Source organism: Heterodontus francisci, chromosome 21 (assembly GCF_036365525.1).
Source record: "Heterodontus francisci isolate sHetFra1 chromosome 21, sHetFra1.hap1, whole genome shotgun sequence".
NCBI classification, from domain to species: domain Eukaryota; kingdom Metazoa; phylum Chordata; class Chondrichthyes; order Heterodontiformes; family Heterodontidae; genus Heterodontus; species Heterodontus francisci.
This window is the reverse complement of record NC_090391.1, coordinates 86975111-87046833: the sequence shown is the minus strand read 5'-3', so window position 1 is coordinate 87046833 and position 71723 is coordinate 86975111.

Below are 71723 nucleotides of genomic sequence, written 5' to 3'. Positions count from 1 at the left end.
GGAGGGCAGGTCATTGAGGAAGCAGCTGAAGATGGATGGGCCGAGGACACTAACCTGAGGAACTCCTGCAGTGATGTCCTGAGACTACGATGATTGACTTCCAACAACCACAACCATGTTCCTTTGTGCTCGGTATGAGTCCAACCAGGAGATTCCAACTGACTTCAGTTTTACTCGGGCTCCTCGATGTCACACTTGGTCAAACGCTGCCTTGATGTTAAGGCCAGTCTCTCTTCCCAGTAGCAGACAGGACTGAATCGTTCCCTTTGACCCGTTGTACACTGAACAAGCTGTGCTTCTTCACAGCCTGATACAGGACTGTACTCGGCGGATTAATGTAGCCCATCAAACACTCCCAGAGCAGGTTCAGCACAGCTTAGGAATAGAGTACAGTTCCTTCAACATTCTCTCTCTGTCTTCCTCTCTCTGTCTCTCCCTCCTGCTATCTCTAACACTAGGAGAGAGACAGAGGGAGAGAGGGTTAGATATGGAGACAGAGAGTGCTGTGGAGAGGGACAAGGTTGGAGAGAGAGAGATTGCGGGGTCGAATGAAAGGGAGAATGTAAGAGAAATTAATTTGATGTAATCCTTCACTGCTGAGTGCACAAACATTTAAGAAGTAGGTATGGAGACAGAAACATCAGCAGAGATCTCTGTCTTTCTCTCTGTCTCTCCATCTGTCTTTCCCTACCCGTCACACCCTCTCTCTCCTTCTATCTCTGTCTCTCTATCTCTCTGTCTCTCCATCTGTCCTTACCTCCCTGTCACTCCCTCTCTCTCCTTCTGTCTCTGTCTCTCTATCTCTCTGTCCTTCCATCTGTCTTTCCCTCCCTGACACTCTCTCTTTCTCCCTCTATCTGTATCTCTGCCTCTCTCTCTCGCTGTCCTGCATCTGTCTTACCCTCTCTGTCACTCCCTCTCTCTCCTTCCAACTCTGCCTCTCTCTCTCTGTCTCACCATCTGTCTTTCCCTCTCTGTCTCTCCTTCTCGCTCTCTCTGTCTCTCCATCTGTCTTCACCCACCCCTTACTCCCTCTCTCTCCTTCTATCTCTGCCTCTGCCTCTCACTCTGTCTTTCTCTCTGTCCCTCCATCTGTATTTCCCGCTCTGTCACTCACTCTCTCCCTCTGTCCCTGTCTCTCTATCTCTCTATCCCTCCATCCATCCTTCCCTCTCAGTCACTCACTCTCTCCTTCTGTCTCTGTCTCTCACTCTGTCCCTCCATCTGTCTTTCCCTTCCTGACATTCCCTCTCTCTCCTAATATCTCTCTCTCTGCCTGTCTCTCTGTCTCTCTCTCTCTGTCCCTCCATCTGACTTTCCCTCTCTGTCTCTCCCTCTCTCTCCTTCTCTCTCTGTCTCTCCATCAGTCTTTCCCTCTCTGTATCTCCCTCTCTCACCTTCTCTCTGTCTCTGCCTCTCCCTCTGTCGCCCTCTCTGTGCCTCCATCTGTCTTTCCCTCTCTGTCACTCCCTCTCTCTCCTTCTATCTCTCTCTCTCTCTCTGTCTCTCCATCTGTCTTTCCCTCCCTATCACTCCCTCTCTCTCCTTCCATCTCTGCCTCTCTCTCTCTCTGTCCCTCCATTTGTCTCCCCCCTCCACACCGTCACTCCATCTCTCTCCTTCTATCTCTGTCTCTGTCACTCTCTCTGTCTCTCTCTCGATCCCTCCATCTGTCTTTCCCTCCCTGACACTCCCTCTCTCTCCTTCTCTCTCAGTCTCTCACTCTGTCCCTCCATCTGTCTTTCCCTCCCTGTCATTCCCTCTCTCTCCTTCTCTCTCTGTCTCTCTCTCTCTCTCAGTCTCTCCAACTGCCTTTCCCGCCCTGTCTCTCCCTCTCTCTCCTTCTTTCTATGTCTCTCTCTCTATCCCTCCATCTGTCCTTCCCTCCCTGTCACTCCATCGCTCTCCTTCTCTCTCTGTCTCTCACTCTGTCCCTCCATCTGTCTTTCCCTCCCTGTCATTCCCTCTCTCTCCTTCTCTCTCTGTCTCTCTCTCTCTGTCTCTCCATCTGTCTTTCGCTCCCTTTTGCTCCCTCTCTCTCCTTCCATCTCTGCCTCTCTCTCTCTGTCTCTCCATCTGTCTTTCCCTCTCTGTCTCTCCCTCTCTCTCCTTCTCTCTATGTCTCTCTCTCAATCCCTACATCTGTCTTTCCCTTTCTGTCTCTCCCTCTCTCTCCTTCCATCTCTGTCTCTCGCTCTCTGTCTCGCCATCTGTCTTTCCCTCTCTCACTCCCTCTCTGTCCCTCTCTCTGTGTCTCTCTCTATCCCTCCATCTGTCTTTCCCTCCCTGTCACTCCCTCTCCCTCCTCTCTCTGTCTGTCTGTCTCTCTCTCTGTCCCTCCATCTGTCTTTCCGTCCCGACACTCCCTCTCTCTCCTTCTCTCTCTGTCTCTCAGTCTGTCCCTCCATCTGTCTTTCCCTCCCTGTCACTCCGCCTCTCTCTACTTCTCTCTTTGTCTCTCTCTCTGTCCCTCCATCAGTCTTTCCCTCCCAGAAACTCCCTCTCTCTCCTTCTATCTGTGTTTCTCTCTCTCTGTCTCTCCATCTGTCTTTCCCTCCCTGTCACTCCATCTCTCTCCTTTTCTCTCTGTCTCGCTCCCTGTCTCTCCATCTGTCTTTCCCTCTCTGTCTCTCCCTCTCTCTCCTTCTCTCTCTGTCTCTCTCTCTCTGTCTCTCCATCTGTCTTTCCCTCCCTGTAACTCCATCTCTCTCCTTCTCTCTCTGTCTCTCTCTCTCTCTGTCTCTCTCTCCGTCCCTACATCTGTCTTTCCCTCTCTGTCTCTCCCGCTCTCTCCTTCTATCTCTGTCTCTCTCTCTCTGTCTCTCCATCTGTCTTTCCCTCTCTGTCACTCCCTCTCTCTCCTTCTCTCTCTGTCTCTCTCTCCCTGCCCCTCCATCTGTCTTTCCCTCTCTGTCTCTCCCTCTCTCTCCTTCTCTCTCTGTCTCTCACTCTGTCCCTCCATCTGTCTTTCCCTCCCTGTCACTCCCCCTCTCTCTACTTCTCTCTCTGTCTCTCTCTCTGTCCCTCCATCATTCTTACCCTCCCAGACACTCCCTCTCTCTCCTTCTATCTCTGTCTCTCTCTCTCTGTCTCTCCATCTGTCTTTCCCTCCCTTTCACCCCCTTTCTCTCCTTCCATCTCTGTCTCTCTCTCTCTCAGTCTTTCCATCTGTCTTTCCCTCCCAGACACTCCCTCTCTCTCCTTCTATCTCTGTCTCTCTCTCTCTGTCTCTCCATCTGTATTTCCCTCTCTGTCTCTCTGTCTCTCCTTCTATCTCTGTCTCTCTCTCTGTCTCTCCATCCGTCTTTCCCTCCCTGTCACTCCTTCTTTCTCCTTCTATCTCTGTCTCTCTCTCTCAGTCTTTCCATCTGTCTTTCCCTCCCAGACACTCCCTCTCTCTCCTTCTATCTCTGTCTCTCTCTCTCAGTCTCTCCATCTTTCTTTCCCTCTCTGTCTCTCCTTCTTTCACTGCCTCTCTCTCTGTCTTTCCATCTGTCTTGCCCTCCCTGTCACCCCCTCCCTCTCCTTCTATCTCTGTCTCTCTCTCTCTGTCTCTCCATCTGTCTTTCCCTCCCTGTCACTCCCTCTCTCTCCTTCTATCTCTGTCTCTCTCCCTGTCTCTCCATCTGTCTTTCCCTTTCTGTCTCTCCCTCTCTCTCCTCCCATCTCTGTCTCTCGCTCTCTGTCTCGCCATCTGCCTTTGCCTCTCTCACTCCCTCTCTGTCCTTCTATCTCTGTGTCTCTCTCTCTGTCCCTCCATCAGTCTTTCCCTCCCAGAAACTCCCTCTCTCTCCTTCTATCTGTGTTTCTCTCTCTCTGTCTCTCCATCTGTCTTTCCCTCCCTGTCACTCCATCTCTCTCCTTCTCTCTCTGTCTCTCTCCCTGTCTCACCATCTGTCTTTCCCTCTCTGTCACTCCCTCTCTCTCCTTCTCTCTCTGACTCTCTCTCTCTGTCTCTCCATCTGTCTTTCCCTCCCTGTAACTCCATCTCTCTCCTTCTCTCTCTGTCTCTCTCTCTCTGTCTCACTCTCCGTCCCTACATCTGTCTTTCCCTCTCTGTCTCTCCTGCTCTCGCCTTCTATCTCTGTCTCTCTCTCTCTGTCTCTCCATCTGTCTTTCCCTCTCTGTCTCTCCCTCTCTCTCCTTCTCTCTCTGTCTCTCACTCTGTCCCTCCATCTGTCTTTCCCTCTCTGTCACTCCCCCTCTCTCTACTTCTCTCTCTGTCTCTCTCTCTGTCCCTCCATCATTCTTTCCCTCCCAGACACTCCCTCTCTCTCCTTCTATCTCTGTCTCTCTCTCTCTGTCTCGACATCTGTCTTTCCCTCCCTTTCACCCCCTTTCTCTCCTTCCATCTCTGTCTCTCTCTCTCAGTCTTTCCATCTGTCTTTCCCTCCCAGACACTCCCTCTCTCTCCTTCTATCTCTGTCTCTCTCTCTCTGTCTCTCCATCTGTCTTTCCCTCTCTGTCTCTCTGTCTCTCCTTCTATCTCTGTCTCTCTCTCTGTCTCTCCATCTGTCTTTTCCTCCCTGTCACTCATTCTTTCTCCTTCTATCTCTGTCTCTCTCTCTCAGTCTTTCCATCTGTCTTTCCCTCCCTGTCACCCCCTTTCTCCCCTTCCATCTCTGTCTCTCTCTCTCTCAGTCTTTCCATCTGTCTTTCCCTCCCAGACACTCCCTCTCTCTCCTTCTATCTCAGTCTCTCTCTCTCAGTCTCTCCATCTTTCTTTCCCTCTCTGTCTATCCTTCTATCACTGCCTCTCTCTCTGTCTTTCCATCTGTCTTTCCCTTCCTGTCACTCCCTCTCTCTCCTTCTATCTCTGTCTCTCTCCCTGTCTCTCCATCTGTCTTTCCCTTTCTGTCTCTCCCTCTCTCTCCTTCCATCTCTGTCTCTCGCTCTCTCTGTCTCGCCATCTGTCTTTCCCTCTCTCACTCCCTCTCTGTCCTTCTATCTCTGTGTTTCTCTCTCTGTCTCTCCATCCGTCTTTCCCTCCCTGTCACTCCCAATCTGTCCTTCTATCTCTGTCTCTCTTTCAGTCTTTCCATCTGTCTTTCCCTCCCTGTCACTCCCCGTCTCTCCTTCTATCTCTGTCTTTCCATCTGTCTTTCCCTCCCTGTCACTCCCTCTCTCTCCTTCTATCACTGTCTCTCTCTCTCTGTCTCTCACTCTCTGTCTCTCCATCTGTCTTTCCCTCCCTGTCACTCCATCTCTCTCCTTCCATCTCTGCGTCTCTCTCTCTCTCTGTCTCTCCAACTTCCTTTCCCTCTCTGGTTGACTAACAGGAAGCAGAGAGTGGGGATAAATGAGTGCTATTGTGGTTGGCAATCAGTCACTCGTGGTGTGCCTCAGGGATCGGTGTTGAGACCACAATTATTTACAATTTATATCGATGATTTGGAGTTGGGGACCACGTGTAGGTTGTTAAAGTTTGCAGATGACACTAAGATGAGTGGCAGAGCAAAGTGTGCAGATGACTGAAACTTTGCAGAGGAACATAGATACATTGAGTGAGTGGGCAAAGGTCTGGCAGATGGAATACAATGTTAATAAATGTGAAGTTATTCATTTCGGTAGGAGTAACAGTAAAAAGGATTATTACTTGAATGGTAAAAAGTTGCAGCATGTTGCGATGCAGAGGGACCTGGGTGTCCTTGTGCATGAATCGCAAAAGGTTGGTCTGCAGGTACAGCAAGTAATTAGGAAGGCAAATGGAATTTTGTCCTTCATTGCTAAAGGGATTGATTTTAAAAGCAGAGATGTTATGTTGCAGCTGTATAAGGTACTGGTGAGGCCGCACCTGGAGTACTGTGTGCAGTTTTGGTCTCCTTACTTGACAAAGGATGTACTGGCACTGGAGAGGGTGCAGAGGAGATTCACTAGGTTGATTCCAGAGTTGAGGGGGTTGGCTTATGAGGAGAGACTGAGTAGATTGGGATTATATTCATTGGAATTCAGAAGAATGAGGGGGGATCTTATAGAAACTGAAATTGCAATATTATAGAAATTGAAATGTTCTTCTGTCACTCTTTTTCCCTTGGGCAGTCTGTTTGTGTGTGTGTCTGTGCATGTCGGTCTCTGTGAGTCTGTGTGTCTGTGTGTGTGTTTCTCTGTGTGTGGTTCAGTGTGTGTGGTTCTCTGTGTGTGGGTGTGTGTCTGGCTGTCTGTGTCGATGCCTGTTTCTCTCTCCTCTCTCAGAACCTCAGTAAAACTCCACATACACCAATTTGCTATTTTAATTTGGCTGCTTTTGGTGATACCACAACTGCAGAGGGTGCACTTCCTTCTGCAGGCTGGGAGGAAACCCATATCCCGCTCTTTAACGGCATATTCTGTCTGCTTTGTATACTAAATTGATTAATCCCTAATAATTGATCAAATCTGTCATTGATTACTGTTTGAAAGTCTCCAGGTTTACTTTTCTCCCAGGGCTGATTAAAAGTTAGAGTTTCCCTCAGTGTTTTTGAAATATCAAACCCTGATCCCACACCCAGCAAAGTATTTTACATGATGGGACGCTGCAAATGTTGTTATACTCAGTGCGCACGGTACCTTCATGTTGTAATAAGATGTTATAATCTCTATTCAGATAACTCTCATGCCACAGGGGCAAAATTTCACTGGGTCAACATTCTGACCAAACACTAAAACATTACAGAAAGCGAGGCTCACAAATTCAACACAATTTCCTTTTCTGTGTCTCGCTGGTCTGTTCTGATTTTCTGTTGGGTGACATCAGCCTAGATTTTGTGTTCGGACCTGAACCCACAAACGTATAACTCAGAGGCAGGATTATTACCCACTGAGGTACAGCTGGCTCCAATGTTCCCAGAAAATTTAGTTGTTGTGCACGGCAAGTTTTTTTTGACCCACGTGCAGTCCCTTTAAATCTTTAAGAATCTTCGAAGACGTTTGTTATTTATTAGGGAACAGGACCTGCGTGGTACCTTCCAGGCTGCTGCACACAGCCTTGCAGGAACACTGACCGACACTCTCCATCCCAATCTCTTCCTTTCTGGTAATCTCTCCCCATTGCTATCCTTCCCTCTGTCTGTTATTCCCTCTCTATATCTATCCCTGTCTTTCTCACTGTTACTCTCTCCATCTGGATGGAGGAGGAGAAAGAGAGGCATATATAGAGGCAGCTTTACTCGGTATCGAACCCCACACTGTACCTGTCCTGCGAATGTTTTATAGAACAGAGAGGACAGAGATTTGCTCTGTAGATAACTCCATTCTGTACTTGGCTTGGCAGCATTTGAAGGGACAGTTTAGACGGAGCTTTACTCTGTATCCCTGGAATTTTGAAGTGTAAGAGGTGTTAAGTTTAGTTTAGTTTAGAGATACAGCACTGAAACAGGCCCTTTGGCCCACCGAGTCTGTGCCGATCATCAACCACCCATTAATACTAATCCTACACTAATTCCGTATTCCTACCACATCCCCACCTGTCCCCATATTTCCCTCCCAACTACCTATACTGGGGGCAATTGCTAATGGCCAATTTACCTTTCAACCTGCAAGTCGTTGACATCTGGGAGCAAACCGGAGCACCCGGTGGAAACCCACGCAGACACAGGGAGAACTTGCAAACTCCACACAGGCAGTACCCAGAATTGAACCCGGGTCGCTGGAGCTGTGAGGCTGCGGTGCTAACCACTGTGCCACTGTGCTGGGTGAATTGATCAAAGTTTACAAGACAATACTGGAAACTGATGGGGTAGATAGAGAGAAACTCTTCTCACTGGTTGGAGGAGTCTCGGACGAGGGGCACAGTCGAAAAATCGAACATTAGTCGAAGACCCTTTCAAGGGTGAAATTTATTAACACTTCTACACACAAAGGATGGTGGAATTTTGGAATTGTCTTCCACAAATGACCCCTCCATATCTCTGCAATCTCCTCCAGCTCCACAATCCACCAATATCTGCCATCCTCTAATTCTGGCCTCTTGAACATCCCCAATTTGAATCGTTCCACCATTGGTGGCCGTGCCTTCAAGCTGCCAAGGCCCTCACTTTGGAATTCCTTTCCCAAACCTCTCCATCTCACTAACTCTCTTTCCTCTTTGAAGATTCTCCCTCAAACCAACCTCTGACCAAGTTTTTGGTCATCTGGTCTAATATCTCCTGAAGTGACTCGGTGTCAAATTTTTATTTTCTTGATTCATTTGTTGGATGTGTGCGTTAGTGGCCAGGACAGCATTTATTGCCCATTCATAATTGCCCTTGAGAAGGTGGTGCTGAGCCTCCTTCTTGAAACGCTCTAGTCCATGTGGGGTAGGTACACCCACAGTGCTGTTAGAAAGGGAGATCCAGGATTTTGACCCAGTCACAGTGAAGGAGCAGCGATATAGTTCCAAGTCAGGATGGTGTGTGACTTAAGGGAAACTTGCAGGTGGTGGTGTTCCCATACGTGTTTCCTGTTTGTTTGCTCTCTCTTCCCCTCCTTCTTTCTAGACCTCCCTGTCCTCCTGTCCCTCTGTGTTATGAGAACCTAAGAACAGAAGGAAGTGGGTGCAGGAACAGAGAGACCTGGGGATGTCTGTGCACAAATTGAAGGTGGCAGAGCTAGTTGAGAAAGTGGTTAAAAGGCATAAGGGATCCTAGGCTTTGTAAATGGAGGCTTAGAGTATAAAAGCAAGGAGGTTATGATGAAGCTTTATAAAACACTGCTTCATCCTCAACTAGTATTGTGTCCAATTCTGGACACCGTACTTCGGAAGGATGTGGGGGCTTTCGAGAGGATGCAGAAAAGACTCACGAGCAAGGTTCCAGGGATGAGGGACTTCAGTTACGTGGATGGATTGAGAAACTGGTGTTGTTCTCCAAAGAGAAGAGAAACTTGAGATGAGATTTGATCGAGGTGTTCAATCATGAGGGGTCCTGACAGAGTAGATGTAGGAGTAGGAATGCAGCACATAGGACATTCCAGACCCATTTCTGTTCAGTGTTTACTTAAACAAGCGAATTGACCATTTAATATTTTTAACTTACTTAACCCTTGTGTTCCCACAAAGATCAAGCTAGCAAATTCAACAGTGACCACTTCGACTTCATCCCATCGTGTCTTATGTACATTCTGACAGGATAGCAGGTATAACTGTAGTCATAAAATTCAGCTGAAAATTGATCATTTACATTGTTATTTCAGTCCATATTTACAGTACACACGGTACCTTACTGTTGTAATAAAGTCAAATAGTATCTATTCATCCCACTGGGGCAAAATGTCACTGGCTCAACATTCTCACCAAATACTAAAGCGTTCCACAATGCAAGACTCACAAATTCAACACAAGTTTCCTTTTCTGAGTCTCGCTGGCCTGTTCTGATTCTCTGAGGGATTACTGATGCTTATCCTCCATATGAGCAGTCGTCCTAATCCCGTGTGCCTGTCCTGCTCCCAAACCTGGCATCCACTTATGCTAAGGCAAGTGATACAGGAGCGTCTCAGTGACTGAGGCAGGTGAGTCTTGAGGCTGAGCCGGGCACAGCCGGGTTAATCCGACACTCCAGGGAATGTTTAAACGGAGCTTTACTCTGTATCGAAGATATGCTGCACCTTCTCTGAGTGTGTTCGATGGGGCAGCGTAGACGAGGAGAGTTATTCCTTACCCATTTTAAGCATGGAGAAGTGAATATCCAAGAGATTGTTTTAAATGTGATGAGGGTTTCTGCCTCTACCACCCTTTCAGGCAGTGAGTTCCAGACACCCACCAGCCACTGGGTGAAGAAACTATTGATGTGTTTCGTTCAGTTAAGTTTGATGTCAATGTTTCCCCAGGATGTTGACGCTGGGGGATTCAGCGATGGGATAATGCTTTGAATGCCAAGGGGAGGTAGTTGGATTCTCTCTTGATGCAGATAGTCATTGCCTGGCACTTGTGTGACGTGAATGTTACTTGTCACTGGTCGGCCCAAACCTGAATGTTGTCCAGGTCTCGGTGCATGTGGTTCTGGATTGCTTCATTATCTGAGGCAAAATACTGTGGATGCTGGAAATCTGGAAAGCATCGAGCTGAATCACTACCTCTGTTTCTCTCTGCACAGATGCTGCCTGACCTGCTCAGTATTTAAAGCACTTTCTGCTGGAATCTCAGCTGAAGATGGTTGGGCTGAGGACACTAACCTGATAAACTCCTGCAATGAAGGCCTGGGACTGAGATGATTGACCTCCAACAACCAAAACCATCTTCCTTTGTGCTCGGTATGATTCCAACCAGTGGAGAGATTTTCCCCGATTCCCACTGACTTCAGTTTTCCTCGGGCTCCTCGATGTCACACTCGGTCAAACGCTGCCTTGATGTTAAGGTCAGTCCCTCTTCCCAGTCGCAGACAGGAGTGAATCGTTCCCTTTGACCCGTTGTACACTGAACAAGCTCTGCTTCTTCACAGCCTGATGCAGGACTGTACACGGCTGATTAATGTAGCCCATCAAACACTCCCAGAGCAGGTTCAGCACAGCTTAGGAACAGAGTACAGTTCCTTCAACATTCTCTCTCTGTCTCTCCCTCCTGCTATATCTGACATTAGGAGAGAGACAGAGGGAGGTATGGTTAGATATGAAGGCAGAGAGAGGGCTGTAGAGAGGGACAAATTTGGAGAGAGAGAGGTTGTTGAGGTGGATGAAAAGGATAATGTAAGATATATTAATTTGATGTAATCCTTGAATGCTGTGGACACAAACATATTAGAGATAGATATGGAGAGAAAAAAACATCGGGAGAGGGGGAAATGTAGATGAAGCTGGGGCCCAGGCGGATACTTTTGATGATCCAGAAGGAATAGCCTCCATTTTAAACATCCAGCAAGCTATTCCACTGTGGGAGCCATCACACCTAAACAGACATAGACACACACTCACACACACACACAGAAACACCCGCACAATGATATTGGTTGTGCAAATTTCATGCTGGTTTATTGGTTAATTTTAAAATCTGTGATTGATAGATTCTTGTTAACCAAAGGTATTAAGAGATAAGGGGCAAAGGCAGGATATATGGTGTAAGTTACATCACAGATCAGCCAAGATCTCATCTGATGCCGGAACAGGGCTGTGGGGTTGAATTGCATCTTCCTCTTCCAATATCCCCTGTGAAGTATCCTTCTATCTCTTTTAGTCACCCTGTCAGTCCATGTCTCTCTGTTTCTCTCTTTCTGTCTCTCTCTCACTGTCTGTCTCTATCGGACAGTGTCGAGTGAGATTCACTCTGTATCCACCCCATGATGTTCCTGCCCTGGGAGTGTGTGATGGGACAGTGTAGAGGGAAATTTACTCTGTGTCAAACCCAACATTGTGCTTGGCTTGGGAATATTTAATGGGACAGTGTCGCTGGAGATTTACTGTGTATCCCTGGAATTTTGAAGGCTCAGGTGTGATTTGATGATTGTTTTCAAGATAATAAGGGAAACTGATAGGGTAGACAGAGAGTAACAATTCCCACTGGCTGCAGAGTCTAGAACATGGGGGCATAGTCTAAAAATATAAACCTAGTCTAAAAACCTTTCAGGAGTGAAATGAAGAAACACTTCAACACACCAGGTGTGGTATCAGTTTGGAACTCTCTTCCACAATCAGCAATTGATGCTGAGACACTTGTTAATTTTTAAATCTGAGTTTGATAGATTTTTGTTAACCAAAGGGATTAAGGGGCAAAGATAGGTACATGGAGTTAGATCACATATCAGCCATGAGCTCATTGAATGACAGAATAGGGTTGAGGGGCCAAATGGCCTCCTCCTCTTCCTCTGTCCTACGACAAATATCCTGCTATCACTCTCTGTGTCTTGGTCTCTGTCTCCCTCTTTGTCTCTCTTTCTGTCTGTCTGTATGTCTCTCTCTCTCTCCTCTCATCTGTGGAAATCCACACACATCAGTCAGCCATTTTAGGTTCATTTTCAGTGGCCATTTTATGTAACCACAACACGAGGACATTTATCGCTGTCTATCCCAATCAAATCTCTCTTTGTAGTCTATTTGTGTTCTCCTCACACATTGTCCCACCTAACCTAGTATCTCTCTCCTTGGCTCCGTCTCACTCACACACTCACCCCCATCTCTCTCCCCCCCATTTCTCTCTCCCCCCATTTCTCTCTCCCCCCACCCCCTGCAATCTCTCTTAAAGTGTCCTGTTATCACATCCTTTATTATAGATTCGAGCATTTTCCCAATGACTGATTTGTGCCTCCCTCACACCATCTCTCCCTCTCTCTCTGTCTCTCTCTAGCTCCCTGTCTGCCTCTCTATGTCTGCCTCTCTGTGTCTCCTTCTCTCTCTGTGCCTCTCTCACTCTCTATCTGTCTCTCCCCCAGCTCTCTCTCTCTGTCTCTCCCTCTCTCTCTTTCTCAACCTCTGTCCATGTCTCAATTTGTGCCTCCCTCACACCATCGCTCCCTCTCTCTCTGTCTCTCTCTCTCTCTCTCTCTCTGCCTCTCTCTCTCTCTGCCTCTCTCTCTTCAGCCTCTCCCTCTCTATCTCTCCCTCTCTCTCTCTCGCTGCCTCTGTCTTTGTCTCAGTTTGTGTCTCCCCCACACTATCTCTCCCTCCCTCTCTCCTTCCCTCTCTCCCTCCCTCTCTCCCTCCCTCTCTACCTCCCTCTCTCTCTCCCCCTCTCTCTCTCTTTCTCCCTCTCTGTCTCTGTCTCAGAGTAACAGCTCAGATGATTAACCTCTTTATCCATGTGTTATGAACACGGGACTTTGTCTAGGATGTTGCCAGGACTGGAGAATTGTAGCTATGAGGATAGGCAGGGGTTGTTGTCCTTGGAACAGAGAAGGCTGAGGGGAGATCTGATTGAAATGTACAAGATTTTGAGGGTCCTGGATGGAGTGGAGGTGAAGGGCAGAGAACCATAGCAGAAAGGTCAGTGACGAGGGGGCATAGATTTAAAGTGATTGGTCGAAAGATTAGAGGGGAGTTGAGGAAAATCTTTTTGATCCAGAGGGTCGCGATGGTCTGGAACACACTGCCTGAAAGGGTAGTTGAGGCAGAGACCCTCAACTCATTCAGAAGGAGTCTGGATAGGCACCTTAAGTGCGGTAAGCTGCAGAGCTCGGACCAAATGCTGGAAGGTGGGATTAGAATAGGTTGATCGTTTTTCGGCTGGCACAGAGAGAATGGGCCAAGTGGCCACTTTCTGTGCCTTAAAATTTCTATGTTTCCCTCGCCAACTCTATTTTTCCCTCTGTTACTCTCTGAATCCCAGTGTCTCCCTCTCTGTTACTCTCTGAATTCCAGTCTCTCCCTCTCTGTTACCCTCTGAATCCCAGTCTCTCCCTCTCTGTTACCCTCTGAATCCCAGACTCTCCCTCTCTGTTACCCTCTGAATCCCAGTCTCTCCCTCTCTGTTACCCTCTGAATCCCAGACTCTCCCTCTCAGTTACCCTCTGAATTCCACTCTCTCCCTCTCTGTTACCCTCTGAATCCCAGTCTCTCGCTCTCTGTTACCCTCTGAGACCCAGTCTCTCCCTTTCTGTTACCCTCTGCATTCCAGTCTCTCCCTCTCGGTTACCCTCTGAATCCCAGTCTCTCCCTCTCCGTTACCCTCTGAATCCCAGTCTCACCCTCTCTGTTACCCTCTGAATCCCAGTCTCTCCCTCTCTGTTACCCTCTGAATCCCAGTCTCTCCCTCTCCGTTACCTTCTGAATCCCATTCTCTCCCCCTCTGTTACTCTCTGAATCCCAGTCTCTCCCTCCATGTTTCCCTCTGAATCCCAGACTCTCCCTCTCTGTTACCGTCTGAATCCCAGACTCTCCCTCTCTGTTTCCCTCTGAATCCCAGACTCTCCCTCTCTGTTACCATCTGAATCCCAGTCTCTCCCTCTCTCTTACCCTCTGAGTCCCAGTCTCTCCCTGTCCGTTACCCTCTGAATCCCAGTCTCTCCCTCTCTGTTACCTGACCAGAGCTTTATCAATGTTCAGCACATCCTCTCGGCTTTTGTACTCACTGTATGCAGTGTAAATTGTGGTATTCCCCTGGGGTTTTGATTAGGACCACTGATCTTATTGATAAATGAAATACTTAGACTTGTGTATGCAGGGCATAACTTCAACATTGTGCCATTTGCAATGTAATAAACAGTGAAGGGAATAGGAGTAGACTTCAGGAGGATAGAGGCAGTCTGGTGAAATGGTCAGACACATAGCAGGTTAACTTCAATGCTGAGAAATGTAAAATGATGCATTTAGGAAGGAAGGCTGAGGAGAAGCGATATAAACTAAATGGTACAATGTTAAAATGGGTGCAGGGACAGAGAGATCTGGGATTTCATTTGTGTCACTTTTTACATCTAAAAGATTCAATTTGGGGCTTGCAATCTCTAAGTTGAATTTAGCTTTATCCTGAAAAGTGTTAGCAAACGTGTTGGGAAATGTGTCAAAAGCTGTTTCCATTCAGACATTCCTGCATTGTGGAAGTGTGAGCTATCTTTGCAGAGACAGGAAATAGAGTTGTTTGAATGGACCTGCAGGTTTTGGTTGATGCAATAAGGTGAGAATTTGAATTGTGTCCCTTGCAGATACACAGAATTGAAGGTATTTACACAACACCACATGAAGTAGTTTACCAATGTCTGACAAACTTCAAAGACTTCAGACACGTGGAAGAAGAGGCGAAGGGAACAATATACAAAACCTCAGACAGTCAGACAACAGCAGTAGGAAAATGAATCTCTTTTTATGGGTTTTAATTTGAAGGCCTGAGCTGACGATTGAAAAAGCAGGAGTTCAAATCCCACACTGGGCTGTTGTGAATTTGAATTCTATTTTATAAAAAAAAAACATAAATCTGGAGTTAAAAAGCCTCTAGGTTGGAATCATTCACTCCTGTCTACTAGTGCAAAGCCTGTGTGTGTGTCAGTTTGCTGTATTTATTAATGATTTAAGATGATGTGGTAGAATGCAACATACCCAAGTTTACCAATGACACAAAAATAGGCAGCATTGCAAGCAGTGTAACCGGAAGCATCAAATTACAAAGAGATATTAATATCTTAAATAAATGGGCAAAACTGTGGTAGTTAGATTTCCATGTCAGCATAAAAAGACTCGAACAGAGTACTTTATAAATGGTGAAAAGATAGAAATACTGGAGGTTCAAAGAGACTTTGGGGGGTCTTTGTCCATTTGAGTGCAGTGTAGATTTACCAGAATGATAACTGGACTCCAAGGGTTAAATTACGAGGTGATATTACACAAACTAGGGATTTATTGCCTGGAATTTAGGAGGATCAATGTAATTTGTTCCAAGATGTAGAGATATGAAGGGGAACTGATGGCATAGTTTGGGAGAAACTATTTCAGCAGCTTGGGATCATCGGAACAGGAGTAGGCCATTCAGCCCATCGAGCCTGCTCCGCCATTCAATACGATCATGGCTGATCATCCACTTCAATGCCTTTTTCCCAGACTGAGCTTCCACAGCCCACTGGGGTAGAGAATTCCAAAGATTCACAGCCCTCTGAGCAAAAATCCGCCACTCCAGGCTAAAGGTGGTAGTAGTTTGGAACATGTCTTCTGCACGCACACATTGATGCAAAATCAATTGTCGTTTTTAAATCGATGGTTGATCTCATCAAATGCCTTTTGAAAATTGAAATATTCTTCTTTCGCGCTCTGTCCCTGAGTCACTCTGTTTCTGTGTCTGTGTGTGTGTGTGTTTCTGTGTGTGTGTGTGTTTCTGTGTGTGTGTGTGTTTCTGTGTGTGTGTGTGTGTTTCTGTGTGTTTCTGTGTCTGTGTTTCTGTGTGTGTGTTTCTGTGTGTGTGTTTCTGTGTGTGTGTGTTTCTGTGTCTGTGTTTCTCTGTCTGTGTTTCTGTGTGTGTGTGTTTCTGTGTCTGTGTTTCTGTGTCTGTGTTTCTATGTGTGTGTTTCTGTGTGTGTGTGTTTCTGTGTGTTTCTGTGTCTGTGTTTCTGTGTGTGTGTGTGTCTGTGTGTGTGTTTCTGTGTGTGTTTCTGTGTCTGTGTGTATGTGTTTCTGTGTGTGTGTGTGTGTGTTTCTGTGTGTGTGTTTCTGTGTGTGTGTGTGTGTTTCTGTGTGTGTGTTTCTGTTTGTGTGTGTGTGTGTTTCTGTGTGTGTGTGTGTGTTTCTGTGTGTTTGTTTCTGTGTCTGTGTGTGTCTATGTCTGTTTCTCTCTCCTCTCTCAGACCCTTTGTAAAGCTCCACATACATCAGTTTGCCATTTGAAGTCAGCTGCTTTTGGTTTCACCGTATCTGCAGAGGATGCACTTCCTTATGCAGGCTGGTAAGAAACATGTATTCCGCAGTTGGCTCCAAGGTTCCCGTGAAAATTTAGATGTTGTGCGTGCCCAGTTTTTTTAATGTGAGCTGTCCCTTGAAATCTTTGAAGAATCTTTGAAGACGTGTGCTATTTATTGTGGAACAGGATCTGCGTGCGACCTTTGAGGCTGCTGCACGCAGATTTGCAGGAACATTGACCAACACTCTCCATCCCAATCTCTTCCTCTTTCTCTCTGGTACTCTCTCCCCATTGCAATCCTTCCCTCTCTCTCTTATTCTCCATATCTATCCCTGTTCTTTCTCACTGTTACTCTCTCCATCTGGATGGAAGAGGAGAAAGAGAGGCATATACAGAGGCAGCTTTACTCTGTATCAAACCCCACAGTGTACCTGCCCCCTAGTTCTAGTCTTCCCCACAAGGGGAACATCCTCCCAGCATCCGCCCTGTAAAGTCCCCTCAGAATCTTGTATGTTTCAATAAGATCACCTCTCATTCTTCTAAACTCCAATGAGTATAGGCCCAACCTGTTCCACCATTCCTCAAAGATAACCCCTTCATCCCAGGAATCAGCCGAGTGAACCTTCTCTGAACTGATTCCAATGCATCCAGGCCTGACCATTTATCCACTTTCAAAGCTGCCAAACACCTTCATATTTCCCCTCTCACTCTGTTTATCCCATCCAATATTTCACACTCCTCCTCTTTAACTACAATCTCTGCATCGTTCCCACTCTTTTATAAAGACGGACACAGAGAATTCATTAAGAACCATGCCCACATCTCCCACCTCCACAGGTAGGAAGAAGGAGGAGAGGCAATCTAAACTAAAGGATATATTTATAAAGGGGCTAACATTCTCTGCCTCTTCCTTTGCTCTAATATAATCCTTGACTTCTATCATTAACAATGGTTGGAACAATTAACTGAGGTTCTGTCAAGGCTTACTCACATTCTTTATCTGTGTCTCTCTGTCCCAGAGAGATGGTGAAGAAACTATTGATGTGTTTCGTTCAGTTAAGTTTGATGTCAATGTTTCCCCAGGATGTTGACGCTGGGGGATTCAGTGATGGGATAATGCTTTGAATGCCAAGGGGAGGTGGTTGGATTCTCTCATGTTGCAGATGGTCATTGCCTGGCACTTGTGTGACATGAATGTGACTTGTCACTGGTCGGTCCAAACCTGAATGTTTTCCGGGTCTTGGTGCATGTGGCTCTGGATTGCTTCATTATCTGAGGCAAAATATTGTGGATGCTGGAAATCTGGAAAGCATCGAGCTGAATCACTAACTCTGTTTCTCTCTCCACAGATGCTGCTTGACCTGCTCAGTATTTCCAGCATTCTCTCCTGGGATCTCAGCTGAAGATGGTTGGGCCTCGGACACTACCCTGAGGAACTCCTGCAGTGATGTCCTGGGACTGAGATGATTGACCTCCAACGACCACAACCATCTTCCTTTGTGCTCGGTGTGATTCCAACCAGTGGAGAGTATTCCCCCGATTCCCACTGACGTCAGTTTTACTCGGGCTCCTCGATGTCACACTCGGTCAAACGCTGCCTTGATGTTAAGGTCAGTCTCTCTTCCCAGTAGCAGACAGGAGTGAATCGTCCCCTTTGACCCGTTGTACACTGAACAAGCTGTGCTTTTTCTCAGCCTGATCCAGGACTGTACACGGCCGATTAATGTAGCCCATCAAACACTCCCAGAGCAGGTTCAGCACAGCTTAGGAACAGAGTATTGTTCCTTCAACATTCTCTCTCTGTCTCTCCCTCCTGCTATATCTGACATTAGGAGAGAGACAGAGGGAGAGAGGGTTAGATATGAAGGCAGAGAGAGGGCTGTAGAGAGGGATAAAATTGGAGAGAGAGAGATTGTCGAGGTGGATGAAAAGGATAATGTAAGATATATTAATTTGATGTAATCCTTCACTGCTGTGTGCACAAACATATAAGAGATAGATATGGAGAGAAAAAAACATCGGGAGATGGGGAAATGTAGTTGACGTTGGGGCCCAGGCAGATACGTTTGATGATCCAGAAGGAACAGTCTCCATTTTAAACATCCAGCAAGCTATTCCACTGTGGGAGCCATCGCATCCTCATGATAATGGTTGTGCAAATTTCTTGCTGGCATATTGGTTAATTTTTAAATCTGTGATTGATAGATTCTTGTTAAACAAAGGTATTAAGAGATAAGGGGCAAAGGCAGGATATATGGTGTAAGTTACATCACAGATCAGCCAAGATCACATTGGATGCCGGAACAGGATTGTGGGGTTGAATTGCATCTTCCTCTTCCAATATCCCCTGTGAAGTATCCTTCTATCTCTTTTAGTCACCCTGTCAGTCCACGTCACTCTGTTTCTCTTTTTCTGTCTCTCTCTCTCTCTCTGTCTCTATCAGACAGTGTAGAGTGAGATTCACTCTGTATCCACCCCATGATGTTCCTGCCCTGGGAGTGTGTGATGGGACAGTGTAGAGGGAAATTTACTCTGTGTCAAACCCAACATTGTGCTTGGCTTGGGAATGTTTAATGGGACAGTGTAGCTGGAGATTTACTGTGTATCCCTGGAATTTTGAAGGCTCAGGTGTGATTTGATGATTGTTTTCAAGATAATAAGGGAACCTGATAGGGTAGACAGAGAGTAACAATTCCCACTGGCTGCAGAGTCTAGAACATGGGGGCATAGTCTAAAAATATAAACCTCGTCTAAAAACCTTTCAGGAGTAAAATGAAGAAACACTTCAACACAATAGGTGTGGTATCAGTTTGGAACTCTCTTCCACAATCAGCAATTGATGCTGAGACACTTGTTAATTTTTAAATCTGAGTTTGATAGATTTTTGTTAACCAAAGGTATTAAGGGGCAAAGATAGGTACATGGAGTTAGATCACACATCAGCCATGAGCTCATTGAATGACAGAACAGGGTTGAGGGGCTAAATGGCCTCCTCCTCTTCCTCTGTCCGACGACAAATATCCTGCTATCACTCTCTGTGTCTTGGTCTCTGTCTCCCTCTTTGTCTCTCTTTCTGTCTGTCTGTCTCTCTCTCTCTCTCTCCTCTCATCTGTGGAAATCCACACACAACAGTCATTCATTTTAGGTTCATTTTCAGTGGCCATTTTATGTTACCACAACACGAGGACATTTATCGCTGTCTATCCCAAACCATCTCTCTTTGTAGTCTATTTGTGTTCTCCCCACAGCTTATTGTCCCACCTAACCTAGTATCTCTCTCCTTTGCTCCGTCTCACACACGCACTCTCCCCCATCTCTCTCCCTCCCATTTCTCTCTCCCTCCATTTCTCTCACCCCCCCCCACCCCGCAATCTCTCTTTAAGTGTTCTGTTATCACATCCTTTATTATAGATTCGAGCATTTTCCCTATGACTGATGTTGGACGAACAGGTCTTTAGTTCCCCATTTTCTCTCTCCTTCCTTTTGTAAATAGTGGGGTTACATTTGCTACCTTCTAATCTGCCTCTCTCACTCTGCCTCTCTCACACTGCCTCTGTCCCTTGCTATCTGTCTTTCCCCCCACTCTCTATCGCTCTATCTTTCCCTCTCTCCCTCTACCTCTGTCCATGTCTCAATTTGTGCCTCCCTCACACCATCTCTCCCTCTCTCTCTGTCTCTCTCTAGCTCTCTGTCTGCCTCTCTATGTCTGCCTCTCTGTGTCTCCTTCTCTCTGTGTGCCTCTCTCACTCTCTATCTGTCTCTCCCCCAGCTCTCTCTCTCTGTCTCTCCCTCTCTCTCTTTCTCAACCTCTGTCCATGTCTCAATTTGTGCCTCCCTCACACCATAGCTCCCTCCCTCTCTCCCTCCCTCTCTCCCTCCCTCTCTCCCTCCCTCTCTCTCTCCCTCTCTTTCTCCCTCTATCCCTCCCTCTCTCTCTCCCTCGCTCTCTCTCTCCCTCCCTCTCTGTCTCTGTCTCAGAGTTACAGCTCAGATGATTAACCTCTTTATCCATGTGTTATGAACACGGGACTTTGTCTCTCTCCCATTTTCTAGGATGTTGCCAGGACTGGAGAATTGTAGCTATGAGGATAGGCAGGGGTTGTTGTCCTTGGAACAGAGAAGGCTGAGGGGAGATCTGATTGAAATGTACAAAATGTTGAGGGTCCAGGATAGAGTGGAGGTGAAGGGCAGAGAACCAGAGCAGAAAGGTCAGTGACGAGGGGGCATAGATTTAAAGTGATTGGTCGAAAAATTAGAGGGGAGTTGAGGAAAATCTTTTTCACCCAGAGGGTCGCGATGGTCTGGGACTCACTGCCTGAAAGGGTAGTTGAGGCAGAGACCCTCAACTCATTCAGAAGGAGTCTGGAAAGGCACCTCAAGTGCGGTAAGCTGCAGAGCTCGGACCAAATGCTGGAAGGTGGGATTAGAATAGGTTGATCGTTTTTGGTCTGGCACAGAGAGAATGGGTCAAGTGGCCTCTTTCAGTGCCTTAAAATTTCTCTGTCGCCCTCGCCAACTCTATTTTTCCCTCTGTTACTCTATGAATCCCAGTCTCTCCCTCTCTGTTACTCTCTGAATCCCAGTCTCTCCCTCTCTGTTACTCTCTGAATTCCAGTCTCTCCCACTCTGTTACCCTCTGAATCCCAGTCTCTCCCTCTCTGTTACCCTCTGAATCCCAGACACTCCCTCTCTGTTACCTTCTGAATCCCAGACTCTCCCTCTCTGTTAACCTCTGAATCCCAGTCTCTCCCTCTCTGTTACCCTCTGAATCCCAGACTCTCCCTCTCTGTTACCTTCTGAATCCCAGTCTCTCCCTCTCTGTTACCGTCTGAATCCCAGTCTCTCCCTCTCTGTGACCCTCTGAATCCCAGACTATCCCTCTCTGTTACCCTCTGAATTCCAGTCTCTCCCTCTCTGTTACCCTCTGAATCCCAGTCTCTCCCTCTCTGTTACCCTCTGAATTCCAGTCTCTCCCTCTCTGTTACCCTCTGAATCCCAGTCTCTCGCTCTCTGTTACCCTCTGCATTCCAGTCTCTCCCTCTCGTTTACCCTCTGAATCCCAGTCTCTCCCTCTCTGTTACCCTCTGAATCCCAGTCTCTCCCTCTCTGTTACCCTCTGAATCCCAGTCTCTCCCTCTCTGTTACCCTCTGAATCCCAGTCTCTCCCTCTCCGTTACCCTCTGAATCCCATTCTCTCCCCCTCTGTTACTCTCTGAGTCCCAGTTTCTCCCTCCATGTTTCCCTCTGAATCCCAGACTCTCCGTCTCTGTTACCCTGTGAATCCCAGAATCTCCCTCTCTCTTACCCTCTGAGTTCCAGACTCTCCCTCTCTGTTACCCTCTGAATCCCAGTCTCTCCCACTCTGTTACCAAGTGAATCCCAGACTCTCCCTCTCTGTTACCGTCTGAATCCCAGTCTCTCCCTCTCTGTTTCCCTCTGAATCCCAGTCTCTCCCTCTCTGTTACCCTCTGAATCCCAGTCTCTCCCTCTATGTTTCCCTCTGAATCCCAGACTTTCCCTCTCTGTTACCCTGTGAATCCCAGTCTCTCCCTCTCTCTTACCCTGAGTCCCAGTCTCTCCCTCTCTCTTACCCTCTGAGTCCCAGTCTCTCCCTCTCCATTACCCTCTGAATCCCAGTCTCTCCCTCTCTCTTACCCTCGAATCCCAGTCTCTCCCTCTCTCTTACCCTCTGAGTCCCAGTCTCTCGCTCTCCGTTACCCTCTGAATCCCAGTCTCTCCCTCTCTGTTACCTGACCAGAGCTTTATAAATGTTCAGCGCACCCTCTCGGCTTTTGTACTCACTGTATACAGTGTAAATTGTGGTATTCCCCAGGGGTTTTGATTAGGACCACTGATCGTATTGATATATGAATGACTTAGACTTGGGTATACAGGGCATAACTTCAACATTGTGCCATTTGCAATGTAATAAACAGTGAAGGGAATAGGAGTAGACTTCAGGAGGATAGAGGCAGTCTGGCGAAATGGTCAGACACACGGCAGGTTAACTTCAATGCTGAGAAATGTAAAATGATGCATTTTGGAAGGAAGGCTGAGGAGAAGCGATATAAACTAAATGGTACAATGTTAAAATGGGTGCAGGGACAGAGAGATCTGGGATTTCATTTGTGTCACTTTTTACTTCTAAAAGATTCAATTTGGGGCTTGCAATCTCTAAGGTGAAATTAGCTTTATCCTGAAAAGTGTTCGCAAACATGTTGGGAAATGTGTCAAAAGCTGTTTCCATTCAGACATTCCTGCATTGTGGAAGTGTGAGCTATCTTTGCAGAGACAGGAAATAGAGTTGTTTGAATGGACCTGCAGGTTTTAGTTGATGCAATAAGGTGAGAATTTGAATTGTGTCCCTTCCAGATACACAGAATTGAAGGTATTTACAGAACACCACATGAAGTAGTTTACCAATGTCTGACAAACTTCAAAGACTTCAGACACGTGGAAGTATAGGCGAAGGGAACAATATACAAACCCTGAGACAGTCAGACAACAGCAGTAGGAAAATGAATCTCTTGTTATGGGTTTTAATTTGAAGGCCTGAGCTGATGATTGAAAAAGCAGGAGTTCAAATCCCACACTGGGCTGTTGTGAATTTGAATTCTATATTTTCTTTCAAAAAACATAAATCTGGAGTTAAAAAGCCTCTAGGTTGGAATGATTCACTCCTGTCTACTAGTGCAAAGCCCGTGTGTGTCTCAGTTTGCTGTATTTATTAATGATTTAAGATGATGAGGTAGAATGCAACATACCCAAGTTTACCAATGACACAAAAATAGGCAGCATTGTGAGCAGTGTAACTGGAAGCATCAAATTACAAAGAGATATTAATATCTTAAATAAATGGGCAAAACTGTGGTAGTTCGATTTCCATGTCAGTAAAAAAGACTAGAACAGAGTACTTTATAAATGGTGTAAAGCTAGAAACACTGGAGGTTCAAAGAGACTTTGGGGGGGTCCATGTCCATTTGAGTGCAGTGTAGATTTACCAGAATGATAACTGGACTCCAAGGGTTAAATTACGAGGTGATATTACACAAACTAGGGATTTATTGCCTGGAATTTAGGAGGATCAAGGTGATTTGTTCAAAGATGTTGAGATATTAAGGGGAACTGATGGGGTAGTTTGGGAGAAACTATTTCAGCAGCTTGGGAACATAGGAACAGGAGTAGGCCATTCAGCCCATCGAGCCTGTTCCGCCATTCAATACGATCATGGCTGATCATCCACTTCAATGCCTTTTTCCCAGACTGAGCTTCCACAGCCCACTGGGGTAGAGAATTCCAAGGATTCACAACCCTCTGAGCAAAGACATTTCTCCCCATCTCTGACCTAAGTGGCTTCCCCCTTGATTTTGAAATTGTGTCCCCTGGTTCTAGACTCCCGAACCAAAGGAGACATCTTACCTGCATCTAACCTGTCTATCCCTTTAAGTATTTAGTATGTTTCAATAAGATCACCTCTCATTCTTCTAAAGTCCAATGAGTATAGGCCCAACCTGTTCAACCATTCCTCATAAGACAACCCCTTCATCCCATGAATCAGCCGAGTGAACCTTCTCCGAACTGGTTCCAATGCATACAGGCCTGACCATTTATCCACTTTGAAAGTTGCCAAACACCTTAATATTTCCCTCTCACCCTGTTTATCCCATCCAATATTTCACACTCCTCCTCTTTAACTACAATATCTGCATCGTTCCCCCTCTTTTATAAAGAGGGAGACAAAGTATTCATTAAGAACCATGCCCACATCTCCCACCTCCATACACACGTTCCCTTTTTGGTCCCTAATACTCTATCCTTATTTATCCTCTTGCTCTTCATGTATTTGTAAAACATCTTTGTGATTTCTTTGCTTTTAATGGTAATATTATTTTCCGGCCATTTCTTTGCTCTCCTAATTTGCTTTTTCATTTCACCCTTGAACTTTCCACACTCCTCTCAGCTTTCTGTGGTATTGAGCTCTCTGTATCCGACATAAGCTTCCCTCTTGTGCCTTATCGTACCCGGTTTGATCCTTGACATCCAAGGGGCTCTAGATTTGGGAGTAGTGTTTGTCTTTGTGTGAGCATATTTGAAATCAACCCTCAGTAACTCTCACTGCTCTGACACTGATTGACCTTCAAGTAGCTGTTTCCAGTCCACTTTGCTAAAATCCCCCATCCCTGGATCCACCATCCCCTCTGCTCCCTCCAATGGACTCTCACATCCTTCCAAAAGTGTGGTCACCAGAACTGGATGCACTGTTCTGGTCGTGGCCTAACCAAAGGTTTATAAACATTCAGCATAACCTTCATGCTTTTGTACTCAAAATCTCTATTTATGAAGCCCAAGATCCCATATGATTTGCTGACTACTTTCTCAATATGTCCTGCCACCTTCAAAGATGTATGTACATGTATCCCCAGGTCTCTCTGTCCCTGCACACTCCCTAGAATTGGGCCATTATGTCTGTATTCCCTCTCCCTATCCCTTCTGCCCATCTCACATTTCCCTGTATTAAATTCCTTCTGCCACTTGTCTGCCCATTCTGCTCACCTATCAATGTCCTGTTGTAGTCGATTGATGTCATCAACACTGTTTGCATCTCCTCCAAGTTTGTTATCTCCCCCTCTATCTCCCTCTCTCCCCTCTATTTCCCTCTCTCCCCTCTATCTCCCTCTCTCCCCTCTATCTCCCTCTCCCCCTCTATCTCCCTCTCCCCCTCTATCTCCCTCTCCCCCTCTATCTCCCTCTCCCCCCTCTATCTCCCTCTCTCCCATCTATTTCCCTCTCCCCCCTCTATCTCCCTCTCCCCTCTCTATCTCTCTCTCCCCCCTCTATCTCTCTCTCCCCCCTCTATCTCTCTCAACCCCCTCCATCTCTCTCACCCCCCTCTATCTCTCACTCCCACCTCTATCTCTCTCTCCCCCTCTATCTCTCTCTCCTCCCACTATCTCTCTATACCCCAACTATCTCTCTCTACCCCAACTATCTCTCTCTCCCCCACTATCTCTCTCTCCCCCCACTATCTCTATCTCCCCCCTCTATCTCTCTCTCCCCCCTCTATCTCTCTCAACCCCCTCCATCTCTCTCACCCCCCTCTATCTCTCACTCCCACCTCTCTCTCTCTCTCCCCCTCTATCTCTCTCTCCTCCCACTATCTCTCGATACCCCAACTATCTCTCTCTACCCCAACTATCTCTCTCTCCCCCCACTATCTCTCTCCCCCCACTATCTCTATCTCCCCCCACTATCTCTCTCTCTCCCCACTATATCTCTCTCCCCCCACTATATCTCTCTCCCCCCACTATCTCTCTCTCTCCCCCACTATCTCTCTCTCCCAAAACTATATCTCTCTCCCCCCACTATCTCTCTCTCCACCCACGATCTCTCTCTCCACCCACTATCTCTCTCTCCCCGCTCTATCACTCTCTCCCCGCTCTATCATTCCCTCCCCGCTCTATCTCCCTCTCCCCTCTCCATCTCCCTCTCCCCGCTCCATCTCCCTCTCCCTGCTCCATCTCCCTCTCCCCGCTCCATCTCCCTCTCCCCACTCCATCTCCCTCTCCCCGCTCCATCTCCCTCTGCCCGCTCTATCTCTCTCTCCCCGCTCTATCTCTCTCTCCCCGCTCTATCTCTCTCTCCCCCTCTATCTCTCTCTCCCGCCTCTATCTCTCTCTCTCCACCTCTATCTCTTTCTCTCCACCTCAATCTCTCTCTCTCCACCTCTATCTCTCTCTCCCGCCTCTATCTCTCTCTCTCCACCTCTATCTCTTTCTCTCCACCTCAATCTCTCTCTCTCCACCTCTATCTCTCTCTCCCCCTCTATCTCTCCCTCTCCCCCTCTATCTCTCTTCCCCCTCTTACTCTCTTCCCCCTCTCTGTCCCTCCATCTGTCTTTCCCTCTCTGTCACTCCCTCTCTCTCCTTCTATCTCTGTCTCTCTCTCTCTATCCCTCCATCTTTCCTTCCCTCCCTGTCACTCAATCTCTCTCCTTCTATCTCTGTCTATCTCTCTCTCTCTTTCCATCTGTCTTTCCCTCCCTGACACTCACTCTCTCTCCTTCTATCTCTGTCTCTGCCACTCCCTCTGTCTCCCTCTCTGTCCTTCCATCTGTCTTTCCCTCTCTGTCTCTCCCTCTCTCTCCTTCTATCTCTCTCTCTCTGTCTCTCCATCTGTCTTTCCCTCCCGATCCCTCCCTCTCTCTACTTCCATCTCTGCCTCTCTCTCTCTGTCCCTCCACCTGTCTACCACCCCCCACCCCACCCCCCGTCACACGATCTCTCTCCTTCGATTTCTGTCTGTCTCTCTCTCTGTCCCTCCATCTGCCTTTCCCTCCCTGACACTCCCTCTCTCTCCTTCTCTCTCTGTCTCTCTCTCCGTCCCTCCATCTGACTTTCCCTTGCTGTCTCTCCCTCTCTCTCCTTCTATCTCTGTCTATCTCTCTCTCTCTTTCCATCTGTCTTTCCCTCCCTGTCACTCACTCTCTCTCCTTCTATCTCTGTCTCTCTCCCTGTCCCACCATCTGTCTTTACCTCTCTGTCACTCCGTCTCTCTCCTTCTCTCTCTGTCTCTCTCCCTGCCCCTCCATCTGTCTTTCCCTCTCTGTCTCTCCCTCTCTCTCCTTCTCTCTCTGTCTCTCCCTCCCTACCCTCCATCTGTCTTTCCCTCTCTGTCTCTCCCTCTCTCTCCGTCTCTCTCTCTCTGTCTCTCCATCTGTCTTTCCCTCTCTGTCTATCCCTCTCTGACCTTGTATCTCTGTTTCCCTCTCTCTATCTCTCCATCTGTCCTTCCATCTATGTCACTCCCCCTCTCTCTTCTTCTCTCTCTGTCTCTCTCTCTGTCCATCTGTCACTCTTTCCCTCCCAGACACTCCCTCTCTCTCCTTCCATCTCTGCCTCTCTCTGCCTTTCCATCTTTCTTTCCCTCTCTGTCTCACTCTCCCTCCTTCCATCTCTGCCTCTCTCTCTCTCAGTCTTTCCATCTGTCTTTCCCTCCCTGTCACTCCCTCTCTCTCCTTCTATCTCTGTCTCTCGTTCTCTGTCTCTCCATCTGTCCTTCCCTCCCTGTCACTCCATCTCTCTCCTCTCTCTGTCTCTCACTCTGTCCCTCCATCTGTCTTTCCCTCCCTGTCACTCCATCTCTCTCCTTCCATCTCTGCGTCTCTCTCTCTCTCTGTCTCTCCAACTGCCTTTCCCTCTCTGGTTGACTAACAGGAAGCAGAGAGTGGGGATAAATGAGTGCTATTCTGGTTGGCCATCAGTCACTGGTGGTGTGCCTCAGGGATCGGTGTTGGGACCCCAATTATTTACAATTTATATCGATGATTTGGAGTTGGGGACCACGTGTAGGTTGTTAAAGTTTGCAGATGACACTAAGATGAGTGGCAGAGCAAAGTGTGCAGATGACTGTGAAACTTTGCAGAGGAACATAGATACATTGAGTGAGTGGGCAAAGGTCTGGCAGATGGAATACAAGGTTAATAAATGTGAAGTTATTCATTTCGGTAGGAGTAACAGTAAAAAGGATTATTACTTGAATGGTAAAAAGTTGCAGCATGCTGCTTTGCAGAGGGACCTGGGTGTCCTTGTGCATGAATCGCAAAAGGTTGGTCTGCAGGTACAGAAAGTAATTAGGAAGGCAAATGGAATTTTGTCCTTCATTGCTAAAGGGATTGAGTTTAAAAGCAGAGAGGTGATGTTGCAGCTGTATAAGGTACTGGTGAGGCCGCACCTGGAGTACTGTGTGCAGTTTTGCACTTGAGAAAGGATGTACTGGCATTGGAGAGCGTGCAGAGGAGATTCACTGGGTTGATTCCAGAGTTGAGGGGGTTGGTTTATGAGGAAAGACTGAGTAGATTGGGATTATATTCATTGGAATTCAGAAGAATGAGGGGGGATCTTATAGAAACTGAAATTGAAATATTATAGAAATTGAAATATTCTTCCGTCACTCTCTGTCCCTTGGGCAGTCTGTTTGTGTGTGTGTCTGTGCATGTCGGTCTCTGTGTGTCTGTGTGTTCGTGCATGTCGGTCTGTGTGTGTGTGTGTGTGTGTGTGTGTGATTCTGTGTCTGTGTGTTTCTCTGTGTGCCTGTGTGTTTCTCTGTGTGTGGGTGTGTGTGTGTCTGTCTGTGTCGATGCCTGTTTCTCTCTCCTCTCTCAGAACCTCAGTAAAACTCCACATACATCAATTTGCTATTTTAATTTGGCTGCTTTTGGTGATACCACAACTGCAGAGGGTGCATTTCCTTCTGCAGGCTGGTAGGAAACCCATATCCCGCTCTTTAACGGCATATTCTGTCTGCTTTGTATACTAAATTGATTAATCCCTAATAATTGATCAAATCTGACATTGATTACTGTTTGAAAGTCTGCAGGTTTACTTTCCTCCCAGGGCTGATTAAAAGTTCGAGTTTCCCTCAGTGTTTTGGAAATATCAAACCCTGATCCCACACCCAGTAAAGTATTTTACATGATGGGACGCTGCAAATGTTGTTATACTCAGTGCGCACGGTACCTTCATGTTGTAATAAGATGTTATAATCTCTATTCAGATAACTCTCATGCCACAGGGGCAAAATTTCACTGGGTCAACATTCTGACCAAACACTAAAACATTACAGAAAGCGAGGCTCACAAATTCAACACAATTTCCTTTTCTGTGTCTCGCTGGTCTGTTCTGATTTTCTGTTGGGTGACATCAGCCTAGATTTTGTGTTCGGACCTGAACCCACAAACGTATAACTCAGAGGCAGGATTATTACCCACTGAGGTACAGCTGGCTCCAATGTTCCCAGAAAATTTAGTTGTTGTGCACGGCAAGTTTTTTTTGACCCACGTGCAGTCCCTTTAAATCTTTAAGAATCTTCGAAGACGTTTGTTATTTATTAGGGAACAGGACCTGCGTGGTACCTTCCAGGCTGCTGCACACAGCCTTGCAGGAACACTGACCGACACTCTCCATCCCAATCTCTTCCTTTCTGGTAATCTCTCCCCATTGCTATCCTTCCCTCTGTCTGTTATTCCCTCTCTATATCTATCCCTGTCTTTCTCACTGTTACTCTCTCCATCTGGATGGAGGAGGAGAAAGAGAGGCATATATAGAGGCAGCTTTACTCGGTATCGAACCCCACACTGTACCTGTCCTGCGAATGTTTTATAGAACAGAGAGGACAGAGATTTGCTCTGTAGATAACTCCATTCTGTACTTGGCTTGGCAGCATTTGATGGGACAGTTTAGACGGAGCTTTACTCTGTATCCCTGGAATTTTGAAGTGTAAGAGGTGTTAAGTTTAGTTTAGTTTAGAGATACAGCACTGAAACAGGCCCTTTGGCCCACCGAGTCTGTGCCGATCATCAACCACCCATTAATACTAATCCTACACTAGTTCCGTATTCCTACCACATCCCCACCTGTCCCCATATTTCCCTCCCAACTACCTATACTGGGGGCAATTGCTAATGGCCAATTTACCTTTCAACCTGCAAGTCGTTGACATCTGGGAGCAAACCGGAGCACCCGGTGGAAACCCACGCAGACACAGGGAGAACTTGCAAACTCCACACAGGCAGTACCCAGAATTGAACCCGGGTCGCTGGAGCTGTGAGGCTGCGGTGCTAACCACTGTGCCACTGTGCTGGGTGAATTGATCAAAGTTTACAAGACAATACTGGAAACTGATGGGGTAGATAGAGAGAAACTCTTCTCACTGGTTGGAGGAGTCTCGGACGAGGGGCACAGTCGAAAAATCGAACATTAGTCGAAGACCCTTTCAAGGGTGAAATTTATTAACACTTCTACACACAAAGGATGGTGGAATTTTGGAATTGTCTTCCACAAATGACCCCTCCATATCTCTGCAATCTCCTCCAGCTCCACAATCCACCAATATCTGCCATCCTCTAATTCTGGCCTCTTGAACATCCCCAATTTGAATCGTTCCACCATTGGTGGCCGTGCCTTCAAGCTGCCAAGGCCCTCACTTTGGAATTCCTTTCCCAAACCTCTCCATCTCACTAACTCTCTTTCCTCTTTGAAGATTCTCCCTCAAACCAACCTCTGACCAAGTTTTTGGTCATCTGGTCTAATATCTCCTGAAGTGACTCGGTGTCAAATTTTTATTTTCTTGATTCATTTGTTGGATGTGTGCGTTAGTGGCCAGGACAGCATTTATTGCCCATTCATAATTGCCCTTGAGAAGGTGGTGTTGAGCCTCCTTCTTGAAACGCCTGAGTCCATGTGGGGTAGGTACACCCACAGTGCTGTTAGAAAGGGAGATCCAGGATTTTGACCCAGTCACAGTGAAGGAGCAGCGATATAGTTCCAAGTCAGGATGGTGTGTGACTTAAGGGAAACTTGCAGGTGGTGGTGTTCCCATACGTGTTTCCTGTTTGTTTGCTCTCTCTTCCCCTCCTTCTTTCTAGACCTCCCTGTCCTCCTGTCCCTCTGTGTTATGAGAACCTAAGAACAGAAGGAAGTGGGTGCAGGAACAGAGAGAACTGGGGATGTCTGTGCACAAATTGAAGGTGGCAGAGCTAGTTGAGAAAGTGGTTAAAAGGCATAAGGGATCCTAGGCTTTGTAAATGGAGGCTTAGAGTATAAAAGCAAGGAGGTTATGATGAAGCTTTATAAAACACTGCTTCATCCTCAACTAGTATTGTGTCCAATTCTGGACACCGTACTTCGGAAGGATGTGGGGGCTTTCGAGAGGATGCAGAAAAGACTCACGAGCAAGGTTCCAGGGATGAGGGACTTCAGTTACGTGGATGGATTGAGAAACTGGTGTTGTTCTCCAAAGAGAAGAGAAACTTGAGATGAGATTTGATCGAGGTGTTCAATCATGAGGGGTCCTGACAGAGTAGATGTAGGAGTAGGAATGCAGCACATAGGACATTCCAGACCCATTTCTGTTCAGTGTTTACTTAAACAAGCGAATTGACCATTTAATATTTTTAACTTACTTAACCCTTGTGTTCCCACAAAGATCAAGCTAGCAAATTCAACAGTGACCACTTCGACTTCATCCCATCGTGTCTTATGTACATTCTGACAGGATAGCAGGTATAACTGTAGTCATACAATTCAGCTGAAAATTGATCATTTACATTGTTATTTCAGTCCATATTTACAGTACACACGGTACCTTACTGTTGTAATAAAGTCAAATAGTATCTATTCATCCCACTGGGGCAAAATGTCACTGGCTCAACATTCTCACCAAATACTAAAGCGTTCCACAATGCAAGACTCACAAATTCAACACAAGTTTCCTTTTCTGAGTCTCGCTGGCCTGTTCTGATTCTCTGAGGGATTACTGATGCTTATCCTCCATATGAGCAGTCGTCCTAATCCCGTGTGCCTGTCCTGCTCCCAAACCTGGCATCCACTTATGCTAAGGCAAGTGATACAGGAGCGTCTCAGTGACTGAGGCAGGTGAGTCTTGAGGCTGAGCCGGGCACAGCCGGGTTAATCCGACACTCCAGGGAATGTTTAAACGGAGCTTTACTCTGTATCGAAGATATGCTGCACCTTCTCTGAGTGTGTTCGATGGGGCAGCGTAGACGAGGAGAGTTATTCCTTACCCATTTTAAGCATGGAGAAGTGAATATCCAAGAGATTGTTTTAAATGTGATGAGGGTTTCTGCCTCTACCACCCTTTCAGGCAGTGAGTTCCAGACACCCACCAGCCACTGGGTGAAGAAACTATTGATGTGTTTCGTTCAGTTAAGTTTGATGTCAATGTTTCCCCAGGATGTTGACGCTGGGGGATTCAGCGATGGGATAATGCTTTGAATGCCAAGGGGAGGTAGTTGGATTCTCTCTTGATGCAGATAGTCATTGCCTGGCACTTGTGTGACGTGAATGTTACTTGTCACTGGTCGGCCCAAACCTGAATGTTGTCCAGGTCTCGGTGCATGTGGTTCTGGATTGCTTCATTATCTGAGGCAAAATACTGTGGATGCTGGAAATCTGGAAAGCATCGAGCTGAATCACTACCTCTGTTTCTCTCTGCACAGATGCTGCCTGACCTGCTCAGTATTTAAAGCACTTTCTGCTGGAATCTCAGCTGAAGATGGTTGGGCTGAGGACACTAACCTGATAAACTCCTGCAATGAAGGCCTGGGACTGAGATGATTGACCTCCAACAACCAAAACCATCTTCCTTTGTGCTCGGTATGATTCCAACCAGTGGAGAGATTTTCCCCGATTCCCACTGACTTCAGTTTTCCTCGGGCTCCTCGATGTCACACTCGGTCAAACGCTGCCTTGATGTTAAGGTCAGTCCCTCTTCCCAGTCGCAGACAGGAGTGAATCGTTCCCTTTGACCCGTTGTACACTGAACAAGCTCTGCTTCTTCACAGCCTGATGCAGGACTGTACACGGCTGATTAATGTAGCCCATCAAACACTCCCAGAGCAGGTTCAGCACAGCTTAGGAACAGAGTACAGTTCCTTCAACATTCTCTCTCTGTCTCTCCCTCCTGCTATATCTGACATTAGGAGAGAGACAGAGGGAGGTATGGTTAGATATGAAGGCAGAGAGAGGGCTGTAGAGAGGGACAAATTTGGAGAGAGAGAGGTTGTTGAGGTGGATGAAAAGGATAATGTAAGATATATTAATTTGATGTAATCCTTGAATGCTGTGGACACAAACATATTAGAGATAGATATGGAGAGAAAAAAACATCGGGAGAGGGGGAAATGTAGATGAAGCTGGGGCCCAGGCGGATACTTTTGATGATCCAGAAGGAATAGCCTCCATTTTAAACATCCAGCAAGCTATTCCACTGTGGGAGCCATCACACCCAAACAGACATAGACACACACTCACACACACACACAGAAACACCCGCACAATGATATTGGTTGTGCAAATTTCATGCTGGTTTATTGGTTAATTTTAAAATCTGTGATTGATAGATTCTTGTTAAACAAAGGTATTAAGAGATAAGGGGCAAAGGCAGGATATATGGTGTAAGTTACATCACAGATCAGCCAAGATCTCATCTGATGCCGGAACAGGGCTGTGGGGTTGAATTGCATCTTCCTCTTCCAATATCCCCTGTGAAGTATCCTTCTATCTCTTTTAGTCACCCTGTCAGTCCATGTCTCTCTGTTTCTCTCTTTCTGTCTCTCTCTCACTGTCTGTCTCTATCGGACAGTGTCGAGTGAGATTCACTCTGTATCCACCCCATGATGTTCCTGCCCTGGGAGTGTGTGATGGGACAGTGTAGAGGGAAATTTACTCTGTGTCAAACCCAACATTGTGCTTGGCTTGGGAATATTTAATGGGACAGTGTCGCTGGAGATTTACTGTGTATCCCTGGAATTTTGAAGGCTCAGGTGTGATTTGATGATTGTTTTCAAGATAATAAGGGAAACTGATAGGGTAGACAGAGAGTAACAATTCCCACTGGCTGCAGAGTCTAGAACATGGGGGCATAGTCTAAAAATATAAACCTAGTCTAAAAACCTTTCAGGAGTGAAATGAAGAAACACTTCAACACACCAGGTGTGGTATCAGTTTGGAACTCTCTTCCACAATCAGCAATTGATGCTGAGACACTTGTTAATTTTTAAATCTGAGTTTGATAGATTTTTGTTAACCAAAGGGATTAAGGGGCAAAGATAGGTACATGGAGTTAGATCACATATCAGCCATGAGCTCATTGAATGACAGAATAGCGTTGAGGGGCCAAATGGCCTCCTCCTCTTCCTCTGTCCTACGACAAATATCCTGCTATCACTCTCTGTGTCTTGGTCTCTGTCTCCCTCTTTGTCTCTCTTTCTGTCTGTCTGTATGTCTCTCTCTCTCTCCTCTCATCTGTGGAAATCCACACACATCAGTCAGCCATTTTAGGTTCATTTTCAGTGGCCATTTTATGTAACCACAACACGAGGACATTTTTCGCTGTCTATCCCAATCAAATCTCTCTTTGTAGTCTATTTGTGTTCTCCTCACACATTGTCCCACCTAACCTAGTATCTCTCTCCTTGGCTCCGTCTCACTCACACACTCACCCCCATCTCTCTCCCCCCCATTTCTCTCTCCCCCCATTTCTCTCTCCCCCCACTCCCTGCAATCTCTCTTAAAGTGTCCTGTTATCACATCCTTTATTATAGATTCGAGCATTTTCCCAATGACTGATTTGTGCCTCCCTCACACCATCTCTCCCTCTCTCTCTGTCTCTCTCTAGCTCCCTGTCTGCCTCTCTATGTCTGCCTCTCTGTGTCTCCTTCTCTCTCTGTGCCTCTCTCACTCTCTATCTGTCTCTCCCCCAGCTCTCTCTCTCTGTCTCTCCCTCTCTCTCTTTCTCAACCTCTGTCCATGTCTCAATTTGTGCCTCCCTCACACCATCGCTCCCTCTCTCTCTGTCTCTCTCTCTCTCTCTCTCTCTGCCTCTCTCTCTCTCTGCCTCTCTCTCTTCAGCCTCTCCCTCTCTATCTCTCCCTCTCTCTCTCTCGCTGCCTCTGTCTTTGTCTCAGTTTGTGTCTCCCCCACACTATCTCTCCCTCCCTCTCTCCTTCCCTCTCTCCCTCCCTCTCTCCCTCCCTCTCTACCTCCCTCTCTCTCTCCCTCTCTCTCTCTCTTTCTCCCTCTCTGTCTCTGTCTCAGAGTAACAGCTCAGATGATTAACCTCTTTATCCATGTGTTATGAACACGGGACTTTGTCTAGGATGTTGCCAGGACTGGAGAATTGTAGCTATGAGGATAGGCAGGGGTTGTTGTCCTTGGAACAGAGAAGGCTGAGGGGAGATCTGATTGAAATGTACAAGATTTTGAGGGTCCTGGATGCAGTGGAGGTGAAGGGCAGAGAACCATAGCAGAAAGGTCAGTGACGAGGGGGCATAGATTTAAAGTGATTGGTCGAAAGATTAGAGGGGAGTTGAGGAAAATCTTTTTGATCCAGAGGGTCGCGATGGTCTGGAACACACTGCCTGAAAGGGTAGTTGAGGCAGAGACCCTCAACTCATTCAGAAGGAGTCTGGATAGGCACCTTAAGTGCGGTAAGCTGCAGAGCTCGGACCAAATGCTGGAAGGTGGGATTAGAATAGGTTGATCGTTTTTCGGCTGGCACAGAGAGAATGGGCCAAGTGGCCACTTTCTGTGCCTTAAAATTTCTATGTTTCCCTCGCCAACTCTATTTTTCCCTCTGTTACTCTCTGAATCCCAGTGTCTCCCTCTCTGTTACTCTCTGAATTCCAGTCTCTCCCTCTCTGTTACCCTCTGAATCCCAGTCTCTCCCTCTCTGTTACCCTCTGAATCCCAGACTCTCCCTCTCTGTTACCCTCTGAATCCCAGTCTCTCCCTCTCTGTTACCCTCTGAATCCCAGACTCTCCCTCTCAGTTACCCTCTGAATTCCACTCTCTCCCTCTCTGTTACCCTCTGAATCCCAGTCTCTCGCTCTCTGTTACCCTCTGAGACCCAGTCTCTCCCTTTCTGTTACCCTCTGCATTCCAGTCTCTCCCTCTCGGTTACCCTCTGAATCCCAGTCTCTCCCTCTCCGTTACCCTCTGAATCCCAGTCTCACCCTCTCTGTTACCCTCTGAATCCCAGTCTCTCCCTCTCTGTTACCCTCTGAATCCCAGTCTCTCCCTCTCCGTTACCTTCTGAATCCCATTCTCTCCCCCTCTGTTACCCTCTGAATCCCAGTCTCTCCCTCCATGTTTCCCTCTGAATCCCAGACTCTCCCTCTCTGTTACCGTCTGAATCCCAGACTCTCCCTCTCTGTTTCCCTCTGAATCCCAGACTCTCCCTCTCTGTTACCATCTGAATCCCAGTCTCTCCCTCTCTCTTACCCTCTGAGTCCCAGTCTCTCCCTGTCCGTTACCCTCTGAATCCCAGTCTCTCCCTCTCTGTTACCTGACCAGAGCTTTATCAATGTTCAGCACATCCTCTCGGCTTTTGTACTCACTGTATGCCGTGTAAATTGTGGTATTCCCCTGGGGTTTTGATTAGGACCACTGATCTTATTGATAAATGAAATACTTAGACTTGTGTATGCAGGGCATAACTTCAACATTGTGCCATTTGCAATGTAATAAACAGTGAAGGGAATAGGAGTAGACTTCAGGAGGATAGAGGCAGTCTGGTGAAATGGTCAGACACATAGCAGGTTAACTTCAATGCTGAGAAATGTAAAATGATGCATTTAGGAAGGAAGGCTGAGGAGAAGCGATATAAACTAAATGGTACAATGTTAAAATGGGTGCAGGGACAGAGAGATCTGGGATTTCATTTGTGTCACTTTTTACATCTAAAAGATTCAATTTGGGGCTTGCAATCTCTAAGTTGAATTTAGATTTATCCTGAAAAGTGTTAGCAAACGTGTTGGGAAATGTGTCAAAAGCTGTTTCCATTCAGACATTCCTGCATTGTGGAAGTGTGAGCTATCTTTGCAGAGACAGGAAATAGAGTTGTTTGAATGGACCTGCAGGTTTTGGTTGATGCAATAAGGTGAGAATTTGAATTGTGTCCCTTGCAGATACACAGAATTGAAGGTATTTACACAACACCACATGAAGTAGTTTACCAATGTCTGACAAACTTCAAAGACTTCAGACACGTGGAAGAAGAGGCGAAGGGAACAATATACAAAACCTCAGTCAGTCAGACAACAGCAGTAGGAAAATGAATCTCTTTTTATGGGTTTTAATTTGAAGGCCTGAGCTGACGATTGAAAAAGCAGGAGTTCAAATCCCACACTGGGCTGTTGTGAATTTGAATTCTATTTTATTAAAAAAAAACATAAATCTGGAGTTAAAAAGCCTCTAGGTTGGAATCATTCACTCCTGTCTACTAGTGCAAAGCCTGTGTGTGTGTCAGTTTGCTGTATTTATTAATGATTTAAGATGATGTGGTAGAATGCAACATACCCAAGTTTACCAATGACACAAAAATAGGCAGCATTGCAAGCAGTGTAACCGGAAGCATCAAATTACAAAGAGATATTAATATCTTAAATAAATGGGCAAAACTGTGGTAGTTAGATTTCCATGTCAGCATAAAAAGACTCGAACAGAGTACTTTATAAATGGTGAAAAGATAGAAATACTGGAGGTTCAAAGAGACTTTGGGGGGTCTTTGTCCATTTGAGTGCAGTGTAGATTTACCAGAATGATAACTGGACTCCAAGGGTTAAATTACGAGGTGATATTACACAAACTAGGGATTTATTGCCTGGAATTTAGGAGGATCAGTGTAATTTGTTCCAAGATGTAGAGATATGAAGGGGAACTGATGGCATAGTTTTGGAGAAACTATTTCAGCAGCTTGGGATCATCGGAACAGGAGTAGGCCATTCAGCCCATCGAGCCTGCTCCGCCATTCAATACGATCATGGCTGATCATCCACTTCAATGCCTTTTTCCCAGACTGAGCTTCCACAGCCCACTGGGGTAGAGAATTCCAAAGATTCACAGCCCTCTGAGCAAAAATCCGCCACTCCAGGCTAAAGGTGGTAGTAGTTTGGAACATGTCTTCTGCACGCACACATTGATGCAAAATCAATTGTCGTTTTTAAATCGATGGTTGATCTCATCAAATGCCTTTTGAAAATTGAAATATTCTTCTTTCGCGCTCTGTCCCTGAGTCACTCTGTTTCTGTGTCTGTGTGTGTGTGTGTTTCTGTGTGTGTGTGTGTTTCTGTGTGTGTGTGTGTTTCTGTGTGTGTGTGTGTGTTTCTGTGTGTTTCTGTGTCTGTGTTTCTGTGTGTGTGTTTCTGTGTGTGTGTTTCTGTGTGTGTGTGTTTCTGTGTCTGTGTTTCTCTGTCTGTGTTTCTGTGTGTGTGTGTTTCTGTGTCTGTGTTTCTGTGTCTGTGTTTCTATGTGTGTGTTTCTGTGTGTGTGTGTTTCTATGTGTGTGTTTCTGTGTCTGTGTTTCTGTGTGTGTGTGTGTCTGTGTGTGTGTTTCTGTGTGTGTTTCTGTGTCTGTGTGTATGTGTTTCTGTGTGTGTGTGTGTGTGTTTCTGTGTGTGTGTTTCTGTGTTTGTGTGTTTCTGTGTGTGTGTTTCTGTGTTTGTGTGTTTCTGTGTGTGTGTGTGTGTTTCTGTGTGTGTGTTTCTGTGTGTGTGTGTGTGTGTTTCTGTGTGTGTGTGTGTGTTTCTGTGTGTTTGTTTCTGTGTCTGTGTGTGTCTATGTCTGTTTCTCTCTCCTCTCTCAGACCCTTTGTAAAGCTCCACATACATCAGTTTGCCATTTGAAGTCAGCTGCTTTTGGTTTCACCGTATCTGCAGAGGATGCACTTCCTTATGCAGGCTGGTAAGAAACATGTATTCCGCAGTTGGCTCCAAGGTTCCCGTGAAAATTTAGATGTTGTGCGTGCCCAGTTTTTTTAACGTGAGCTGTCCCTTGAAATCTTTGAAGAATCTTTGAAGACGTGTGCTATTTATTGTGGAACAGGATCTGCGTGCGACCTTTGAGGCTGCTGCACGCAGATTTGCAGGAACATTGACCAACACTCTCCATCCCAATCTCTTCCTCTTTCTCTCTGGTACTCTCTCCCCATTGCAATCCTTCCCTCTCTCTCTTATTCTCCATATCTATCCCTGTTCTTTCTCACTGTTACTCTCTCCATCTGGATGGAAGAGGAGAAAGAGAGGCATATACAGAGGCAGCTTTACTCTGTATCAAACCCCACAGTGTACCTGCCCCCTAGTTCTAGTCTTCCCCACAAGGGGAACATCCTCCCAGCATCCGCCCTGTAAAGTCCCCTCAGAATCTTGTATGTTTCAATAAGATCACCTCTCATTCTTCTAAACTCCAATGAGTATAGGCCCAACCTGTTCCACCATTCCTCAAAGATAACCCCTTCATCCCAGGAATCAGCCGAGTGAACCTTCTCTGAACTGATTCCAATGCATCCAGGCCTGACCATTTATCCACTTTCAAAGCTGCCAAACACCTTCATATTTCTCCTCTCACTCTGTTTATCCCATCCAATATTTCACACTCCTCCTCTTTAACTACAATCTCTGCATCGTTCCCACTCTTTTATAAAGACGGACACAGAGAATTCATTAAGAACCATGCCCACATCTCCCACCTCCACAGGTAGGAAGAAGGAGGAGAGGCAATCTAAACTAAAGGATATATTTATAAAGGGGCTAACATTCTCTGCCTCTTCCTTTGCTCTAATATAATCCTTGACTTCTATCATTAACAATGGTTGGAACAATTAACTGAGGTTCTGTCAAGGCTTACTCACATTCTTTATCTGTGTCTCTCTGTCCCAGAGAGATGGTGAAGAAACTATTGATGTGTTTCGTTCAGTTAAGTTTGATGTCAATGTTTCCCCAGGATGTTGACGCTGGGGGATTCAGTGATGGGATAATGCTTTGAATGCCAAGGGGAGGTGGTTGGATTCTCTCATGTTGCAGATGGTCATTGCCTGGCACTTGTGTGACATGAATGTGACTTGTCACTGGTCGGTCCAATCCTGAATGTTTTCCGGGTCTTGGTGCATGTGGCTCTGGATTGCTTCATTATCTGAGGCAAAATATTGTGGATGCTGGAAATCTGGAAAGCATCGAGCTGAATCACTAACTCTGTTTCTCTCTCCACAGATGCTGCTTGACCTGCTCAGTATTTCCAGCATTCTCTCCTGGGATCTCAGCTGAAGATGGTTGGGCCTCGGACACTACCCTGAGGAACTCCTGCAGTGATGTCCTGGGACTGAGATGATTGACCTCCAACGACCACAACCATCTTCCTTTGTGCTCGGTGTGATTCCAACCAGTGGAGAGTATTCCCCCGATTCCCACTGACGTCAGTTTTACTCGGGCTCCTCGATGTCACACTCGGTCAAACGCTGCCTTGATGTTAAGGTCAGTCTCTCTTCCCAGTAGCAGACAGGAGTGAATCGTCCCCTTTGACCCGTTGTACACTGAACAAGCTGTGCTTTTTCTCAGCCTGATCCAGGACTGTACACGGCCGATTAATGTAGCCCATCAAACACTCCCAGAGCAGGTTCAGCACAGCTTAGGAACAGAGTATTGTTCCTTCAACATTCTCTCTCTGTCTCTCCCTCCTGCTATATCTGACATTAGGAGAGAGACAGAGGGAGAGAGGGTTAGATATGAAGGCAGAGAGAGGGCTGTAGAGAGGGATAAAATTGGAGAGAGAGAGAGATTGTCGAGGTGGATGAAAAGGATAATGTAAGATATATTAATTTGATGTAATCCTTCACTGCTGTGTGCACAAACATATAAGAGATAGATATGGAGAGAAAAAAACATCGGGAGATGGGGAAATGTAGTTGACGTTGGGGCCCAGGCAGATACGTTTGATGATCCAGAAGGAACAGTCTCCATTTTAAACATCCAGCAAGCTATTCCACTGTGGGAGCCATCGCATCCTCATGATAATGGTTGTGCAAATTTCTTGCTGGCATATTGGTTAATTTTTAAATCTGTGATTGATAGATTCTTGTTAAACAAAGGTATTAAGAGATAAGGGGCAAAGGCAGGATATATGGTGTAAGTTACATCACAGATCAGCCAAGATCACATTGGATGCCGGAACAGGATTGTGGGGTTGAATTGCATCTTCCTCTTCCAATATCCCCTGTGAAGTATCCTTCTATCTCTTTTAGTCACCCTGTCAGTCCACGTCACTCTGTTTCTCTTTTTCTGTCTCTCTCTCTCTCTCTGTCTCTATCAGACAGTGTAGAGTGAGATTCACTCTGTATCCACCCCATGATGTTCCTGCCCTGGGAGTGTGTGATGGGACAGTGTAGAGGGAAATTTACTCTGTGTCAAACCCAACATTGTGCTTGGCTTGGGAATGTTTAATGGGACAGTGTAGCTGGAGATTTACTGTGTATCCCTGGAATTTTGAAGGCTCAGGTGTGATTTGATGATTGTTTTCAAGATAATAAGGGAACCTGATAGGGTAGACAGAGAGTAACAATTCCCACTGGCTGCAGAGTCTAGAACATGGGGGCATAGTCTAAAAATATAAACCTCGTCTAAAAACCTTTCAGGAGTAAAATGAAGAAACACTTCAACACAATAGGTGTGGTATCAGTTTGGAACTCTCTTCCACAATCAGCAATTGATGCTGAGACACTTGTTAATTTTTAAATCTGAGTTTGATAGATTTTTGTTAACCAAAGGTATTAAGGGGCAAAGATAGGTACATGGAGTTAGATCACACATCAGCCATGAGCTCATTGAATGACAGAACAGGGTTGAGGGGCTAAATGGCCTCCTCCTCTTCCTCTGTCCGACGACAAATATCCTGCTATCACTCTCTGTGTCTTGGTCTCTGTCTCCCTCTTTGTCTCTCTTTCTGTCTGTCTGTCTCTCTCTCTCTCTCTCCTCTCATCTGTGGAAATCCACACACAACAGTCATTCATTTTAGGTTCATTTTCAGTGGCCATTTTATGTTACCACAACACTGGGACATTTATCGCTGTCTATCCCAAACCATCTCTCTTTGTAGTCTATTTGTGTTCTCCCCACAGCTTATTGTCCCACCTAACCTAGTATCTCTCTCCTTTGCTCCGTCTCACACACGCACTCTCCCCCATCTCTCTCCCTCCCATTTCTCTCTCCCTCCATTTCTCTCACCCCCCCCACCCCGCAATCTCTCTTTAAGTGTTCTGTTATCACATCCTTTATTATAGATTCGAGCATTTTCCCTATGACTGATGTTGGACGAACAGGTCTTTAGTTCCCCATTTTCTCTCTCCTTCCTTTTGTAAATAGTGGGGTTACATTTGCTACCTTCTAATCTGCCTCTCTCACTCTGCCTCTCTCACACTGCCTCTGTCCCTTGCTATCTGTCTTTCCCCCCACTCTCTATCGCTCTATCTTTCCCTCTCTCCCTCTACCTCTGTCCATGTCTCAATTTGTGCCTCCCTCACACCATCTCTCCCTCTCTCTCTGTCTCTCTCTAGCTCTCTGTCTGCCTCTCTATGTCTGCCTCTCTGTGTCTCCTTCTCTCTGTGTGCCTCTCTCACTCTCTATCTGTCTCTCCCCCAGCTCTCTCTCTCTGTCTCTCCCTCTCTCTCTTTCTCAACCTCTGTCCATGTCTCAATTTGTGCCTCCCTCACACCATAGCTCCCTCCCTCTCTCCCTCCCTCTCTCCCTCCCTCTCTCCCTCCCTCTCTCTCTCCCTCTCTTTCTCCCTCTATCCCTCCCTCTCTCTCTCCCTCGCTCTCTCTCTCCCTCCCTCTCTGTCTCTGTCTCAGAGTTACAGCTCAGATGATTAACCTCTTTATCCATGTGTTATGAACACGGGACTTTGTCTCTCTCCCATTTTCTAGGATGTTGCCAGGACTGGAGAATTGTAGCTATGAGGATAGGCAGGGGTTGTTGTCCTTGGAACAGAGAAGGCTGAGGGGAGATCTGATTGAAATGTACAAAATGTTGAGGGTCCAGGATAGAGTGGAGGTGAAGGGCAGAGAACCAGAGCAGAAAGGTCAGTGACGAGGGGGCATAGATTTAAAGTGATTGGTCGAAAAATTAGAGGGGAGTTGAGGAAAATCTTTTTCACCCAGAGGGTCGCGATGGTCTGGGACTCACTGCCTGAAAGGGTAGTTGAGGCAGAGACCCTCAACTCATTCAGAAGGAGTCTGGAAAGGCACCTCAAGTGCGGTAAGCTGCAGAGCTCGGACCAAATGCTGGAAGGTGGGATTAGAATAGGTTGATCGTTTTTGGGCTGGCACAGAGAGAATGGGTCAAGTGGCCTCTTTCAGTGCCTTAAAATTTCTCTGTCGCCCTCGCCAACTCTATTTTTCCCTCTGTTACTCTATGAATCCCAGTCTCTCCCTCTCTGTTACTCTCTGAATCCCAGTCTCTCCCTCTCTGTTACTCTCTGAATTCCAGTCTCTCCCACTCTGTTACCCTCTGAATCCCAGTCTCTCCCTCTCTGTTACCCTCTGAATCCCAGACTCTCCCTCTCTGTTACCTTCTGAATCCCAGACTCTCCCTCTCTGTTAACCTCTGAATCCCAGTCTCTCCCTCTCTGTTACCCTCTGAATCCCAGACTCTCCCTCTCTGTTACCTTCTGAATCCCAGTCTCTCCCTCTCTGTTACCGTCTGAATCCCAGTCTCTCCCTCTCTGTGACCCTCTGAATCCCAGACTATCCCTCTCTGTTACCCTCTGAATTCCAGTCTCTCCCTCTCTGTAACCTTCTGAATCCCAGTCTCTCCCTCTCTGTTACCCTCTGAATTCCAGTCTCTCCCTCTCTGTTACCCTCTGAATCCCAGTCTCTCGCTCTCTGTTACCCTCTGCATTCCAGTCTCTCCCTCTCGTTTACCCTCTGAATCCCAGTCTCTCCCTCTCTGTTACCCTCTGAATCCCAGTCTCTCCCTCTCTGTTACCCTCTGAATCCCAGTCTCTCCCTCTCTGTTACCCTCTGAATCCCAGTCTCTCCCTCTCCGTTACCCTCTGAATCCCATTCTCTCCCCCTCTGTTACTCTCTGAGTCCCAGTTTCTCCCTCCATGTTTCCCTCTGAATCCCAGACTCTCCGTCTCTGTTACCCTGTGAATCCCAGAATCTCCCTCTCTCTTACCCTCTGAGTTCCAGACTCTCCCTCTCTGTTACCCTCTGAATCCCAGTCTCTCCCACTCTGTTACCAAGTGAATCCCAGACTCTCCCTCTCTGTTACCGTCTGAATCCCAGTCTCTCCCTCTCTGTTTCCCTCTGAATCCCAGTCTCTCCCTCTCTGTTACCCTCTGAATCCCAGTCTCTCCCTCTATGTTTCCCTCTGAATCCCAGACTTTCCCTCTCTGTCACCCTGTGAATCCCAGTCTCTCCCTCTCTCTTACCCTGAGTCCCAGTCTCTCCCTCTCTCTTACCCTCTGAGTCCCAGTCTCTCCCTCTCCATTACCCTCTGAATCCCAGTCTCTCCCTCTCTCTTACCCTCGAATCCCAGTCTCTCCCTCTCTCTTACCCTCTGAGTCCCAGTCACTCGCTCTCCGTTACCCTCTGAATCCCAGTCTCTCCCTCTCTGTTACCTGACCAGAGCTTTATAAATGTTCAGCGCACCCTCTCGGCTTTTGTACTCACTGTATACAGTGTAAATTGTGGTATTCCCCAGGGGTTTTGATTAGGACCACTGATCTTATTGATATATGAATGACTTAGACTTGGGTATACAGGGCATAACTTCAACATTGTGCCATTTGCAATGTAATAAACAGTGAAGGGAATAGGAGTAGACTTCAGGAGGATAGAGGCAGTCTGGCGAAATGGTCAGACACACGGCAGGTTAACTTCAATGCTGAGAAATGTAAAATGATGCATTTTGGAAGGAAGGCTGAGGAGAAGCGATATAAACTAAATGGTACAATGTTAAAATGGGTGCAGGGACAGAGAGATCTGGGATTTCATTTGTGTCACTTTTACTTCTAAAAGATTCAATTTGGGGCTTGCAATCTCCAAGGTGAAATTAGCTTTATCCTGAAAAGTGTTCGCAAACATGTTGGGAAATGTGTCAAAAGCTGTTTCCATTCAGACATTCCTGCATTGTGGAAGTGTGAGCTATCTTTGCAGAGACAGGAAATAGAGTTGTTTGAATGGACCTGCAGGTTTTAGTTGATGCAATAAGGTGAGAATTTGAATTGTGTCCCTTCCAGATACACAGAATTGAAGGTATTTACAGAACACCACATGAAGTAGTTTACCAATGTCTGACAAACTTCAAAGACTTCAGACACGTGGAAGTATAGGCGAAGGGAACAATATACAAACCCTGAGACAGTCAGACAACAGCAGTAGGAAAATGAATCTCTTGTTATGGGTTTTAATTTGAAGGCCTGAGCTGATGATTGAAAAAGCAGGAGTTCAAATCCCACACTGGGCTGTTGTGAATTTGAATTCTATATTTTCTTTCAAAAAACATAAATCTGGAGTTAAAAAGCCTCTAGGTTGGAATGATTCACTCCTGTCTACTAGTGCAAAGCCCGTGTGTGTCTCAGTTTGCTGTATTTATTAATGATTTAAGATGATGAGGTAGAATGCAACATACCCAAGTTTACCAATGACACAAAAATAGGCAGCATTGTGAGCAGTGTAACTGGAAGCATCAAATTACAAAGAGATATTAATATCTTAAATAAATGGGCAAAACTGTGGTAGTTCGATTTCCATGTCAGTAAAAAAGACTAGAACAGAGTACTTTATAAATGGTGTAAAGCTAGAAACACTGGAGGTTCAAAGAGACTTTGGGGGGGTCCATGTCCATTTGAGTGCAGTGTAGATTTACCAGAATGATAACTGGACTCCAAGGGTTAAATTACGAGGTGATATTACACAAACTAGGGATTTATTGCCTGGAATTTAGGAGGATCAAGGTGATTTGTTCAAAGATGTTGAGATATTAAGGGGAACTGATGGGGTAGTTTGGGAGAAACTATTTCAGCAGCTTGGGAACATAGGAACAGGAGTAGGCCATTCAGCCCATCGAGCCTGTTCCGCCATTCAATACGATCATGGCTGATCATCCACTTCAATGCCTTTTTCCCAGACTGAGCTTCCACAGCCCACTGGGGTAGAGAATTCCAAGGATTCACAACCCTCTGAGCAAAGACATTTCTCCCCATCTCTGACCTAAGTGGCTTCCCCCTTGATTTTGAAATTGTGTCCCCTGGTTCTAGACTCCCGAACCAAAGGAGACATCTTACCTGCATCTAACCTGTCTATCCCTATAAGTATTTAGTATGTTTCAATAAGATCACCTCTCATTCTTCTAAAGTCCAATGAGTATAGGCCCAACCTGTTCAACCATTCCTCATAAGACAACCCCTTCATCCCATGAATCAGCCGAGTGAACCTTCTCCGAACTGGTTCCAATGCATACAGGCCTGACCATTTATCCACTTTGAAAGTTGCCAAACACCTTAATATTTCCCTCTCACTCTGTTTATCCCATCCAATATTTCACACTCCTCCTCTTTAACTACAATATCTGCATCGTTCCCCCTCTTTTATAAAGAGGGAGACAAAGTATTCATTAAGAACCATGCCCACATCTCCCACCTCCATACACACGTTCCCTTTTTGGTCCCTAATACTCTATCCTTATTTATCCTCTTGCTCTTCATGTATTTGTAAAACATCTTTGTGATTTCTTTGCTTTTAATGGTAATATTATTTTCCGGCCATTTCTTTGCTCTCCTAATTTGCTTTTTCATTTCACCCTTGAACTTTCCACACTCCTCTCAGCTTTCTGTGGTATTGAGCTCTCTGTATCCGACATAAGCTTCCCTCTTGTGCCTTATCGTACCCGGTTTGATCCTTGACATCCAAGGGGCTCTAGATTTGGGAGTAGTGTTTGTCTTTGTGTGAGCATATTTGAAATCAACCCTCAGTAACTCTCACTGCTCTGACACTGATTGACCTTCAAGTAGCTGTTTCCAGTCCACTTTGCTAAAATCCCCCATCCCTGGATCCACCATCCCCTCTGCTCCCTCCAATGGACTCTCACATCCTTCCAAAAATGTGGTCACCAGGACTGGATGCACTGTTCTGGTCGTGGCCTAACCAAAGGTTTATAAACATTCAGCATAACCTTCATGCTTTTGTACTCAAAATCTCTATTTATGAAGCCCAAGATCCCATATGATTTGCTGACTACTTTCTCAATTTGTCCTGCCACCTTCAAAGATGTATGTACATGTATCCCCAGGTCTCTCTGTCCCTGCACACTCCCTAGAATTGGGCCATTATGTCTGTATTCCCTCTCCCTATCCCTTCTGCCCATCTCACATTTCCCTGTATTAAATTCCTTCTGCCACTTGTCTGCCCATTCTGCTCACCTATCAATGTCCTGTTGTAGTCGATTGATGTCATCAACACTGTTTGCATCTCCTCCAAGTTTGTTATCTCCCCCTCTATCTCCCTCTCTCCCCTCTATTTCCCTCTCTCCCCTCTATCTCCCTCTCTCCCCTCTATCTCCCTCCCCCCCTCTATCTCCCTCTCCCCCTCTATCTCCCTCTCCCCCCTCTATCTCCCTCTCTCCCATCTATTTCCCTCTCCCCCCTCTATCTCCCTCTCCCCCCTCTATCTCTCTCTCCCCCCTCTATCTCTCTCTCCCCCCTCTATCTCTCTCAACCCCCTCCATCTCTCTCACCCCCCTCTATCTCTCACTCCCACCTCTATCTCTCTCTCCCCCTCTATCTCTCTCTCCTCCCACTATCTCTCTATACCCCAATTATCTCTCTCTACCCCAACTATCTCTCTCTCCCCCACTATCTCTCTCTCCCCCCACTATCTCTATCTCCCCCCACTATCTCTCTCTCCCCCCACTATATCTCTCTCCCCCCACTATACCTCTCTCCCCTCACTATCTCTCTCCCCCCACTATCTCTCTCTCCCAAAACTATATCTCTCTCCCCCCACTCTCTCTCTCTCCACCCACTATCTCTCTCTCCCCGCTCTATCACTCTCTCCCCGCTCTATCATTCTCTCCCCGCTCTATCTCCCTCTCCCCGCTCCATCACCCTCTCCCCGCTCCATCTCCCTCTCCCCGCTCCATCTCCCTCTCCCCACTCCATCTCCCTCTCCCCGCTCCATCTCCCTCTGCCCGCTCTATCTCTCTCTCCCCGCTCTATCTCTCTCTCCCCGCTCTATCTCTCTCTCCCCGCTCTATCTCTCATTCCCCCTCTATCTCTCTCTCCCGCCTCTATCTCCCTCTCCCCCATCTATTTCCCTCTCCCCCTCTATCTCCCTCTCCCCCCTCTATCTCCCTCTCCCCCCTCTATCTCTCTCTCCCCCCTCTATCTCTCTCTCCCCCCTCTATCTCTCTCAACCCCCTCCATCTCTCTCACCCCCCTCTATCTCTCACTCCCACCTCTCTCTCTCTCTCCCCCTCTATCTCTCTCTCCTCCCACTATCTCTCGATACCCCAACTATCTCTCTCTACCCCAACTATCTCTCTCTCCCCCCACTATCTCTCTCCCCCCACTATCTCTATCTCCCCCCACTATCTCTCTCTCTCCCCACTATATCTCTCTCCCCCCACTATATCTCTCTCCCCCCACTATCTCTCTCTCTCCCCCACTATCTCTCTCTCCCAAAACTATATCTCTCTCCCCCCACTATCTCTCTCTCCACCCACGATCTCTCTCTCCACCCACTATCTCTCTCTCCCCGCTCTATCACTCTCTCCCCGCTCTATCATTCCCTCCCCGCTCTATCTCCCTCTCCCCTCTCCATCTCCCTCTCCCCGCTCCATCTCCCTCTCCCTGCTCCATCTCCCTCTCCCCGCTCCATCTCCCTCTCCCCACTCCATCTCCCTCTCCCCGCTCCATCTCCCTCTGCCCGCTCTATCTCTCTCTCCCCGCTCTATCTCTCTCTCCCCGCTCTATCTCTCTCTCCCCCTCTATCTCTCTCTCCCGCCTCTATCTCTCTCTCTCCACCTCTATCTCTTTCTCTCCACCTCAATCTCTCTCTCTCCACCTCTATCTCTCTCTCCCGCCTCTATCTCTCTCTCTCCACCTCTATCTCTTTCTCTCCACCTCAATCTCTCTCTCTCCACCTCTATCTCTCTCTCCCCCTCTATCTCTCCCTCTCCCCCTCTATCTCTCTTCCCCCTCTTACTCTCTTCCCCCTCTCTGTCCCTCCATCTGTCTTTCCCTCTCTGTCACTCCCTCTCTCTCCTTCTATCTCTGTCTCTCTCTCTCTATCCCTCCATCTTTCCTTCCCTCCCTGTCACTCAATCTCTCTCCTTCTATCTCTGTCTATCTCTCTCTCTCTTTCCATCTGTCTTTCCCTCCCTGACACTCACTCTCTCTCCTTCTATCTCTGTCTCTGCCACTCCCTCTGTCTCCCTCTCTGTCCTTCCATCTGTCTTTCCCTCTCTGTCTCTCCCTCTCTCTCCTTCTATCTCTCTCTCTCTGTCTCTCCATCTGTCTTTCCCTCCCGATCCCTCCCTCTCTCTACTTCCATCTCTGCCTCTCTCTCTCTGTCCCTCCACCTGTCTACCACCCCCACCCCACCCCCCGTCACACGATCTCTCTCCTTCGATCTCTGTCTGTCTCTCTCTCTGTCCCTCCATCTGCCTTTCCCTCCCTGACACTCCCTCTCTCTCCTTCTCTCTCTGTCTCTCTCTCCGTCCCTCCATCTGACTTTCCCTTGCTGTCTCTCCCTCTCTCTCCTTCTATCTCTGTCTATCTCTCTCTCTCTTTCCATCTGTCTTTCCCTCCCTGTCACTCACTCTCTCTCCTTCTATCTCTGTCTCTCTCCCTGTCCCACCATCTGTCTTTCCCTCTCTGTCACTCCGTCTCTCTCCTTCTCTCTCTGTCTCTCTCCCTGCCCCTCCATCTGTCTTTCCCTCTCTGTCTCTCCCTCTCTCTCCTTCTCTCTCTGTCTCTCCCTCCCTACCCTCCATCTGTCTTTCCCTCTCTGTCTCTCCCTCTCTCTCCGTCTCTCTCTCTCTGTCTCTCCATCTGTCTTTCCCTCTCTGTCTATCCCTCTCTGACCTTGTATCTCTGTTTCCCTCTCTCTATCTCTCCATCTGTCCTTCCATCTATGTCACTCCCCCTCTCTCTTCTTCTCTCTCTGTCTCTCTCTCTGTCCATCTGTCACTCTTTCCCTCCCAGACACTCCCTCTCTCTCCTTCCATCTCTGCCTCTCTCTGCCTTTCCATCTTTCTTTCCCTCTCTGTCTCACTCTCCCTCCTTCCATCTCTGCCTCTCTCTCTCTCAGTCTTTCCATCTGTCTTTCCCTCCCTGTCACTCCCTCTCTCTCCTTCTATCTCTGTCTCTCGTTCTCTGTCTCTCCATCTGTCCTTCCCTCCCTGTCACTCCATCTCTCTCCTCTCTCTGTCTCTCACTCTGTCCCTCCATCTGTCTTTCCCTCCCTGTCACTCCATCTCTCTCCTTCCATCTCTGCGTCTCTCTCTCTCTCTGTCTCTCCAACTGCCTTTCCCTCTCTGGTTGACTAACAGGAAGCAGAGAGTGGGGATAAATGAGTGCTATTCTGGTTGGCCATCAGTCACTGGTGGTGTGCCTCAGGGATCGGTGTTGGGACCCCAATTATTTACAATTTATATCGATGATTTGGAGTTGGGGACCACGTGTAGGTTGTTAAAGTTTGCAGATGACACTAAGATGAGTGGCAGAGCAAAGTGTGCAGATGACTGTGAAACTTTGCAGAGGAACATAGATACATTGAGTGAGTGGGCAAAGGTCTGGCAGATGGAATACAAGGTTAATAAATGTGAAGTTATTCATTTCGGTAGGAGTAACAGTAAAAAGGATTATTACTTGAATGGTAAAAAGTTGCAGCATGCTGCTTTGCAGAGGGACCTGGGTGTCCTTGTGCATGAATCGCAAAAGGTTGGTCTGCAGGTACAGAAAGTAATTAGGAAGGCAAATGGAATTTTGTCCTTCATTGCTAAAGGGATTGAGTTTAAAAGCAGAGAGGTGATGTTGCAGCTGTATAAGGTACTGGTGAGGCCGCACCTGGAGTACTGTGTGCAGTTTTGCACTTGAGAAAGGATGTACTGGCATTGGAGAGCGTGCAGAGGAGATTCACTGGGTTGATTCCAGAGTTGAGGGGGTTGGTTTATGAGGAAAGACTGAGTAGATTGGGATTATATTCATTGGAATTCAGAAGAATGAGGGGGGATCTTATAGAAACTGAAATTGAAATATTATAGAAATTGAAATATTCTTCCGTCACTCTCTGTCCCTTGGGCAGTCTGTTTGTGTGTGTGTCTGTGCATGTCGGTCTCTGTGTGTCTGTGTGTCCGTGCATGTCGGTCTGTGTGTGTGTGTGTGTGTGTGTGTGTGTGTGTGTGTGATTCTGTGTCTGTGTGTTTCTCTGTGTGCCTGTGTGTTTCTCTGTGTGTGGGTGTGTGTGTGTCTGTCTGTGTCGATGCCTGTTTCTCTCTCCTCTCTCAGAACCTCAGTAAAACTCCACATACATCAATTTGCTATTTTAATTTGGCTGCTTTTGGTGATACCACAACTGCAGAGGGTGCATTTCCTTCTGCAGGCTGGTAGGAAACCCATATCCCGCTCTTTAACGGCATATTCTGTCTGCTTTGTATACTAAATTGATGAATCCCTAATAATTGATCAAATCTGACATTGATTACTGTTTGAAAGTCTGCAGGTTTACTTTCCTCCCAGGGCTGATTAAAAGTTCGAGTTTCCCTCAGTGTTTTGGAAATATCAAACCCTGATCCCACACCCAGTAAAGTATTTTACATGATGGGACGCTGCAAATGTTGTTATACTCAGTGCGCACGGTACCTTCATGTTGTAATAAGATGTTATAATCTCTATTCAGATAACTCTCATGCCACAGGAGCAAAATTTCACTGGGTCAACATTCTGACCAAACACTAAAACATTACAGAAAGCGAGGCTCACAAATTCAACACAAGTTTCCTTTTCTGTGTCTCGCTGGTCTGTTCTGATTTTCTGTTGGGTGACATCAGTCTAGATTTTGTGTTCGGACCTGAACCCACAAACGTATAACTCAGAGGCAGGATTATTACCCACTGAGCTACAGCTGGCTCCAATGTTCCCAGAAAATTTAGTTGTTGTGCACGGCAAGTTTTTTTGACCCACGTGCAGTCCCTTTAAATTTTTAAGAATCTTCGAAGACGTGTGTTATTTATCACAGAACAGGACCTGCGTGGTACCTTCCAGGCTGCTGCACACAGCTTTGCAGGAACACTGACCGACACTCTCCATCCCAATCTCTTCCTTTCTGGTAATCTCTCCCCATTGCTATCCTTCCCTCTCTCTGTTATTCTCTCTCCATATCTATCCCTGTCTTTCTCACTGTTATTCTCTCCACCTGGATGGAGGAGGAGAAAGAGAGGCATATATAGAGGCAGCTTTACTCGATATCTAACCCCACACTGTACCTGTCCTGCGATTGTTTTATAGAACAGAGAGGACAGAGATTTGCTCTGTAGATAACTCCATTCTGTACTTGGCTTGGCAGCATTTGAAGGGACAGTTTAGACGGAGCTTTACTCTGTATCCCTGGAATTTTGAAGTGTAAGGGGTGTATAGTTTAGTTTAGAGATTCAGCACTGAAGCAGGCCCTTCGGCCCACCGTTGGTGGCCGTGCCTTCAAGCTGCCAAGGCCCTAACTCTGGAATTCCTTTCCTAAACCTCTCCATCTCACTAACTCTCTTTCCTCTTTGAAGATTATCCCTCAAACTAACCTCTGACCAAGTTTTTGGTCATCTGGTCTAATATCTCCTGAAGTGACTCGGTGTCAATTTTTTATTTTCTTGATTCATTTGTTGGATGTGTGCGTTAGTGGCCAGGACAGCATTTATTGCCCATTCATAATTGCCCTTGAGAATGTGGTGTTGAGCCTCCTTCTTGAAACGCTCTAGTCCATGTGGGGTAGGTACACCCACAGGGCTGTTGGGAAGGGAGATCCAGGATTTTGACCCAGTCACAGTGAAGGAGCAGCGATATAGTTCCAAGTCAGGATGGTGTGTGACTTAAGGGAAACTTGCAGGTGGTGGTGTTCCCATACATGTTTCCTGTTTGTTTGCTCTCTCTCCCCCTCCTTCTGTCTAGACCTCCCTGTCCTCCTGTCCCTCTGTGTTATGAGAACCTAAGAACAGAAGGAAGTGGGGGCAGGAACAGAGAGACCTGGGGATGTCTGTGCACAAATTGAAGGTGGCAGGGCTAGTTAAGAAAGTGGTTAAAAGGCATATGGGATCCCAGGCTTTGTAAATAGAGGCTTAGATTATCAAAGCAAGGAGGTTATGATGAAGCTTTATAAAAAACTGCTTCATCCTCAACTAGTATTGTGTCCAATTCTGGACACCGTACATTCGGACGGATGTGGGGGCTTTAGAGAGGATGCAGAAAAGACTCACGAGCAAGGTTCCAGGGATGAGGGACTTCAGTTACGTGGATGGATTGGAGAAAGTGGTGTTGTTCTCCATAGAGAAGAGAAACTTGAGATGAGATTTGATAGAGGTGTTCAAAATCATGAGGGGTCCTGACAGAGTAGATGTAGGAGTAGGAATGCAGCACATAGGACATTCCAGACCCATTTCTGTTGAGTGATTACTTAAACAAGTGAATTGACCATTTAATATTTTTAACTTACTTAACCCTTGTGTTCCCACAAAGATCAAGCTAGCAAATTCAACAGTGGCCACTTTGACTTCATCCCATCGTGTCTTATGTACATTCTCACAGGATAGCAGGTACAACTGTAGTCATAGTATTCAGCTGAAAATTGATCAGTTACATTGTTATTTCAGTCCATATTTACAGTACACACGGTACCTTACTGTTGTAATCAAGTCATATAGTATCTATTCATCTCACTGGGGCAAAATGTCACTGGCTCAACATTCTCACCAAATACTAAAGCATTCCACAATACAAGACTCTGAAATTCGACAAAAGTTTCCTTTTCTGAGTCTCGCTGGTCTGTTCTGATTCTCTGAGGGATTACTGATGCTTATCCTCCACATGAGCAGTCGTCCTAATCCCGTGTGTCTGTCCTGCTCCCAAACCTGGCATCCGCTTACATTAAGGCAAGTGATACAGGAGCGTCTCAGTGACTGAGGCAGGTGAGTCTTGAGGCTGAGCCGGGCACAGTGAGTGACCCGGGTTAATCCGACACTCCAGGGACAGTTTAAACTGAACTGTACTCTGCATCTAACCCGTGCTGTACTTTCTCTGAGAGTGTTTGATGGGGCAGTGCAGACGAGGAGAGTTATTCCTTACCCATTTTAAACATGGAGAAGTGAATGTCCAAGAGATTGTTTTAAATGTGATGAGGTTTTCTGCCTCTACCACCCTTTCAGGCAGTGAGTTTCAGACACCCACCAGCCACTGGGTGAAGAAACTATTGATGTGTTTCGTTCAGTTAAGTTTGATGTCAATGTTTCCCCAGGATGTTGACGCTGGGTGATTCAGCGATGGGATAATGCTTAGAATGCCAAGGGGAGGTGGTTGGATTCTCTCTTGTTGCAGATGGTCATTGCCTGGCACTTGTGTGACGTGAATGTTACTTCCCACTGGTCGGCCCAAACCTGAATGTTGTCCGGGTCTTGGTGCATGTGGCTCTGGATTGCTTCATTATCTGAGGCAAATTACTGTGGATGCTGGAAATCTGGAAAGCATCGAGCTGAATCACTAACTCTGTTTCTCTCTCCACAGATGCTGCCTGACCTACTCAGTATTTAAAGCACTTTCTGCTGGGATCTCAGCTGAAGATGGTTGGGCTGAGGACACCACCCTGATGAACTCCGGCAATGAAGGCCTGGGACTGAGATGATTGACTTCCAACAACCAAAACCATCTTCCTTTGTGCTCGGTATGATTCCAACCAGTGGAGAGATTTCCCCCGATTCCCACTGACTTCAGTTTTACTCGGGCTCCTCGATGTCACACTCGGTCAAACGCTGCCTTAATGTGAAGGTCAGTCTCTCTTCCCAGCAGCAGACAGGAGTGAATCGTTCCCTTTGACCCATTGTGTACTGAAAATGCTCTGCTTCTTCACAGCCTGATACAGGACTGTACACGGCCGATTAATGTAGCCCATCAAACGCTCCCAGAGCAGCTTCAGCACAGCTTAGGAACAGAGTACAGTTCCTTCAACATTCTCTCTCTGTCTCTCCCTCCTGCTATCTCTGACATTAGGAGAGAGACAGAGGGAGAGAGGGTTAGATATGAAGGCAGAGAGAGGGCTGTAGAGAGGGACAAATTTGGAGAGAGAGAGGTTGTTGAGGTGGATGAAAAGGATAATGTAAGATATATTAATTTGATGTCATCCTTCTCTGCTGTGGACAAAAACGTATTAGAGATAGATATGGAGAGAAAAAAACATCGGGAGAGGGGGAAATGTAGATGAAGTTGGGGCCCAGGCGGATACTTTTGATGATCCAGAAGGAATAGCCTCCATTTTAAACATCCAGCAAGCTATTCCACTGTGGGAGCCATCACACCCAAACAGACATAGACACACACACACACACAGAAACACCCGCACAATGATATTGGCTGTGCAAATCTCATGCTGGTTTATTGGTTAATTTTTAAATCTGTGATTGATAGATTCTTGTTAACCAAAGGTATTAAGAGATAAGGGGCAAAGGCAGGATATATGGTGCAAGTTACATCACAGATCAGCCAAAATCTCATTTGATGCCGGAACAGGGTTGTGAGGTTGGATTGCATCTTCCTCTTCCAATATCCCCTGTGAAGTATCCTTCCATCTCTTTTAGTCACCCTGTCAGTCCATGTCTCTCTGTTTCTCTTTTTCTGTCTCTCTCTCTCTCTGTCTCTATCGGACAGTGTAGAGTGAGATTCACTCTGTATCCACCCCATGATGTTCCTGCCCTGGGAGTGTGTGATGGGACACTGCAGAGGGAAATTTACTCTGTGTCAAACCAAACATTGTGCTGAGCTTGGGAATATTTAATGGGACAGTGTAGCTGGAGATTTACACTGTATCCCTGGAATTTTGAAGGCTCAGGTGTGATTTGATGATTGTTTTCAAGATAATAAGGGAAACTGATAGGGTGGACAGAGAGTAACATTTCTCACTGGCTGCAGAGTCTAGAACATGGGGGCATAGTCTAAAAATATAAACCTAGTCTAAAAACTTTTCAGGAGTGAAATGAAGAAACACTTCAACACACCAGGCGTGGTATCAGTTTGGAACTCTCTTCCACAATCAGCAATTGATGCTGAGACACTTGTTAATTTTTAAATCTGAGTTTGATAGATTTTTGTTAACCAAAGGTATTAAGGGGCAAAGATAGGTACATGGAGTTAGATCACACATCAGCCATGAGCTCATTGAATGACAGAACAGGGTTGAGGGGCTAAATGGCCTCCTCCTCTTCCTCTGTCCTACGACAAATATCCTGCTATCACTCTCTGTGTCTTGGTCTCTGTCTCCCTCTTTGTCTCTCTTTCTGTCTGTCTGTCTGTCTCTCTCTCTCTCCTCTCATCTGTGGAAATCCACACACATCAGTCAGCCATTTTAGGTTCATTTTCAGTGGCCATTTTATGTCACCACAACACTGGGACATTTATCGCTGTCTATCCCAAACCATCTCTCTTTGTCGTCTATTTGTGTTCTCCTCACAGCTTATTGTCCCACCTAACCTAGTATCTCTCTCCTTTGCTCTGTCTCACTCACACACTCTCCCCCATCTCTCTCTCCCCCCATTTCTCTCTCCCCCAGCCCCTGCATTCTCTCTTTAAATGTCCTGTTATCACATCCTTTATTATAGATTCGAGCATTTTCCCTATGACTGATGTTAGACGAACAGGTCTTTAGTTCCCCATTTTCTCTCTCCTTCCTTTTGTAAATAGTGGGGTTAGATTTGCTACCTTCGAATCTGCCTCTCTCACACTGCCTCTGTCCCTCGCTATCTGTCTTACCCCCCTCTCTCTCTCGCTATCTCTCCCTCTCTGTCTTTTTCTCTCTCTCGCTCTACCGCTCCCTCTCTCTCTCTCTCTCTCTGTCCATGTCTCAATTTGTGCCTCCCTCACACCATCTCTCCCTCTCTCTCTGTCTCTCTCTTGCTCTCTGTCTGCCTCTCTATGTCTGCCTCTCTGTGTCTCCTTCTCTCTCTGTGCCTCTCTCACTCTCTATCTGTTTCTCCCCCAGCTCTCTTTCTCTTTCTCTCCCTCTCTCTCTTTCTCAAACTCTGTCCATGTCTCAATTTGTGCCTCCCTCACACCATCGCTCCCTCTCTCTCTGTCTCTCTCTATCTCTCTCTCTGCATCTCTCTCTCTCTGCCTCTCTCTCTTCTGCCTCTCCCTCTCTATCTCTCCCTCTCTCTCTCTCGCTGCCTCTGTCCACGTCTCAGTTTGTGTCTCCCCGACACCATCTCTCCCTCCCTCTCTCCCTCCCTCTCTCCCTCCCTCTCTCTCTCCCTCTCTCTCTCTCTTTCTCCCTCTTTGTCTCTGTCTCAGAGTAACAGCTCAGATGATTAACCTCTTTATCCATGTGTTATGAACACGGGACTTTGTCTAGGATGTTGCCAGGACTGGAGAATTGTAGCTATGAGGATAGGCAGGGGTTGTTGTCCTTGGAACAGAGAAGGCTGAGGGGAGATCTGATTGAAATGTACAAAATTTTGAGGGCCCTGGTTGGAGTGGAGATGAAGGGCAGAGAACCATAGCAGAAAGGTCAGTGACGAGGGGGCATAGATTTAAAGTGATTGGTCGAAAAATTAGAGGGGAGTTGAGGAAAATCTTTTTCACCCAGAGAGTCGCGATGGTCTGGAACTCACTGCCTGAAAGGGTAGTTGAGGCAGAGACCCTCAACTCATTCAGAAGGAGTCTGGATCGGCACCTCAAGTGCGGTAAGCTGCAGAGCTCGGACCAAATGCTGGAAGGTGGGATTAGAATAGGTTGATCGTTTTTCGGCTGGCACAGAGAGAATGGGCCAAGTGGCCACTTTCTGTGCCTTAAAATATCTATGTTGCCCTCGCCAAGTCTATTTTTCCCTCTGTTAATCTCTGAATCCCAGCCTCTCCCTCTCTGTTCCTCTCTGAATTCCAGTCTCTCCCTCTCTGTTACCCTCTGAATCCCAGTCTCTCCCTCTCTGTTACCCTCTGAATCCCATTCTCTCCCCCTCTGTTACTCTCTGAATCCCAGTCTCTCCCTCTCTGTTACCCTCTGAATCCCAGTCTGTCCCTCTCTGTTACCCTCTGTATCCCAGTCTCTCCCTCTCTGTTACCCTCTGAATCCCAGTCTGTCCCTCTCTGTTACCCTGTGAATCCCAGACTCTCCCTCTCTGCTACCGTCTGAATCCCAGTCTCTCCCTCTCTGTTTCCCTCTGAATCCCAGACTCTCCCTCTCTGTTACCATCTGAATCCCAGTCTCTTCCTCTCTGTTACCCTCTGAATCCCAGTCTCTCCCTCTATCTTACCCTCTGAATCCCAGACTCTCCCTCTCTGTTACCCTGTGAATCCCAGACTCTCCCTCTCTCTTAGCCTCTGAGTCCCAGTCTCTCCCTCTCCGTTACCCTCTGAATCCCAGACTCTCCCTCTCTCTTACCCTCTGAGTCCCAGTCTCTCCCTCTCCTTTACCCTCTGAATCCCAGTCTCTCCCTCTCTGTTACCTGACCAGAGCTTTATAAATGTTCAGCACACCCTCTCGGCTTTTGTACTCACTGCATACAGTGTAAATTGTGGTATTCCCCAGGGGTTTTAATTAGGACCACTGATCTTATTGATATATGAATGACTTAGACTGTGGTATACAGGGCATAACTTCAACATTGTGCCATTTGCAATGTAATAAACAGTGAAGGGAATTGGAGTAGACTTCAGGAGGATAGAGGCAGTCTGGTGAAATGGTCAGACACATAGCAGGTTAACTTCAATGCTGAGAAATGTAAAATGATGCATTTAGGAAGGAAGGCTGAGGAGAAGCGATATAAACTAAATAGTACAATGTTAAAATGGGTGCAGGGACAGAGAGATCTGGGATTTCATTTCTATCACTTTTTACATCTAAAAGATTCAATTTGGGGCTTGCAATCTCGAAGTTGAATTTAGCTTTATCCTGAAAAGTGTTCGCAAACGTGTTGGGAAATGTGTCAAAAGCTGTTTCCATTCAGACATTCCTGCATTGTGGAAGTGTGAGCTATCTTTGCAGAGACAGGAAATAGAGTTGTTTGAATGGACCTGCAGGTTTTAGTTGATGCAATAAGGTGAGAATTTGAATTGTGTCCCTTCCAGATACACAGAATTGAAGGTATTTACAGAACACCACATGAAGTAGTTTACCAATGTCTGACAAACTTCAAAGACTTCAAACACATGGAAGAAGAGGAGAAGGGAACAATGTACAAAACCTGAGACAGTCAGACAACAGCAGTAGGAAAATGAATCTCTTTTTATGGGTTTTAATTTGAAGGCCTGAGCTGATGATTGAAAAAGCAGGAGTTCAAATCCCACACTGGGCTGTTGTGAATTAGAATTCTATATTTTCTTTCAAAAAACATAAATCTGGAGTTAAAAAGCCTCTAGGTTGGAATGATTCACTCCTGTCTACTAGTGCAAAGCCCGTGTGTGTCTCAGTTTGCTGTATTTATTAATGATTTAAGATGATGAGGTAGAATGCAACATACCCAAGTTTACCAATGACACAAAAATAGGCAGCATTGTGAGCAGTGTAACTGGAAGCATCAAATTACAAAGAGATATTAATATCTTAAATAAATGGGCAAAACTGTGGTAGTTAGATTTCCATGTCATTAAAAAAGACTAGAACAGAGTACTTTATAAATGTTGTAAAGATAGAAACACTAGAGGTTCAAAGAGACTTTGGGGGGTCCATGTCTATTTGAGTGCAGGGTAGATTTACCAGAATGATAACTGGACTCCAAGGGTTCAATTACGAGGTGATATTACACAAACTAGGGATTTATTGCCTGGAATTCAGGAGGATCAAGGTGATTTGTTCAAAGATGTTGAGATATTAAGGGGAACTGATGGGGTAGTTTGGGAGAAACTATTTCAGCAGCTTGGGAACATAGGAACAGGAGTAGGCCATTCAGCCCATCGAGCCTGCTCCGCCATTCAATACGATCATGGCTGATCATCCACTTCAATGCCTTTTTCCCAGACTGAGCTTCCACAGCCCACTGGAGTAGAGAATTCCAAAGATTCACAACACTCTGAGTAAAAATCCGCCACTCCAGGCTAAAGGTGGTAGTAGTTTGGAACGTGTCTTCTGCACGCAAACATTGATGCAAAATCAATTGTCATTTTTAAATCGAAGGTTGATCTCATCAAATGCCTTTTGAAAATTGAAATATTCTTCTTTCGCGCTCTGTCCCTGAGTCACTCTGTTTCTGTGTGTGTGTGTGTGTTTGTGTGTGTCTGTGTGTTTCTGTGTGTGTGCTTCTGTGTGTTTCTGTCTGTGTGTGTGTTTCTGTGTGTGTGTGTGTGTGTTTTTCTGTGTGTGTGTTTCTGTGTGTCTGTGTGTGTCTATGTCTGTTTCTCTCTCCTCTCTCAGACCCTTTGTAAAGCTCCACATCCATCAGTTTCCCATTTGAAGTCAGCTGCTTTTGGTTTCACCGCATCTGCAGAGGTTACACTTCCTCATGCAGGCTGGTAAGAAACATGTATTCCGCAGTTGGCTCCAATGTTCCCGTGAATATTTAGATGTTGTGCATGCCCAGTTTTTTTAACGTGAGCTGTCCCTTGAAATCTTTGAAGAATCTTTGAACACGTGTGCTATTTATTGTGGAACAGGATGTGCGTGGGACCTTTGAGGCTGCTGCACGCAGATTTGCAGGAACATTGACCAACACTCTCCATCCCAATCTCTTCCTCTTTCTCTCTGGTACTCTCTCCCCATTGCAATCCTTCCCTCTCTCTCTTATTCTCCATTTCTATCCCTGTTCTTTCTCAATGTTACTCTCTCCATCTGGATGGAGGAGGAGAAAGAGAGGCATATACAGAGGCAGCATTACTCTGTATCAAACCCCACAGTGTACCTGCCCCCTAGTTCTAGACTTCCCCACAAGGGGAACATCCTCCCAGCATCCGCCCTGTAAAGTCCCCTCAGAATCTTGTATGTTTCAATAAGATCACCTCTCATTCTTCTAAACTCCAATGAGTATAGGCCCAACCTGTTCCACCATTCCTCAAAGATAACCCCTTCATCCCAGGAATCAGCCGAGTGAACCTTCTCTGAACTGATTCCAATGCAGCCAGGCCTGACCATTTATCCACTTTCAAAGCTGTCAAACACCTTCATATTTCCCCCCCTCACTCTGTTTATCCCATCCAATATTTCACACTCCTCCTCTTTAACTACAATCTCTGTATCGTTCCCACTCTTTTATAAAGACGGACACAGAGAATTCATTAAGAACCATGCCCACATCTCCCACCTCCACAGGTAGGAAGAAGGAGGAGAGGCAATCTAAACTAAAGGATATAGTTTTAAAGGGGCTAACATTCTCTGCCTCTTCCTTTGCTCTAATATAATCCTTGATTTCTTTCATTAGCAATGGTTGGAACAATTTACTGAGGTTCTGTCAAGGCTTACTCACATTCTTTATCTGTATCTCTCTGTCCCAGAGAGATGGTGAAGAAACTATTGATGTGTTTCGTTCAGTTAAGCTTGATGTCAATGTTCCCCAGGATGTTGACGCTGGGGGATTCAGTGATGGGATAATGCTTTGAATGCCAAGGGGAGGTGGTTGGATTCTCTCATGTTGCAGATGGTCATTGTCTGGCACTTGTGTGACATGAATGTTACTTGTCACTGGTCGGCCCAAACCTGAATGTAGTCCGGGTCTTGGTGCATGTGGCTCTGGATTGCTTCATTATCTGAGGCAAAATACTGTGGATGCTGGAAATCTGGAAAGCATCGAGCTGAATCACTAACTCTGTTTCTCTCTCTCCACTGATGCTGCCTGACCTACTCAGTATTTGCAGCACTTCCTGCTGGGATTTCATTATCTGAGGAGGTGTGAATGGAACTGAACACTGTGCAATCAACAGTGAACATCCCTACTTCTGACCTTACGATGGAGGGCAGGTCATTGAGGAAGCAGCTGAAGATGGATGGGCCGAGGACACTAACCTGAGGAACTCCTGCAGTGATGTCCTGCGACTACGATGATTGACTTCCAACAACCACAACCATTTTCCTTTGTGCTCGGTTTGAGTCCAACCAGCAGATTCCCACTGACTTCAGTTTTACTCGGACTCCTCGATGTCACACTCGGTCAAACGCTGCCTTGATGTTAAGGTCAGTCTCTCTTCCCAGTAGCAGACAGGAGTGAATCGTCCCATTTGACCCGTTGTACACTGAACAAGCTGTGCTTCTTCACAGCCTGATACAGGACTGCACACGGCCGATTAATGTAGCCCATCAAACACTCCCAGAGCAGGTTCAGCACAGCTTAGGAATAGAGTATAGTTCCTTCAACATTCTCTCTCTGTCTTCCTCTCTCTGTCTCTTCCTCCTGCTATCTCTGACACGAGGAGAGAGACAGAGGGAGAGAGGGTTAGATATGCAGACTGAGAGAGTGTTGTGGAGAGGGACAAGGTTGGAGAGAGAGAGATTGCGCGGTCGATTGAAAGGGAGAAAGGATGAGAAATTAATTTGATGTAATCCTTCACTGCTGTGTGCACAAACATTTAGGAGATAGGTATGGAGACAGAAACATCGGGAGAGATCTCTGTCTCTCTCTCTGTCTCTCCATCTGTCTTTCCCTTCCTGTCTCTCGCTCTCTCTCCTTCTATCTCTGTCTCTCCCTCTGTTCACCATCTGTATTTCCCTCTCTGTCACTCACTCTCTCAAACTGTCCCTGTCTCTCTCTCTCTCTATCCCTCCATCCATCCTTCCCTCCCTGTCAATCCATCTCTCTCCTTCTATCTCTGTCTCTCACTCTGTCCCTCCGTCTGTATTTCCCTCTCTGTCACTCACTCTCTCATACTGTTCCTGTCTCTCTCTCTCTCTATCCCTCCATCCATCCTTCCCTCCCTGTCAATCGCTCTCTCTCCTAATATCTCTGTCTCTGCCACTCTCTCTGTCACTCCATCTGACTTTCCCTCTCTGTCTCTCCGTCTTTCTCCTTCTATCTCGCTCACTGCCTGTCTCTCTCTCTCTCTCTGTGCCTCCATCTGTCTTTCCCTCTCTGTCTCTCCCTCTCTCTACTTCTATCTCTCTCTCTCTCTCTGTCTCTCCATCTGTCCTTCTCTCCCAGTCACTCTATCGCTCTCCTTCTCTCTCTCTCTGTCTCTCTGTCCCTCTATCTGTCTTTCCGTCCCTGACACTCCCTCTCTCCCTTTCTCTCTCTGTCTCTCCATCTGTCTTTCCCTTGCTATCTCTCCCTCTATCTCCTTCTATCTGTCTATCTCTCTCTCTCTTTCCATCTGTCTTTCTCTCCGTGTCACTCCCTCTCTCTCCTTCCATCTCTGTCTCCTCCTCTCTCTGTGTCCCTCCATCTGTCTTTCCCTCTCTGTCTCTCCCTCTCTCTCCTTCTATCTCTGTCTCTCTCTCTCTGTCCCTCCACCTGTCTCCCCCCACCCCCACACCGTCACTTCATCTCTCTCCTCCTATCTCTGTCTCTGACTCTCTCTCTGTCTCTCTCTCTATCCCTCCATCTGTCTTTCCCTCCCTGTCACACCCTCTCTCTCCTTCCATCTCTGCCTCTCTCTCTGTCTCTCCAACTGCCTTTCCCTCTCTGTCTCTCCCTCCCTCTCCTTCTGCTTCTGTCTCTCTCTCTCTATCCCTCCATCTGTCCTTCCCTCCCTGTCACTCCATCGCTCTCCTTCTCTCTCTGTCTCTCACTCTGTCCCTCCATCTGTCTTTCTCTCCCTGTCATTCCCTCTCTCTCCTTCTCTCTCTGTCTCTCTCTCTCTCTCTCTCTGTCCCTCCATCTGTCTTTCCCTCTCTGTCTCTCCCTCTCTCTCCTTCTATCTCTGTCTCTCTCTCTCTGTCTCTGCATCTGCCTTTCGCTCCCTGTCACTCCCTCTCTCTCCTTCCATCTCTGCCTCTCTCTCTCTGTCTCTCCTTCTGTCTTTCCCTCTCTGCATCTCCCTCTCTCTCCTTCTCTCTATGTCTCTCTCTCGATCCTTCCATCTGTCCTTCCCTCTATGTCACTCCACACTCTCCTTCTATCTCTGTCTCTCTCCCTGTCTCTCCATCTGTCTTTCCCTTTCTGTCTCTCCCTCTCTCTCCTTCCATCTCTGTCTCTCGCTCTCTGTCTCGCCATCTGTCTTTCCCTCTCTCACTCCCTCTCTGTCCCTCTCTCTCTGTGTCTCTCTCTATCCCTCCATCTCTCTTTCCCTCCCTGACACTCCCGCTCTCTCCTTCTATCTCTGTCTCTCTCCCTGTCTCTCCATCTGTCTTTCCCTCTGTCTCTCCGTCTCTCTCCTTCTATCTCTGTCTCTCTCTCTCTGTCTCTCCATCTGTCTTTCCCTCCCTGTCACTCCATCACTCTCCTTCTCTCTCTGTCTCTCTCTCTCTGACCCTGCATCTTTCTTTCCATCCCTGACACTCCCTCTCTCCCCTTCTCTCTCTGTCTATCACTCCGTCCCTCCATCTCTCTTTCCCTCCCTGACACTCCCTCTCTCTCCTTCTATCTCTGTCTCTCTCCCTGTCTCGCCATCTGTCTTTCCCTCTCTGTCTCTCCGTCTCTCTCCTTCTATCTCTGTCTCTCTCTCTCTCTCTTTCCATTTGTCTTTCCCACCGTGTCACTCCCTCTCTCTCCTTCTCTCTCTGTCCCTCTCTCTCTGTCCCTCCATCTGTCTTTCCCTCCCTCTGTTTCCTTCTATCTCTGTCTCTCTCCCTGTCACTCCACCTGTTTTTCCCTCTCTGTCACTCCCTCTCTCTCCTTCTCTCTCTGACTCACTCTCCCTGCCCCTCCATCTGTCTTTCCCTCTCTGTCTCTCCCTCTCTCTACTTCTATCTCTGTCTCTCTCTCTCTGTCGCTCCATCTGTCTTTCCCTCTCTGTCACTCCCTCTTTCTCCTTCTCTCTCTGTCTCTCTCTCTGTTTTCCATCAGTCTTTCCCTGCCTCTCTTTCCTTCTATCTCTCTCTCTCTCTCTGTCCCTCCATTTGTCTTTCCCTCCCAGTGACTCCCTCTCTCTCCTTCTATCTCTGTCTCTCTCTCTGTCTCTCCATCTGTCTTACCCTCCCTGTCACTCCCTCTCTCTCCTTCTATCTCTGTCTCTCTCCCTCTGTTCACCATCTGTATTTCCCTCTCTGTCACTCACTCTCTCATACTGTCCCTGTCTCTCTCTCTCTCTATCCCTCCATCCATCCTTCCCTCCCTGTCAATCCATCTCTCTCCTTCTATCTCTGTCTCTCACTCTGTCCCTCCGTCTGTATTTCCCTCCCTGTCACTCACTCTCTCATACTGTCCCTGTCTCTCTCTCTCTCCATCCCTCCATCCATCCTTCCCTCCCTGTCAATCGCTCTCTCTCCTAATATCTCTGTCTCTCTCTCTGTCTTTCCATCTGTCTTTCCCTCCGTGTCACTCCTTCTCTCTCATTCTCTCTCTGTCCCTCTCTCTCTGTCCCTCCATCTGTCTTTCCCTCCCTCTCTTTCCTTCTATCTCTGTCTCTCTCCCTGTCCCTCCATCTGTTTTTCCCTCTCTGTCACTCCCTCTCTCTCCTTCTCTCTCTGTCTCTCTCTCCCTGCCCCTCCATCTGTCTTTCCATCTCTGTCTCTCCCTCTCTCTACTTCTATCTCTGTCTCTCCATCTGTCTTTCCCTCTCTGTCACTCCCTCTTTCTCCTTCTCTCTCTGTCTCTCTCTCTGCTTTCCATCAGTCTTTCCCTCCCTCTCTTTCCTTCTATCTCCCTCTCTCTCTCTGTCCCTCCATTTGTCTTTCCCTCCCAGTCACTCCCTCTCTCTCCTTCTATCTCTGTCTCTCTCTCTCTGTCTCTCCATCTGTCTTTCCCTCCCAGTCACTCCTTATTTCTCCTTCTATCTCTGTCTCTCTCTCTCTGTCTCTCCATCTGTCTTTCCCTCCCTGTCACTCCATCTCTCTCCTTCTATCTCTGTCTCTCTCTCTCTGTCTCTCCATCTGTCTTTCCCTCCCTGTCACTCCCTCGTTCTATTTCTGTCTCTCTCTCAGTCTTTCCATCTGTCTTTCCCTCCCAGACACTCCCTCTCTCTCCTTCTATCTCTGCCTCTCTCTCTCTTTTTCCATCTGTCTTTCACTCCCTGTCACTCCCTCTCTCTCTTTCTATCTCTGTCTCTCTCTCTCTGTCTCTCCATCTGTCTTTCCCTCCCTGTCACTCCATCTCTCTCCTTCTATCTCTGTCTCTCTCTCTCTCTGTCTCTCCATCTGTCTTTCCCTCCCTGTCACTACTTCTTTCTCCTTCTCTCTCTGTCTCTCTCTCTCTCTGTCTCACCATCTGTCTTTCCCTCTCTGTCACTCCATCTCTGACCTTGTATCTCTGTTTCCCTCTCTCTATCTCTCCATCTGTCCTTCCATCTATGTCACTCCATCTCTCTCCTTCCATCTCTGTCTCTCTTTCTCAGTCTTTCCATCTGTCTTTCCCTCCCTGACACTCCCTCTCTCTCCTTCTGTCTCTGTCTCTCTCTCTCAGTCTTTCCATCTGTCTTTCCCTCCCTGACACTCCCTCTCTCTCCTTCCATCTCTGTCTCTCTCTCTCAGTCTTTCCATCTGTCTTTCCCTCCCTGCCACTCCCTCTCTCTCCTTCTATCTCTGTCTCTCTCTCAGTCTTTCCATCTGTCTGTCCCTCCCTGTCACTCCCTCTCTATCCTTCTATCTCTGTCTCTCTCTCCTTCTGTCTCTCCATCTGTCCTTCCCTCCCTGTCACTCCATTTCTCTCCTTCCATCTCTGTCTCTCTCTCTCAGTCTTTCCATCTGTCTTTCCCTCCCTGACACTCCCTCTCTCTCCTTCCATCTCTGCCTCTCTCTCTGTCTCTCCAACTGCCTTTCCCTCTCTGTCTCTCCCTCCCTCCCCTTCTTTCTCTGTCTCTCTCTCTCTATCCCTCCATCTGTCCTTCCCTCCCTGTCACTCCATCGCTCTCCTTCTCTCTCTGTCTCTCACTCTGTCCCTCCATCTGTCTTTCTCTCCCTGTCATTCCCTCTCTCTCCTTCTCTCTCTGTCTCTCTCTCTCTCTCTCTCTCTCTCTGTCCCTCCATCTGTCTTTCCCTCTCTGTCTCTCCCTCTCTCTCCTTCTATCTCTGTCTCTCTCTCTCTGTCTCTGCATCTGCCTTTCGCTCCCTGTCACTCCCTCTCTCTCCTTCCATCTCTGCCTCTCTCTCTCTGTCTCTCCTTCTGTCTTTCCCTCTCTGTATCTCCCTCTCTCTCCTTCTCTCTGTGTCTCTCTCTCGATCCTTCCATCTGTCCTTCCCTCTATCGCACTCCACACTCTCCTTCTATCTCTGTCTCTGCCTCTCTCTCTGTGTCTCTCTCTATCCCTCCATCTGTCTTTCCCTCCCTGTCACTCCCTCTCTCTCCTTCTATCTCTGTCTCTCGCTCTCTGTCTCGCCATCTGTCTTTCCCTCCCTGTCACTCCCTCTCTCTCCTTCTATCTCTGTCTCTCTCTCTCAGTCTTTCCATCTGTCTTTCCCTCCATGTCACTCCCTCTCTCTCCTTCTATCTCTGTCTCTCGCTCTCTGTCCCTTCATCTGTCTTTCCCTCCCTGTCACTCCATCTCTCTCCTTCCACCTCTGCGTCTCTCTCTCTCTCTGTCTCTCCAACTGCCTTTCCCTCTCTGGTTGACTAACAGGAAGCAGAGAGTGGGGATAAATAAGTGCTATTCTGGTTGGCAATCAGTCACTGGTGGTGTGCCTCAGGGATCGGTGTTGGGACCGTAATTATTTACAATTTATATTGATGATTTGGAGTTGGGGACCACGTGTAGGTTGTTAAAGTTTGCAGATGACACTCAGATGAGTGGCAGAGCAAAGTGTGCAGATGACTGTGAAACTTTGCAGAGGAACATAGATACATTGAGTGAGTGGGCAAAGGTCTGGCAGATGGAATACAATGTTAATAAATGTGAAGTTATTCATTTCGGTAGGAGTAACAGTAAAAAGGATTATTACTTGAACGGTAAGAAGTTGCAGCATGCTGCTATGCAGAGGGACCTGGGTGTCCTTGTGCATGAATCGCAAAAGGTTGGTCTGCAGGTACAGCAAGTAATTAAGAAGGCAAATGGAATTTTGTCCTTCATTGCTAAAGGGATTGAGTTTAAAAGCAGAGAGGTTATGTTGTATAAGGTAATGGTGAGGCCGCTCCTGGAGTACTGTGTGCAGTTTTGGTCTCCTTACTTGAGAAACAATGTACTGGCACTGGAGAGGGTGCAGAGGAGGTTCACTCGGTTGATTCCGGAGTTGAGGGGGTTGGCTTATGAGGAGAGACTGAGTAGATTGGGATTATATTCATTGGAGTTCAGAAGAATGAGGTGGGATCTTATAGAAACTGAAATTGAAATATTATAGAAATTGAAATATTCTTCTGTCACTCTCTGTCCCTTGGGCAGTCTGTTTGTGTGTGTGTCTGTGCATGTCGGTCTCTGTGTGTCTGTGTGTCTGTGTGTCTGTGCATGTCGGTCTCTGTCTGTGTGTCTCTGTGTGTCTGTGCATGTCGGTCTGTGTGTCTCTGTGTCTCTGTGTCTGTGCATGTCGGTCTCTGTCTGTTTGTCTCTGTGTGTCTGTGCATGTCGGTCTCTGTGTGTCTGTGTGTCTCTGTGTCTGTGTATGTCGGTCTCTGTCTGTGTGTATCTGTGTGTCTGTGTGTCTCTGTGTCTGTGCATGTCGGTCTCTGTCTGTGTGTCTCTGTGTGTCTGTGCATGTCGGTCTCTGTGTGTCTGTCTGTCTCTGTGTGTCTATGCATGTCGGTCTGTGTGTGTGTTTCTGTGTGTGTGTGTGCGTGTGTGGTTCTGTGTGTGTGTTTCTGTGTGTGTGGTTCTGTGTGTGTGGTTCTGTGTGTGTGGTTCTCTGTGTGCATGTGTGTTTCTGTGTGTGTGTGTGTGTGTGTGTGTCTGTCTGTGTCTATGCCTGTTTCTCTCTCCTCTCTCTGTACCTCAGTAAAACTCCACATACATCAATTTGCTATTTTAATTTGGCTGCTTTTGGTGATACCACAACTGCAGAGGGTGCATTTCCTTCTGCAGGCTGGTAGGAAACCCATATCCCGCTCTTTAACGGCATATTCTGTCTGCTTTGTATACTAAATTGATTAATCCCTAATAATTGATCAAATCTGACATTGATTACTGTTTGAAAGTCTGCAGGTTTACTTTCCTCCCAGGGCTGATTAAAAGTTCGAGTTTCCCTCAGTGTTTTGGAAATATCAAACCCTGATCCCACACCCAGTAAAGTATTTTACATGATGGGACGCTGCAAATGTTGTTATACTCAGTGCGCACGGTACCTTCATGTTGTAATAAGATGTTATAATCTCTATTCAGATAACTCTCATGCCACAGGGGCAAAATTTCACTGGGTCAACATTCTGACCAAACACTAAAACATTACAGAAAGCGAGGCTCACAAATTCAACACAAGTTTCCTTTTCTGTGTCTCGCTGGTCTGTTCTGATTTTCTGTTGGGTGACATCAGCCTAGATTTTGGGTTCAGACCTGAACCCACAAACGTATAACTCAGAGGCAGGATTATTACCCACTGAGCTGCAGCTGGCTCCAATGTTCCCAGAAAATTTAGTTGTTGTGCACGGCAAGTTTTTTTTGTCCCATGTGCAGTCCCTTTAAATTTTTAAGAATCTTCGAAGACGTGTGTTATTTATCACAGAACAGGACCTGCGTGGCACCTTCCAGGCTGCTGCACACAGCTTTGCAGGAACACTGACCGCCACTCTCCATCCCAATCTCTTCCTCTCTGGTAATCTCTCCCCATTGCTATTCTTCCCTCTCTCTGTTATTCCCTCTCTAAATCTATCCCTGTCTTTCTCACTGTTACTCTCTCCATCTGGATGGAGGAGGAGAAAGAGAGGCATATATAGAGGCAGCTTTACTCGGTATCTAACCCCACACTGTACCTGTCCTGCGAGTGTTATATAGAACAGAGAGGACAGAGATTTGCTCTGGAGATAACTCCATTCGGTACTTGGCTTGGCAGCATTTGAAGGGACAGTTTAGACGGAGCTTTACTCTGTATCCCTGGAATTTTGAAGTGTAAGGGGTGTTTAGTTGAGTTTAGTTTAGAGATTCAGCACTGAAGCAGGCCCTTCGGCCCACCGAGTCTGTGCCGACCATCAACCACCCATTAATACTAATCCTACACTAATTCCATATTCCTACCACATCCCCACCTGTCCCCATATTTCCCTACCACTTACCTATACTGGGGGCAATTGCTAATGGCCAATTTACCGATCCACCTGCAAGTCTTTGGCATGTGGGAGGAAACCAGAGCACCCGGAGGAAACCCACGCAGACACAGGGAGAACTTGCAAACTCCAAACAGGCAGTACCCAGAATTGAACCCGGGTCGCTGGAGCTGTGAGGCTGCGGTGCTAACCACTGCGCCACTGTGCTGGATGAACTGATCAAAGTTTACAAGACAATACTGGAAACTGATGGGGTAGATAGAGAGAAACTCTTCTCACTGGTTGGAGGAGTCTCGGACGAGGGGCACAGTCGAAAAATCGAACATTAGTCGAAGACCCTTTCAAGGGTGAAATTTATTAACACTTCTACACACAAAGGATGGTGGAATTTTGGAATTGTCTTCCACAAATGATCCCTCCATTTCTCTGCAATCTCCTCCAGCTCCACAATCCACCAATATCTGCCATCCTCTAATTCTGACCTCTTGAACATCCCCAATTTGAATCGTTCCACCATTGGTGGCCATGCCTTCAAGGCCCTAACTCTGGAATTCCTTTCCTAAACCTCTCCATCTCACTAACTCTCTTTCCTCTTTGAGGATTCTCCCTCAAACCAACCTCTGACCAAGTTTGTGGTCATCTGGTCTAATATCTCCTGAAGTGACTCTGTGTCAAATTTTTATTTTCTTGATTCATTTGTTGGATGTGTGCGTTAGTGGCCAGGACAGCATTTATTGCCCATTCATAATTGCCCTTGAGAAGGTGCTGTTGAGCCTCCTTCTTGAACCGCTGCAGTCCATGTGGGGTAGGTACACCCACAGTGCTGTTAGGAAGGGAGATCCAGGATTTTGACCCAGTCACAGTGAAGGAGCAGCGATATAGTTCCAAGTCAGGATGGTGTGTGACTTAAGGGAAACTTGCAGGTGGTGGTGTTCCCATACGTGTTTCCTGTTTGTTTGCTCTCTCTCCCCCTCCTTCTTTCTACACCTCCCTGTCCTCCTGTCCCTCTGTGTTATGAGAACCTAAGAACAGAAGGAAGTGGGTGCAGGAACAGAGAGACCTGGGGATGTCTGTGCACAAATTGAAGGTGGCAGAGCTAGTTAAGAAAGTGGTTAAAAGGCATATGGGATCCTCGGCTTTGTAAATGGAGGCTTAGAGTATAAAAGCAAGGAGGTTATGATGAAGCTTTATAAAACACTGCTTCATCCTCATCTAGTATTGTGTCCAATTCTGGACACCGTACTTTCGGAAGGATGTGGGGGCTTTCGAGAGGATGCAGAAAAGATTCACGAGCAAGGTTCCAGGGATGAGGGATTTCAGTTACCTCGATAGATTGGAGAAACTGGTGTTGTTCTCCACAGAGAAGAGAAACTTGAGATTAGATTTGATAGAGGTGTTCAAAATCATGAGGGGTCCTGACAGAGTAGATGTAGGAGTAGGAATGCAGCACATAGGACATTCCAGACCCATTTCTGTTCAGTGATTACTTAAACAAGTGAATTGACCATTTAATATTTTTAACTTACTTAACCCTTGTGTTCCCACAAAGATCAAGCTAGCAAATTCAACAGTGGCCACTTTGACTTCATCCCATCGTGTCTTATGTACATTCTGACAGAATTGCAGGTCTAACTGTAGTCATAAAATTCAGCTGAAAATTGATCAGTTACATTGTTATTTCAGTCCATATTTACAGTGCACACGGTACCTTACTGTTGTAATCAAGTCATATAGTATCTATTCATCCCACTGGGGCAAAATGTCACTGGTTCAACATTCTCACCAAATACTAAAGCATTCCACA